The following is a 72,089-nucleotide window of genomic DNA, read 5'->3' as shown; positions in this document are numbered from 1 at the left end:
AATAGTAGAAAGAGTTCGCCAGTCATAATAATGAATGAGGGTCGCCAGTCATAACAGAAGAAAGGGTTCGCCAGTCATAATAGTAGAAAGGTTCGCCAGTCATAATAATGGATGAGGGTCGCCAGTCATAATACTAAAAGGGGTTCGCCAGTCATAAAAGTAGAAGGGGTTCGCCAGTCATAATGGTAGATGAGGGTCGCTATTCATAATAGTAGAAGGGGTTCGCCAGTCATAATGGTAGATGAGGGTCGCTATTCATAATAGTAGAAAGGGTTCGCCAGTCATAATAATGAATGAGGGTCGCCAGTCATAATAGGAGAAAGGGTTCGCCAGTCATAATAATGGATGAGGGTCGCCAGTCATAATAGGAGAAAGGGTTCGCCAGTCATAATAATGGGGTCGCCAGTCATAATAGGAGAAAGGGTTCGCCAGTCATAATAATGGATGAGGGTCGCCAGTCATAATAGGAGAAAGGGTTCGTCAGTCATAATAATGGATGAGGGTCGCCAGTCATAATAATAGATGAGGGTCGCCAGTCATAATAGTAGAAGGGGTTCGCCAGTCATAATGGTCGATGAGGGTCGCCAGTCATAATAGTAGAAGGGTTCGCCAGTCATAATGGTAGATGAGGGTCGCTATTCATAATAGTAGAAGGGGTTCGCCAGTCATAATGGTAGATGAGGGTCGCTATTCATAATAGTAGAAAGGGTTCGCCAGTCATAATAATGAATGAGGGTCGCCAGTCATAATAGGAGAAAGGGTTCGCCAGTCATAATAATGGATGAGGGTCGCCAGTCATAATAGGAGAAAGGGTTCGCCAGTCATAATAATGGGGTCGCCAGTCATAATAGGAGAAAGGGTTCGCCAGTCATAATAATGGATGAGGGTCGCCAGTCATAATAGTAGAAAGGGTTCGCCAGTCATAATAATGGATGAGGGTCGCCAGTCATAATAATAGATGAGGGTCGCCAGTCATAATAGTAGAAGGGGTCCGCCAGTCATAATGGTAGATGAGGGTCGCCAGTCATAATAGTAGAAGGGGTTCGCCAGTCATAATGGTAGATGAGGGTCGCTATTCATAATAGTAGAAAGGGTTCGCCAGTCATAATGGTAAATGAGGGTCGCTTTTCATAATAGTAGAAAGGGTTCGCCAGTCATAATAATGGATGAGGGTCGCCAGTCATAATAGGAGAAAGGGTTCGCCAGTCATAATAGGCACCTTTCGCAAATCTCTACAACGCGAGATTAGAGTCGGGTAACTCAAAAGTTAACGATTAATCATAGACTCGAATTTCTAGATTGATTATACATTACAGTCAATACAATCAAACGTAGAAAACTGTTTTACAATCATTGCCAAGCTTTGTGTTACAGATCCCCTATAGATCTTGCTTTTCGTGTGCAAAGCTCTTTCATACAATACCAGCATGCCATGCCATGCCATTTGCCTGCCTAAGCTCGCGGCGGGACTGTACCTGTATCATGGCTATGACTCCAGCTGGCTGGAGACATGCGAAATGTAGATTATGACATGGATAAGAAAGTGGTTTTTCAAACAAATCGAGTACATATTGAGTAAGTAAAAACTTACCGAATAAAGGTTTAGATATAGATCATTACAGTCCATCGAATCGATATTGCATTTAATGTGCATTATTTGTGGATCACTGGCAGTTGATTCCATGATTCAGATCACCTCTCAGGCCGAATCATTTCCCATGCGTTGACATGTACACATCATGCAACAGGCCATAAACCGTCTAAATTTGCGGAGTTTTTTCTTTTGCCTGCACCTCCTACATAAACGATATGCCTCTAGCACACAATGTAATGGGCAGTATGTTTTACTTTTCCGCGGAAATGGGGGGTTTGCCGGGGGTACACTTCCATTGATGAGTGGGTACCAGGCGCGACCATGGGGTTTCGAAAAGTACCCTAAACAAGGGAAGGTCTTTTCCAGATTATGAAAATGCATCTCTCAAGAAGTTGTGACACCCTACAAGTAGTGGAAATATATCCCTTTTCAGTATTTTTAATTATTGTTTCTCACACCCTCATAACGCTACATAGGCCTATACGTATACCCACTCTTTCCCTTTTTACGTGTGGTCGCGCCTGGTATCCACCATTCAATGGAAGTGGGTCCCCCGGGCGGCCTCTCGAGCTCTGGGAGGAAGCAAATTTGGATTTGGAAAGTCGTCCTAAATCAGACATATCGCTGTTACCATAGTAGCAACCAGAATTGTGCACACGAAACGCAAATTGAATGTTTCCGTTCCAGATGCGAAACGAAAAAAAAAATCCCATGTCACACAATTTGCATTACAGGACGGAGTTTTACGACCATGACGACGGGCCCAAAAGTCTCTCCCAAAATGAACTACCGTTCTAAATAAGCGTACGCGTCCTCAAACGAAAGGTCGGGAATAATGGATGAGGGTCGCCAGTCATAATACTAAAAGGGGTTCGCCAGTCATAAAAGTAGAAGGGGTTCGCCAGTCATAATGGTAGATGAGGGTCGCTATTCATAATAGTGGAAAGGGTTCGCCAGTCATAATGGTAGATGAGGGTCGCTATTCATAATAGTAGAAAGGGTTCGCCAGTCATAATAGTAGAAAGGGTTCGCCAGTCATAATGGTAGATGAGGGTCGCTATTCATAATAGTAGAAAGTGTACGCCAGTCATAATGGTAGATGAGGGTCGCTATTCATAATAGTAGAAAGGGTTCGCCAGTCATAATAATGGGTGAGGGTCGCCAGTCATAATAATGGATGTGGGTCGCCAGTCATAATAGGAGAAAGGGTTCGCCAGTCATAATAATGGATGAGGGTCGCCAGTCATAATAGGAGAAAGGGTTTGCCAGTCATAATAATGGATGAGGGTCGCCAGTCATAATACTTAAAGGAGTTCGCCAGTCATAAAAGTAGAAGGGGTTCGCCAGTCATAATGGTAGATGAGGGTCGCTATTCATAATAGTAGAAAGGGTTCGCCAGTCATAATAATGGATGAGGGTCGCATGCAGTCATAATAGAAGAAAGGGTTCGCCAGTCATAATAGTAGATGGGGTCGATAGTCATAATGGTAGCTGAGGTAGATGGTAGATTTTGCGTATTGACCTTCAACCCACTACATTTAGCAAATGAATCCAAAATATTTAGTTCATTACAGAAACTGGCAGCTGTACCATCAAGAAATAAAACTGTGTCATCCACATATTAAACAACTTTGTATTCTTTTAAGCAAACATAAATTCAATTGACAGAGTGTGAATTTCGAATTTTAAACCCAAGAATTTTAGAGCATAGCAAAAACGAATCTTAATGTCATTTGCCCATTGACTATAACACTAGAAAATGCATTCTGATAAAGTATTTTTATTCATGTCATGAAAGATTTGCCAAATCTAAAAATGGAAAGCGTTTTAAACAAAAAATCATGAAAAATCAGAAATCAGGAATATGTTTCTTCTCCGTATACACAATTAAATCATACAAAATTTTCCTATTTTCACCAATAAATTGTCCAGACAAAACTCCTGATTGATTAACATGAATAATTATATGGTAATACTTTTTAAAATCTGTGAGCAATACAACTTTACAACAGTTTATAAACAACATTCAACAATGAAAATGATCTCCAATTTTTGATGAAATGTCTTACTTTGTCACCTTAAGGAATTAAGGTTATCAAGCCATTATTGTTTGTGAGATGGATAATTTTCCAGAAATATAAGCAAAATTCATACTTCGTACCAAGAATATACCTAAGTCCTGAAAGAATGCTTTACAAAAATCAGTTGTAAATCCATCTCGTCCAGGAGGCTTAATATTTTTCATATTTTTTAATGCAAAATCCACTTTACTGTAAGATATTTCTCCTTAAGAAGAATCGTCTTCCTCTGTAAGACTATGGAAACTCTCTTCTCTAATAAGAAAAAAAAAGTTCTTCAGCATCACTATTTGCATGATATTTATATAATTGTTCATTTATATAACTGCCAATTTCTCTTAAAATGTCTGTTTGTTTTTGCAATACTGTACCATTATCATGAATCAATTCAACAAATGTTTATTTCTGCTATCCTGTGCCTTTCAAGATAAAAAAATATTTAGACGGTTTTTCTCCATATTGCATTATTTGAAGTCTTATCTAAATAATTATTTCCTGAATAGCCTAATTTTTTGTAAATTTTCTCCAATATTTATATTTTGGTCTAGAAGTTTTTCTAAGTTAAGTATTTCAATTTCGAGGTTTTTTCTACACTTTCTTCTTTTCTCTTCTCTCTTATTACATACAATATAGTCGCTGCTCTCAACTCCATCAACAGCAGGGGCGGACCTAGCCTTCGCCAATAGGGGGGGGGGGCGGAATTTTTTTCAGACATATTTTCCCCGATCGGCCACTCGAAGATGATTTTTGGTTTCTTTGAAGGGGTAATCCTAATACTTCCTAGCTTTATTCCTATAAAAATTTATAGACAATATCATATCTTTATTTATATAATGTGAGCGCGAAGCGCGAGCAAATTTTATGGGAAATCTTTTGTATTTTTTCTGAAAAAGATGTGCATGCAAATGAATAACTACTACAAACGTGAAGCGCGAGCAGAAATGACTGAATGGCTGATTTTGTGGACAACTCTCCATTTGTTTTGTACACATATTTTCAGATTTTCCCCTTTATTTGACATATTTCACATTATCACCTCCTGACCTTGACATATATGGTGTGGATTATATTTTCCCATGACATATGTTGTGCTCAGAAGGAGGCAAGATGCAACTTGAAAGATAATGAGGAAAATCTGAAAATTTGTGTACAAAACAAATGGAGAGTTGTCCACAAAATCAGCCATATTGAAGCACGTTTGCCAATTTGAGGATGCCCATAGAAAGTACAACAAGAGTTTTCAAACTCCCATAACTTGCTTATTTCATAACCGATTTTGATGAAACTTTTTTAAATTGATCCTTTCATTTTACTCTTTCAAGTAAAATTGCCTCTCTTCTTGGGTTTTGGTTTCCTTTAATATAGCGAGCGCAAAGCGCGAGCAGAAATTTTTAATATATACGTTTTGATGTAATAAAAAATGATCTGTTAACGGCTGCTTGCAGTTAGCCTAAGAACGTTATATATTTCAATAATCAAATAATGCGAGCGCGAAGCGCGAGCTAAAAATTTTGACATTTCTACCTGAAAAACGAAATTCTGAGCACTTTTTGTCATCGTAAAAAGGATAAGTATGTAACTAAACAATTGATGCGAGCGCGAAGTGCGAGCGGAAAAATTCGAGATTTACACCAGTGGCGTAACAGGCGGGGGGGGGGGCAGAGGGCAAGCTGCCCCCCCGGCGGATTTCACCGGGGAAATACAAAAAACGGGAAAAATAAAAGGGATAGAGAAAGAAAGGGAAAGGGAAGGAAAGAGAGAAAGGAAAGGAGGAAAAGGAAAGAGAAAGGGAAAAGTGGAAAGAAAACAAGGAAAAATATATTTTTTGAAATGAAAAAGGAAGGAAAGCGGGAAGAAGAAACGAAAGAAAAACATTTGAGAAAGAAAAAATCATTCTGAAATAGACCTATATAGTGCAATAGCATGATGGGAAATAACTTAAAAGATGGCAAACAATAGCGGGAAATGAAGGTAGAATGGAATTAGTCCCAAGCTAAATTGGAAAACAAAGAAAAGGGACAAGAAATAAAAACTTAATAACACGACCGGGCTGACGAGGATAGAAAATAAAGAGCGGGAAGAAAGAGGAACTGCATACAACATTGTGCTATTAGCTTGCTAAATTTTATGCAAAAAAGCTACCGGGCTTTGCCCCAGACCCCAAGCAGTAGGGGCTCTTCATCTATGACCTTCAAATGGCTCTATTACGCCCCCCCTTTAGGGACCCTTCCTACATTAAGCTTTACTTTCAATCACTGGCGTACAGGCGCGGGGGGGGGGGTCTTGGTTCAAAACCCAAGAGGAAATAAAATAATTTATGGGAGACAACGTATAATGAAATGAATGGAAACAATGAAATGTGTTATTTGCTGAATATAATGGAGAAATCTATCACATAATTAGAATTTAAAGGAGAATGAAACCATTGGAACAAGATAGCTTGTGTGAAAACAGAAAAATCAAAGAAACAGATCAACAAAACTTTTAGAAAAATCCGACAAATAATGAGAAAGTTATGAGCATTTGAATATTGCGATCACTATTGCTATGGAGATAGCAAATTGGCAATGCGACAAAGATGTGTGATGTCACTGATGAACAACTCTCCCCATTAATTTAGTATATATTTCACTTGAATTGCCTCTTTTATCACATCTATCCATAGATCATGTGTTCTTTCTACATGAGGGCATGTAATACATATTTTTTAAGAATACATAATGGATAAAGAGTTTGTATCATCGTAAGAAAAAGCAAAAAGAGACATTTTGAGGGTATTTTATAGTCCACCAAAGGGAAAGTTGTTCATCAGTGACATCATACATCCTTGTCGCATTGCCAATGGGAGGATCTCCATAGCATTAGTGATTGCAATATTCAAATGCTCATAACTTTCTCATTATTTGTCTGATTTTTCTCAAACTTTCTTTATTCTTATTCTTTGATTTTTCTGTTTCTACACAAGCCTATTTGTTCCAAAGGTTTCATTCCCCTTTAATTTCAATAGGCAATTTTTTTTCCAGCTCGCTTTGCTCACTGGAGACTTCCCCCCCCACATTGCTATGTTTTGCCTCCTCAAAATATTTGGTTCAGCTGGGTTGAATAAATGTGTTGTGTAAAAGCTATATTCTGTATATACCCGCAATTTGATTAAATAGCGGCAATCTGCGAGGTTTAAATGGCTTTGAGATCAAGAAGTTCCGGGGGCTCCGCCCCAGACCCCAACCGCATAGCACTGCCGTATATGAGTATGGAAGGGTTGGGCCATGGTCCCCAAAAGTTTTACCATGTAAAAAAAGATATCTCAAAGTTAGATTCTCATGAAAAGGTGATTTTTTTCTCGCTTCGCTCGCTCGGGACTTATATTAAGCAGCTTTTTAGCACATGCGCCATACTGCGCCCCTTGATTTTTGTTTTGTTTACTCTGCACGCTACTGCCGCAAATCCTGTAAACAGTGGCGTACAGATCACAAAAAAGGGATGGAAAGAGAGAAGAGTGAAATATATTCTCTGGATATCATGTCAAAATTTATCACAAAATTGGATTTTTGTATTAAAAATGTCAATTTTTTTTTAAAGATAAATTCTGCCTGATACACAATGTCTTGCCCTTTCGAAATCGTCACTTAATTACACCATTGCGCCTGTTTATACCATGATATGACAGGGAAATTTTTGGCTCTTGCCCCCCCCCCCTTGGCCACCGACCCCTGTTACGCCGCTGTTTACACCTAAAAACGGGACACTCCATTCATGTTTTGTAAATCGTGAAAAGGATGAGTAATTGGATATCTTTCTACAATTTTTTTTTATATTGTGGATTAAAACTGGACAATGATTTATACAGAGAACAAGCTGCGTATCTGAATAAACACGCGCGTGTTTCAGATTTAGACCTAGAATCTGAGTGGGCATTTTAAATACCTTTTTCATCGTTAAAATCGATCAAGTGAGCGCGAAGCGGGAGCTTAAAACATTTGATATTCCGATCTGAAAAGGGTCAATTTAAGCTCTGTATTTCAAGCACTTTGTAGGAAAAATTGTGAGGTGGGTATGGATGACATTAAAAAAAAGAGTTTCATTATTTTAATTTCATTCAAAAGTTTCATTATTATTACTTTGAGTTTTGACATAGGACAAGGACATTCTAAGAGCATTATGTCACCATATAAAAATTATGACTATATCTTCTTATTTCTCTTCCTAAGCGCAAGATAAAACTTGTCGATATTGCATTCTGAAAAAGGGACAATTTGAATCTTAAATTAATATCTTATTTATTAACCTAATGAGCCTAATGTGAGAGCGTGAAATCTATTAATATTATGGCCTGTAAACTGTACATTTAAAGCACTTTTGTATTTACGATTTATGAAGAAGATGCGTGAGTTGATAGATTTTCAACAATCAATGCGAGCGCGAATCGCGAGCCGAAATTTTTAAAAATTCAGACCATAAAACAAAAAGTTTTGCAGAGCACTTTTTAAAAATCAATTTGTAAATCAAACAAAATAATGAAAGTACGATTTCTGAGCTGAAATATGTTTTCTATGTTGACTTCAAATTGTGATATTTCAATCTCCATATTGATATGTAAATCACCTAACATGCAATGCGAGCGCGAAGCGCAAGCGATTTTTTTTATAGTGACATTAAGGATTTTAAAAATCATTTTCCTAGGCTTCCCCTCATCTTATTTTATTCACTCGTCTTCCTCTTCTTGTGTTTCCCCTTCTTTTTTCTCCTCTCTTTTCCCTTCCTTTTCTTTCTTTCTTTCTTTCTTTCTTTTTTTCTTTCTTCCTTTTTTTTCTTTCTTTCTTTTCTTTCTTTCTTTCTTTCTTCCCCTTTTACTTTTTTTTTGCTCCGCCAATGGGGGGGGGGGCCCTCGGGCCCCCCTGGATCCGCCTATGAACAGTGTATAAACAAAACAACTGATATTCAATAATAAATCTGAGTTTCTCTTTTCTAACAGTTTCAGTAGCTTTACCATGAAGACAATCAATATCAAGATACTGTAAAAACATTTATCTAACACAATCTCCAAACTGATCATTGTGTGATCGGTACGATATCCTAAATCAATATCACATTTTCTAACCAAAGAAACAATATCTGAAGATATCAAAAAATAATGTTTTCTACTTTGCTCTAAGTATAACATTTTGAATTTGGATTTAACTGACGCCATGGATCAACTAAATTAACTCACTGACTCAAAACTTTGGACCAGGTTCCAATCACCACATAGGATTTTATGAGGATCATCATAGTCCAATAAGATATTTTCTATACATCTAAAAAATTAGGGTCATTTTGCCCATACAATGATATCAATGAAATAAGCAACATAGTTTCCATCAGTATCGCATTTTACTCTCTTAATAACAAGTTGTATGTTTTTATCAAATAATATAGCATTGCATTAGATGATTTATATGAGAAAAAAAAACTTTCTCCCACTCCTTTAATATGTTTTCTTCCAAATCCTTTACAAAATGAGTGTCCTGTAAACAATAAATATTTGGGTTTTTTTCCTTTTCAAAAAATGAAATATTTAATATGAAGGAATAATTTCATGCTCATATCATATTCAACATCAACTAAAAAAAGTATAATATAGATAGAAAAGACATTTTTCTGTAAAAAAAAACAACCTCTATTGAAAAAAGGCTTTTAGAAAATACTGTGGTACAGGTTTAGGTCAACACTATCTTAAATGCATATATTCAAAGAAGATTTCCTTGTTATTGGAATTATTCACAATCTACACCTTTTCGCCTAAAGATAATTTGAATTTTTTAGGGGAGGGTGTCATTTCTAACAACTTCTGCTGGTTATGATGAAAAAAAAATCGCCGTAGGTAAAAAAAATGCCCTTTTTCAAAAGTAAAAAGCCTTTTGGCAAAATGAAATGTGCTCTTTTTTCAAAACTAAATACTGTTCTTGAAGTCCAACATAAAACATTTCAGGATGGTCACAAAAGTAATGTCAATAACCTCAGATAATTTTTCTTTTTTAAGGGTGTCATTTTTAATAGCTCCTGCTGGTTATGATTAAAAAAATCCAATTTTTCAAAATAAAAATGTGCTCTTATTCGAAATTAAATACTCTTTTTGAACTACAACATAATACATATTAGGCTTGAAAATCACCTTTTTTGTGTTCTCACGCTTTGCACCCACCTCAGCTATTATGTAGCAAAGTTCCCTTCTACTGACAGGCGAACCACTTCCACTATCATGGCTAGCGACCCTCTTCTACTAATAAGACTAGCGACCCTTATCTACTATTATGACTAGTAAACCCCTACTACACTGTAAAAATGAATTGCTAGTTCAGTACTTACAGTGCTTGTATAGTGACTGCACTACTAGTGCTGATTTTCTAGTTCACATTTAAACTAGAAAATCAACACTCCCAGTGCAGTCACTATACAAGCACTGTAAGCGCTAAATTAGCACCTCATTTTTTACAATGTACTATTATGACTGGAGATCCTCATCCATTATTATGACTGGCGAACCCCATCTACTATTATGACTAGCGACCCTCATCTACCATTATGACTGGCGAACCCCTTCTACTATTATGACTGGCGACCCTCATCCATTATTATGACTGGCGACCCTCATCAATTATTATGACTGGCGAACCCCATCTACTATTATGACTAGCGACCCTCATCTACCATTATGACTGGCGAACCCCTTCTAATATTATGACTGGCGACCCTCATCCATTATTATGACTAGCAAACCCTTTCTACTATTATGAATAGCGACCCTCATCTACCATTATGACTGGCGAACCCCTTCTACTATTATGACTGGCGACCCTCATCCATTATTATGACTGGCGACCCTCATCCATTATTATGACTGGCGAACCCCATCTACTATTATGACTGGCGACCCTCATCCATTATTATGACTGGAGAACCCCATCTACTATTATGACTAGCGAACCTCATCTACCATAATGACTGGCGAACCCCTTCTACTATTATGACTGGCGACCCTCATCCATTATTATGACTGGCGAACCCCATCTACTATTATGACTGGCGACCCTCATCCATTATTATGACTGGAGAACCCCATCTACTATTATGACTAGCGACCCTCATCTACCATTATGACTGGCGACCCTCATCCATTATTATGACTGGCGAACCCTTTCTCCTATTATGAATAGCGACCCTCATCCATTATTATGACTGGCGAACCCCATCTACTATTATGACTAGCGAACCTCATCTGCCATTATGACTGGCGAACCCCTTCTAATATTATGACTGGCGACCCTCATCCATTATTATGACTGGAGAACCCCATCTACTATTATGACTGGCGACCCTCATCTACCATTATGACTGGCGAACCCCTTCTACTATTATGACTGGCGACCCTCATCCATTATTATGACTGGCGAACCCTTTCTCCTATTATGAATAGCGACCCTCATCCATTATTATGACTGGCGAACCCCATCTACCATTATGACTGGCGAACCCCTTCTAATATTATGACTGGCGACCCTCATCCACTATTATGACTGGCGAACCCCATCTACTATAATGACTAGCGACCCTCATCTACCATTATGACTGGCGAACCCCTTCTAATATTATGACTGGCGACCCTCATCCATTATTATGACTGGCGAACCCTTTCTACTATTATGAATAGCGACCCTCATCTGCCATTATGACTGGCGAACCCCTTCTAATATTATGACTGGCGACCCTCATCCATTATTATGACTGGCGAACCCCATCTACTATTATGACTAGCGACCCTCATCTACCATTATGACTGGCGAACCCCTTCTACTATTATGACTGGCGACCCTCATCCATTATTATGACTGGCGACCCTCATCCATTATTATGACTGGCAAACCCTCTCTACTCTTATGAATAGCGACCCTCATCTACCATTATGACTGGCGAACCCCTTCTACTATTATGACTGGCGACCCTCATCCATTATTATGACTGGCGAACCCCATCTACTATTATGACTAGCGACCCTCATCTACCATTATGACTGGCGAACCCCTTCTACTATTATGACTGGCAACCCTCATCCAATATTATGACTGGAGAACCCCATCTACTATTATGACTAGCGACCCTCATCTACCATTATGACTGGCGAACCCCTTCTACTATTATGACTGGCGACCCTCATCTATTATTATGACTGGCGACCCTCATCCATTATTATGACTGGCGACCCTCATCCATTATTATGACTGGCGAACCCCATCTACTATTATGACTAGCGACCCTCATCTACCATTATGACTGGCGAACCCCTTCTAATATTATGACTGGCGACCCTCATCCATTATTTTGACTGGCAAACCCTTTCTACTATTATGAATAGCGACCCTCATCTACCATTATGACTGGCGAACCCCTTCTACTATTATGACTGGCGACCCTCATCCATTATTATGACTGGCGACCCTCATCCATTATTATGACTGGCGAACCCCATCTGCTATTATGACTAGCGACCCTCATCTACCATTATGACTGGCGAACCCCTTCTAATATTATGACTGGCGACCCTCATCCATTATTATGACTGGAGAACCCCATCTACTATTATGACTAGCGACCCTCATCTACCATTATGACTGGCGAACCCCTTCTACTATTATGACTGGCGACCCTCATCCACTATTATGAATGGCGACCCTTATGATCAACGAACCCTTTTCCTCCTTATGACTGGCGACCCTCTTCCTTAATTATGACTAGCGACCCTCTTGTTTGATTATGAATGGCGACCCCCATCGTTGATTATGACTTGCGACCTCTATGAACAAAGCCCCTTATGAATAGCGACCCTTATGACTATTATGACTAGCGGTCCTTATAACTAGCGGGTATTATGACCAGTGGTCCTTATGACTGGCGGGTGGACCCCGTTGTTTCAACACCTGTCAGGTGTGGACCAATACAGATACCAGGCTGGTGTTAATACCGGCTTTTTTCCAGTGGCCAATTACCTTTCAAAATCAAGTATGAACAATCTGAGGCAATTAACAGATCTTCTTGTTTCACAGGGTCATATACCAGGTAATGTGCATTACGATAGTATTGACCACTACCACTAACTTGTAAGGAAAATATCAGGAAAACGGGCCATGTTTGGAATATAACTCAAGCACAAATGACAAATTCAGAAAAGAAATCGCAAGAATTCGTGCATTCTATATACCATGTAAAGATGTATTGTGAAAAAAATGAATGAAGTGAACAAAGGTAGGCGTAACTTGAAAATAAAGATTTCCCAGAGCTAACGATCCTTATGAAACATTGGCGAGGCCGTAAAGTATCTCTGCCGTAAATCGAACCCGGGCCCTCCTGCTTAGAAAGCTTAGAACGGTTTAATGGCTAGGGCAACCTCGATCCGAATGACCGTTGGCCCGAGCCCACCCTTAAAAACATTAAAGAATATGTTTAAGAATTCAAGGCTGACGACGCCGACGTCGCCGCCGCAGCCTTTGTTCAAGCGTTGCTTATACCCTTGCTGTGCTGCAGGTGAGGAAATATTATGAGAAACGCTATGATCCAGCACGAATGAGTCGTATATATACTCCAGACTGAAAATGATATGATTTAAACAGATAAAGAAAACATAGACAATCAAAGCTATGAATATTAATAGGGTTTGGACAAGGAATAAAAGATGAGCTATTTCAAAGAATTCATAAAAAATGTATTGGCAACCGATTAAATGCATGGATTTTAATTTCTGTAACTTACTTTATCATTTTATCAAAATAATTTATTTATTATAATATATTTATACAGGTACAAAAGATCAGCATAAAACCGTTTTTCATAATTGACCTGATGAAAACATAATAAAGATAACAACAATAATCATCATATCATGCATGAACATAAAATAAATATCTACGCAATGCTTGGTAACAAAAATAAACAAATATTTTTTTTACATAATTGATAAAATGAATAAAACTAAATTTCTTAGGTTATCAGAACAGAACATATATTGAATACTAATTTTATAATTTTTTTCACAGATAAAGGAAAAAACAACAACGACTGAAATGATAGCAATGAATCGATTAGTGGCACTATAGGAAATATGTTGAAAATTATTGGGTAAAACAATAACAGTAAGGTAATAATGTGTGTCTAAAAATAGAAAATATTAAAGAATTTGGATTAATACAAATAATATCAACGTAGTATTAAATTAATAAAGGAATAATAGAATCGTATATTGAAATAAAAACAAAAATAAGTAGGTTTTATAACAGACAAAAACTTTGGATTTCAAATACTACACGGACATGAGAAGTAACATGTAAAGTTAGGAAAGAAAAAAAAAGAAATGCATTCATATTATGCTCATAATAATAGTGCATGACAGTCAACGTGAGGTAATAATTGACGTAAAATCAGAAGAAAATACACCTTTTTAAGGATAATTGGAAATAATTTATAGAAACATCATTCTCAAGTTAATCTGGCCAATTGTTCCAGACCCGTGCGACGGAAAACACAACAGATTTCGTGAAGCTTTCAATATTGGTTTAGGTGGAACAACGTTTAGTTTACGTGTTGTACCATCATATCTTTCGCAAACCATTCCAATATAATCAAGATGGGGCCTGTCAATTCATACATCACGCCGGGAATAGCTTGTCAAGAAATGTAAAACTTACGCCAACCCTTGAACGTTTTCGAACTATGTGCACGTTGTATATGTGGTTCCCGTCTTTACCTTTATTCATAAACTGTTTCTCAGATATCCACAAATTGTGCATTTTCCTTTTTAATTTAATTTGATTTGATTTATTTATCAACCCAAATTACATGTATGTTTAATTTTCTCAATGTCTTTTTTATAATTTTGTATTTACATTTAAATGTATATACATATATTTATATTGTTGTCTTTGTCTTTATGACTCTGTATTGTCTTTGTCTATATCTGTACTTTTATTCATTTTTAAACGCCATAAACATTCATGATTTCTTGTGTGATTTAAATGTTTATGAGGTTTTAATTCTTTTATTCATAATCCTCGTATGTTGTATTTGACGTTTAATGTATATTTCGCATTTTATGTCATATTTGATGTTTGTATGCTGTTAACCTATTTGGCCTTATGTTGAAAATAGCTTTTGCAGAATCGACCTTGTCGTGCTAAAATAAATATATGAAATGAAATAAAATAAGCAACTCTAATTGAGTCTACGCCAGGTCTAGGCAAGTCTACATCGAGGTCTGCATAGCGTGACAACGCAATGCATTTTTTTGCATGTAGTTTTCGATTGTTAAAGAAGTAAACAACAAAAACACAAAGTCATTGTAGCTTTTGATGGCGACCTTTAATGCCGCCAATTCCATTGGAAAACGGAAAATTTATTTGTATTGAAAATAGATAATTGCGAATATTTCAAATTTCATTCGATCACAAAAGGTACGTATTAAACACATAGCGAAATATATCTCTTTTTAAAATTTCATTTCATTTTTTGTTTCTGCAAATTTTTGTGAATTATAAAAAAGTAACAATAAAAATGCAACATACCTAACAAGATATTTAACAATATTGATAAAAAAATATGTATAAGGTTTTTTTTTCTATAACATGAAGATTTAAAAATTATTCAGGAGTTGTCACTATTATGTTTGAAATTACTTTTATTACTTTTTATGTCCTGAAATTGGGCGAAATACTGTATGATAACAGTTTCATAATGTAAAACCCTCAGAATATGACACTATTAGATTAACATTTTTTTTTGCAAATTTCCACACTCTTCCACATCCCACATTAAAAAATAGATAACATATGGTTTCAGGGAATATATGTATTTTGTTCAAATTATATTTCCATAAATATTGAGAAATCAATTTTTGCTCTCCCATGTGAAAATGAGCTATGTGCCTGCTCACAGTAACCAGAGGCATAACACACACACACACCCTAACACAACCCCCACACATATGTATATATACATATATACATGTATATACACAACAAAAAAGTAAGACCCCCTAAATCAAATTGCTGTAGCTTTTGAACGGAATTATTTTGAGATATGATTTTTCGTAGGTAGTTTTCTACACTCACTAATCAACTCCTGGAAAAAAATGACATTGATCGATAGAGTCATGCATAAATAATTAAAGATTGAATTAAAAATGACCATTTTTGAAAGTCACAAGAGTCGTTTTTCAGATTGTGCAAATACAAAGTTGGGCAAAAGTTGTTTTCAGGTGAATTTTATGGTGTTAAGGCTGTTTTACTATCCATCATTTAGCCACTTCCACTCACAATTTTGATACTGTATGTTCATGGTTAAGTAAGCACAATATTCCAGGGGCCGCAGAAGCAGGGTGGGGGGGGGGGGCTGGGGGCCCCCACTTTTTTCCATAAGCATATACAAAAATGTAAAATTGACCATACGATTGTGATTTTTTTTTGGTCAGCCACCCCCCCCCCCCCACTTTTGGCTCAGCTCCTCCCCCACACTTTGAAACTGTACCGCGGCCCCTGTATCGACATATCTTCATAGGGGTTTTCGGTAGTATCCTCTCCATCTTGTTAGGTCTTTTTAAAATTTGAAAATGTTGGTGGCTACCCCGATTATAGGCCCCTCCCCCATTTTTAAAATGTGGATCCACCCCTCATTTGTCCATAAATTAAACTGATCCTGAGAAAATGTTGGGAAAATAATACATTTATGCAGTATAAAGAGTATTCATTCCTAAGTTTTCGAATGTGCTCGCTCAACCATGAAAATGTTAAAACTGGAAAATATGTGGTGATAGAAATGATGGATGATAAAAACAACAGCAATTAAAGTCACATTTGAAACCGAATTTGCCCCAATATTCAACTTATTACCCTTTAAAATGAGTCTGTGACATTGAAAATACCCATTTTCCCACTTTGATGCGTGCTCACTCATCCATGAATAAACAAATCGATTTCATTTTTGCACAGAATTCTGCCCATAGGTTGATAAACATTACTGCTAAATGACATTGCTAAAGACAGCCTTCAAAAAAAGTTCCACCATATTTAATAAGGGGTTACCTATTCTTAAACATATGCACCCATAATGTACACACGTCTATGAGAGAGGAAGTCAAAATTTTAACAAATATGAAATAAGGGTTTGTTTCATGGACGGTTTTTGTAACTTCTGCCAACGGTTATTTCATGAAACTTAGCACATGATTTCAGAGTAACACTATCCAAAAGGCGCGCACACCATAATAACAATTCGATACGGCACATAGTGGGGCCAAGGCCTTGAACTTTCTTCCAATTTGCATAATTTTCGAATATTGTGTGCTCACTGAGGTATTAAACATCGGGATTTTCATAAAAAATCAAATCAAATAAACCATGCAAGGATGTTTGTGACAGATATCCATAGTTACAAATTGTATTTTTTTTTCCAATAACGTAAAGAAGAGCTAATCACATTCCGCATGTTCAGTCAAGCGTGAATGTTTCATTAAACGCCTTTGAATCATTGAAGCATGTTAATTGCTCATGAACATGACGAAAAAAATGATAAAAGATCAGTTTCAGTTACCAAAATGACACAATACTTGCCTATGATATTTGAAAATCGTATTTTTTGTTTTCAATAATTGTTCATTGAACCGTGAAACGATGAATATTGTTGATACTCTTCCAAAAAATATTTGTCATCATATTCGATCATTCTTATTGATAAAAATGTGTAAAAAAATCAAATTATAGCAAATTAGGACTTGTGATTATTCAACTGTTAAATTTAGCACAAAAAGTTGTATCGTCTTTTAGAAAGTACCTTTTACAAGCCTTCTGACTATTTTTCATGATGAGAATGTGGAATCAGTTCCTATAAAATGGAATCAAAGTGTTGATATTTGGCTTGTGACTTTTGAAAAGTGACATTTTTGCCTTCTGATGGTGCTCACTGAAGCATGAAGTAAAATACGTCCATAAAATTTACTCAGAGGGTAGCTTATAACATTACCTACACGCTCATGTAAAAATATATCAAAAACTCGCATTGGTTCGGAAATTATTGATGTTTTTTCAAGGGGGGACTTATTTTTTGTTGTTGTGTGTGTGTATATATATATATATATATATATATATATGTATATATATATATAAGAAGATATAGACAAGTTCCGGCGGAAGTAGGGGGGGATTAACATAATTGATTTATAAATTAAATTTTTAATTAGGTGTTTGTTGATTTTAATGAAGTCAGAGACGAAGAGTCATTGTTTATTTGTAATAATGGAAAAAGAAAATGAAATATATTACAAGAAGGCATCATTCGTAATGTAAAGAAGGGAATGGAATATTTTTTCAACACTGTCTGAGACAAAGCGGTCAAGTTGGAGATGGAGATTTTTTGTAATGTGTGGAGAGTAGGGATTGATGATTGGACAATGAAATTAGGGTAGTGAGTTGGTCAAGTTCACTCTTTTCGGTGAGGATTTTGGATACAGGCAGATGTTTGCCAAGCAGCTGATCTGTGCGTGTGGGGTCTTGGATGCCGCCAGGTGTTTACCAAGTAGCCTCATCTTTGTGAGGTTTTAGATAAAGCTATTAAAAGCCAAGTAGTTTTCAAAACATCTATCTGCAAGAAGCCATGTTGTAATAGGATAATTATGAATTAACGGTGACCTCCTGAAACACTTGGTTAAGATGACCATATAGGGATGCATCATTGATTAATGAACCTCGAATGTCATATTGGTTAGACAGTGAACATAATTTCAGGGGGGTCGCTTGCAATTTAACATTCCTGTTTCCATGGTTTCATGCAGGATAGCTGTCACCCAATCGGTACGTCTCATTCCGCCATTTTGCCACTATTTAGGCGTTGCATGCAGCGTTTACGGCGAAACAACAGTATCGTCGTGATCGTGGAGCTTGTGGGGGTAATACGAGAGTTTATCTGGAATCCACTTTATTCCCTCATATTATTCCAGCAGTGTGGCGTTGCGGCGTCTAACGGCGTCATTTGGGTTGCGGTATAGGAGATGCACAATTTACCATTTGTCAATGACTTCGATGAAGTTTGGTGATTGAAGATATGATGTTAAATGTTGGTCCCAATCATAAATCATCATTTCTCATAGATACATGTCTGTACAAATTTATCACACACACACACACACGCACTCTAACAGAAACAAACACTCTCTATTTATAGGATAGTGGGGTTTAACACTTCCTCCAATTGTTTGTCGCATGACCCTGCATGCCCCTCAGTTTATTTTCAAAATCTTCAACCTCGCGAAAACAAATAATTATTCAGATCGAGTGTCAATTGGAAGAGCAGGAATGCATCAATATTGTCGGAATACTTTTTTATTCAATTTTGTATTTCCCGAGATCGAAGTTCAAAATGTCTCATTTGTATGGGAAATATATTTATAGAGGGCATTATAAAATCGGATCAAATGGTCAAAGTTCATGTTTGCAATGATTTTAATAAATAAAACAACAAAATAACGTTCATTCTTTTGAGATTGTTATGTTTAAGAAATGTTATTAATATTCTTATCATCATCATTATTATTACTATTATCATCATTATTATTACTATTGTTATTATTATCATTATTATTATTACTATTATAACGCAAAACTTCAGTGCGACGCGATTTTTCAAGTGCCATGTTTGCTGCTCCCCTGCATGCATTCATGCCCCTTTAAGGTTCGTGATGAACTATTACATTAATTATTTGATGTGGCCAATAGATGGCGTTGCTATATAATTTTAGAATAAATTTGTTTGGAAACTGAACTTTCAGAGAAGTTTAGAATATCTCCTTTACAGTAAAGTAACATTGCAAATAGAATAAAGGCGCTCAATCGCATCGTCAAATCTGTAAATTTCATTTAGCCCTACATGTATACGATGTGACATGATTGAAAGCACTTCATTGCGGCGTACATTGTCACATATTTCTTTTTATCTTTTTTTTTCTCAGAAGGGAGATATGGATCGTCAAACATTACATGGGTTTCTTTAGCTCCAACGGAAAGGGACCAAATGTCATGTTGCTCTGTCCTAGTGTTTTCGTAAGTATGCGTTGCTCGAACATTTCTCAGGAAACACACAAACCCACACTCACATACACCCTGAAAGAAGACATTTTTATTTAATTATAATGTTTTGTTTAATTATCTAACCAGGCGTTCACAGTTCGTTTTACTTGATTGTAATATTTCTGAACGTAAACCTGTCCTTTGTGGAGTTCCACAGGGCAGCATTCTTGGTCCACTTTTGTTCATTATTTACATAAATGATATTGATATATCATCTAGATATCATCTTCAATTTATACTTTGCGCTGGTGACTCTAGTATATTTCTGTCGCACCCCGACCCAGAGCAACTGACGCAGATATTTAATGACGAACTAAAAATGTTTCTTATTAGATAACAGCTAACAAGCTCTCTCTTAACCTAGAACAAAAAGACTAGCTACATGCGATTTAGCAACAAGATTACGACTGTACCAAAATATGTGATTTTAAATGATACTGTCATTCAAAGAGTGCGATCTACTAAAATTTTGGGACTGATCATTGATGACAAGATCTTCTTGGAAAGCACATATTGACAATATTTGTAAAATCATTGCTCGTAACACTGGTGTGATTAGAAAATGAAGTTACTTATAACCCCATTATACTTTGTTATCATTATATTCAATGTTAAATTTAACCTTACTTGAATTACGGACTTGTTGCTTGGGGTAACGCAGTGAATTCCCAAATTAATAGACTTTTTATATTACAAAAAAGTGATTCGTTATTTATAAGTCATGCAGAATTCACGGCACATACAAATATTCTGTTTTTGAGAAATGAAATCTTGAAGTTAAAGATTTAAATTCTTTCAACTCGGACATTTAATGTACAAGTTTATATAAAAAATTACATTTATCTTTTAATGATATGTTTGTGAAAAATAATACAATTCCTAGGGACTTCACTCGCCACGCGAGTTCCTTTCATTTACCCCTGAAAAGAACATCGTTTGCACAGAAGACTTTTGTTTTTACTGGTCCAAAATTGCGGAATTTTTTTTCAAAGGATATTATACAAAGTAATTCAAAACAAAATGCCAAAGAAAAACTTATAAAATATCTTTTGAATTCATATTAGACTATAATTTTTTCCCAAAGTTACGTAAGTCAGAACTTAATATGAAAATGTGTTTATTAATTTCCCTTGTATGTATGTTTAATTAGTCATACGATTTCTCTATACAGTGTATACTGAATCATCTATTTTTATTATTATTTATTATTTTTTATTTGTTTACTTTTATTCTTTACATATATATTTTTTTGTTTATTGCTCTATTTTAAACTATTTTTTCATAAAATGTACCAATAAAAGGGGGACTTCACCCTACAAGCAACGGTTTTTTAGCTGACCTCCTTCTCTTTCGATTTCACTGTATTATTGTATTATAAAAATTGATTTAAATGTGATCTTGTAAATATGTATATTGAACTATCATTGTCAATGTAAAAACATTGAAAGAGGAATGAAATAAATTGAATTTAATTGGAATAAATCGTTGTCATATATGGCAAAAATTGCTCAAACTTTTACTTTCAAACGTTATAACGGATGTTTTACAATCAGGGAAACAAAGCTGCATTCTTAGAGTAAAAAAAAAAACTTCCCCTAGTTTTTACTTGTTGTAAACAAATGGAATAATTATTCTTTTCAGTTTTAAGGCATGGATTAATAAAAGGTTCAAATCTTTGAATTACATAATATACTGACAATTAGTTTTTTCAAAGGAAATGACAGGTCAGAAATTGAATTGTCAGAAGCAGAGTTGGATGTGCGCAAAGTGGACTTTCTAGTTTGCTATACATGCACGAGTGTTCTTATAGACGAAATAAAGTCATATGTTATCTCACCACAATGATGCGACTGCATGGCGTGTTAGGATGGCATGCATGCACTATCCGGAAGATGTTAAAGATAAGAGATAAAATAGTGCGTGTGGTATTAGGGGTGATGAAGATTATGGTGATGAAACCTAAACCTGAACGATGACTACTGTAATTCGTAGTTGAACAGAAGGTTAGGACCTCATTACCTTCCTTAACAACGACAAGACGTTTTAGTTCCCGTCTTTTTCCCAATCTGAGCCGTGCTTTTTATGATCACCCATTTGATCAATATAGAACATGAATTTGTAATAATAATCAGAAAATGATAAAACTGTCAAACTTCAAATTCTATATGACAATCAGAAATTTGATTGGCAAACAATTCCTTTCCTCTCCCAAAACAAAGAAAGGTAACAAATTATATAAATGCAATCGTTTTCACGAAGTCGTCTCCCTCCCTCGAAAGCAAAAACATATTTCACCAACCGATTGATGCGCGAGCTGAACTTTTTTGATATTCAGATTAGAAAAATTGACATTTTAAGGGCTGATTTTAGGAATTCATAAGGAACAGACATATATCGTCGATCCACTAATGCGAACGTAAGCATTGACAGGAAATGTTTTATATTAAGACCTTAAAATGAGGCAATAACTATAAGTAGTCATGATAAAAAAAGCATTTGTCACTACGTAATACAATAATAACTCGAAGTGCGAGGAAAATTTTGATGTATATTGACTTGAAAACGGGAGGTTTTAGTACAACTGGATTATATATCTTGTTAACAGACAATGCGAGCAGCATGATTAATGAAGACATAAGCCCTGAGCAAATAAAGTTTAACAGAATTATGAAAAAAATGTTTCTCATATAATATAACATGACATAATTACAATTATAATTATGATGAACAATTATTTCTTCTTTCCCGCTACGTTTCTCTTCCTTTCTCCTTTTTTTCTCCTTTTCCCCGTTTTTTTTTTTTTTTTGGGGGGGATGGGGGGTAGCCGATTGGGGGGGGGGCACGTGCCCCCCCATGCCCCCCCCCCGTAGTTACGCCACTGGTCTCATGGGTCAGTTATACTCGTACTGACATCAAGCTGCAATTTCCGTAGGTCTTACTTACGTACTATCAGGTGATTTCTTGTAGGACCATCAGTAGTTTCCACACTGACATACACCCGTCCACTCGAAGTCCACGCTGCTAGAGTCTTTGGGCAAGCCTGAGCATCATGTAGAAGTTTGAAGTTTGTTGCTGTCAGGTCCTCAAATGGTGATATGTGCGATCCTTTCAGCCTTCTTCTGTTAGCGAATAACTGCTGACACGACTTGTAGAAGCGGATTTTTACGTTGATACCTCTGCTCTTCGTCTTATCAGCTTGGGGCTTCCCTACATGATGACTGCGATCTAAGTTGACTGCATCGATTACTACTCTTATTGTTTGTGCAACATTATAAAATTGTCGTTTCCTCACACAATTTCGGCGCGAATACTGTTCCAAGGAAAGTCATATTTTGTTTGAGGCCATCGACTTTCTGATTCAAGCTGCTGCTCCCGTTGGTCTTAACCATTCTGGACATCCATCATCTGACTTTTCATCTTATTGAATCTAGTTTACAGGTTACTTGACATCACTCACTTCACAACGCGATTCCAATTCAGCAATACAAGTTTCTTGTTGAGTAAGCCCGTCTAAAATAGTAACACAATTTTTCTCCACACCATCCGAAATTGCCTGGAAAACGATTTTTTTTTCAAAATGCTCAGCCATCGCAGCATTGACTGTTTTAGTAGACATAGTTATCTGGCAAGAAGAGGCAGCAGTAGTAAGTTATTCAAGGTAAACACATCACAAATCGAGTTCTGACGTAACCAGGCAAACTTATAACATCAAATGGCATAGATGGGGCTGTAGAAATCAAAACAATTACTCACAGAGAGTAATCATGCGTAAAGTTAATTTAAAACACATGAAACCTGTCACATTCGACTCCTAAATCTGGCCATTAGAATATTAAGAAGTTATCAATAATACGCAGATGCAGTTTCCAGAAACTCAAGAAGCAACAATTAATACTGTTTAATGCAGCTGATGAGCAAGAGTCCTGGACGATCTTTTCATGATAGAATACACGATAGAATACGATCTACAGGGGCGGATCCAGGATTTTGAAATAGGGGGGGGGGGCGCCAGCGGCGAGGGAGCGAAGCGACCGAGCGGGGGGAGGGTGTGGGAGGGGGGATACCCCCCTCCCTTGGCAAGGACTTTTTCAAAAAATCATGTCCAAAAGTCGTATTTTGAGAGCACCTTTAGAAGAAAAATGCACACTTAAATCACTGTAACTTCATGAATAAAAGACACATACTGACTCATTTAGGAGCTGGTTTCCAGTCACACACCGTATAAGCGGTCATTCAAAATATACATTTGGCAAAGGCTCTTCACTTGCTTGCATCGTGTGATTGAAACTTCAAATTTAAATGATACGAAACTGAGACTTGTAATCGATAAGTTCCGAATAATCCATTCTGTTTATTGTCATTTGTGTATTTACATTGTGTGTTTCAAACAAGAATTGTTTAGTCGTATGGCAACATGCATAAAATTTGGTTCTTTTTTCCCCAAAATGCACAGTAAATTGTTACAAACTACAGAAAAAAACGACATCATCTTCTGGTAATCAACCTTTTCCCTCGTATTATTTTCAAATCATCTTCAATAATCCAGTCATTCTGCACAACCTCAAAGTAATATAATGCTTCTTAAGGGGATTCTCATCATTTTTATTGTTTACGTTCAAAGTCTCTCATCGCGTTGCCATCTTAACTTATGACCAGCCAGGATGAAATTGTATTTATATTTATTTAACATAAGATAATCAATTTTTTCGAAGCACTTGTTAAAACTATACCACAAATAATTAAATAAGGTCAATGATAAAATGCTAGAAAATACATGTAAGGAGCTTTGATATCCAGTCCATAATTGTATAAGTTATAAGTTACTTTTTAACAATACACAATGTGTCCTCGGGACGTTTTTCCCCAGCACTAAAGTATTTTTATTCTCCCCCCCAAACCCCCACCCCCCGGTCACATAAAATCTTCGCTCCTTACGCTGACATATAGCTGCCTATACACAGCAAACGCGGAGTGGGGTCGACTGGTGATTGAGAATATACAATTTTGCTCCTTGATAATTCGTTGGAATGATTGCTTCGGCGAAACTTATTTGGGGCGCCCTGGATAATATGCCTCTGAATCTACCAGAAAGTGTAAAAGTTAGTTTACATTAAATACAAATATGTCTGACCAGTGGCGTACCGTGGGTCACGGCATTGGGGGGGCACCAACAAAAATTTCGGGTCACTTAGGGAGCGCGCGAAGCGCGCTCAGTTGTCAGGTATACTGACCTAATAGAGAAATTTTAAGGACATGCAGTGCCATCAAACGGATATGTATCTCACTGATTAAATAATGCGAGCGCGAAGCGCGAGCTGAAAATTTTTGATATTGACGGCTAAATATTGACATCATAAGCAAATTGTTTTGTAATCATGATACTTATCTGTCTCGCTAAACAAACAATGCGAGCGCGAAGCGCGAGCTAAAATTTTTGTATATATTGACCCTAAACAAGAAAATGTTAAGGATTATATTTTAGAATCCATTAAGAGTATAATTATCTCATCATAGTCATCTAATGCTATTGCCATCCTTTGCTGATTTTGTTAGAATTACTTGAACACAGTCATGAAGCACCTTTTGTAGTCATGTAATCATGATTATCATACGCATCTTACTAATCAAATACTGCAAGCGCAAAAGCGCGAGCTGAAAATTTAGGAAATATAGACCTGAAGAGGGGCATTCTAAGGGTTGTTTGTAGGAATTCTCTAAGACCCTACGTATTTGACTAACCAAATGATGCGAGCACGAAGCGCGAGCTGAATTTTTTGTATATATTGACCACAAACATGGATATTTTAAGGACTATAGTTACGAATCCATTAAGACAGAGTATACATATCTCACCATAGTCATCTAATGCGAGTGCCAAGCGCTTGCTGATTTTGTTAGAATTACATCTAAACACATGGAGCACTTTTTGAAGTCATTGTAATCATGATTATTATACGCATCTCACTAATGAAATACTGCGAGCGCGAAGCGCGAGCTGAAAAATCTAGGAAATTCAGACATGAAGAGGGGCATTCCAAGGCTTGTTTGTAGGAATTCACTAAGACCCCACGTATTTCACTAATCTAATGATGCGAGCGCGAAGCGCGAGTTAAAATCTTTTGATATTCAGATCAGAAAAATTGACATTTTAATGACTGATTTTAGGAGTTCATGAAGAGCAAAAATCTCACCAATCCACTAATGCGAAAGTTAGCACGGACAGGAAATGTTTTATATTAACCTTAAAATAGGGCAATAACTTTCAGTAGTCATGAAAAATAAGAATATATCACTACTTAAAACAATAATAACTCTAATTGAGAGGAAATATATTATTTTATTGTATATTGATTTGAAAACGGGAGGCTTTAGTACAGCAGGTTTATATATCTCGTTAAAAAGTCTATGCGAGCACCAGGAACAATGAAGACGCAATTAAGCAAATTATGTTTCATAAAGTTGTGAAAAAATGCTTCGTATGTTATATAATATAACACTATGATAACAACAATTTCTTCTTTCCCCCACTACGTTTCTCTTCCTTTCCCCCTCTTTTTCTCCTTTTCCCCGTTTTTTTTTTTTTTTTTGGGGGGGGCAGCCGATGGGGGGGGCACGTGCCACCCATGCCCCCCGTAGTTACCCCACTGTGTCTGACCTATACATTTCAGTGAAAACGTACATGACCAAGGCAGAATGATAATGCTGCGCACGTGGCGCCCGATATAGGGCTTCATCTTTGAGTGAAGAATAATCTCGGGGATAGAAATTATCATTCGCATCGTTGACACTTTCTCTCGCGATCTGTTACTTACAATTTACATGTATTTGCCATAAAGACGGACAAACGCATGTTACAAAAAACACAAAATTTCGGGAAAAAATGATATCCAATCCAACATCTTCACACTGGTCACTGCACTGCAACTCCCGATTACAAGTGGTGCAACTTTCCAACCAATCGACTTGCGCGCCCTGGAATTCCGGAATTTACATATTGCAATACAGTATGACAGAGGTGCATTTGTGCGAACACAAAGGCCATGAGCGTAAGTTAAAATATAGTTTTGACTAGATCTAGCCCTTGAAATTGACTACATTGTACCAATCCAGTGAATATAACCATCCAAAAAAAAAAAAATCCGGCGGAAAAAGGGGGGGGGGCGCGCGCCCGGGGCGCCCCCCTCTGGATCCGCCACTGATCTATTCATGATACATGTATACAGTAATGCGCTTGGATGTGATAGGGTCACGATTTGTCATTTTCAGGTGCCACGATTAGGTATCCCGTTCAGATTCAATACATTCCGATAAGATTGTCCCGATTGAGTACACGTTAAGGTAAATTTCTGATACGAACATCATGAGCACATACTCGATTTAGGACTATTTGGTACGTACATGTACATGCGGATACGATCATACGAAGGTTCTTTTTTTCTAAATACGAAATGATGCTGACTGGGATCGAGAGTTATTACGAAATGTGCTACAGTTGGAGACTGAATGATATAAATAAATTCAAAGTGTCAATAGACTTTATTCTTTTCTTTGCTTTCCTTAGAGTATATAATGAATATGATCACCTACAACCATTCACAAGAGCAGGAGAATAGAAAGATGACAGATGACTGTATGCTTACATTGTGTCCAATGGAGAAGAAGACAAGGAACGACAAGACAAACCCCAACACCGACCATATTAGGTCAGCACATCTGCAGTCAGGCATTTTTGGTTGTCCATGACACAATGAGAACATTTGTCCGGTGTTCCAGGCTCCTGAAGGTCGGATGGTAAAAGTAGTTTCATATAATCGGCATGCGTGGATAACCTCAAGTAGTTGTCGAGTCACCCACATCACTTTGTGCAATCTCTGCCTGGGGTGTGGTACTCATTCTGAACATTCTTCTCGGTTGAAGAGATTGTTCTTTTTCTCGCACTCTTCCTTCCATTGCCGATGTCCTAACAGGCATACTAGCAATTCCTGTATCACCAGAATGTTGAAAGAGCGGAGTGCTCTGCTGTTAGTGACGGCGTGGCAGTGGAGACCAAGATGTTCTTAGCAAATCAGTGAGTTGTTCTTTGTGGGTTGGTATTCCCCTCGTTGGATGAGCTCCACATGTGTTAAATGATAAGCAGGATTCCCCTCTACTGATTTCATGTTCAACGGCTTACTCGGAAAATAATTCCCGTCAACATAACATCGATGCGGCAGATATGGCAAGTTTCGACTCAGAGCCCTCGTATAAGATACAGTAGAAGTCCGGATCTATTCTAAGTTAGTTGAGCCACATGGCTGATTTGCTTGTTTGCTATGTTAAATTAGAAGTCCAGTACTTAAAACGAAACTCGAATTTCGATTTATTTTCCCAGCGTGTTTGTCTCATTGAAGACAACTTTAGAAAAAAAATCGAAGAAGCATCGAAATCCCCCAAATTGTCAAAAATCTAAAACCCGAGTGATCTCGCACGCGACCCGAGTGATTAGTATAAGCCCAATATAGCGTGGGTCAACAATAAAGTAAATACAGATTGCATTTTCAGATTACAAAGAAGAGCTTTGCGGCTTCAATCTGGGTCTGGATATTTTGGCCATACTGATCACAGATATCTACAAAATTCAAATTGCAATTTAGAATGATCAGTTAAATCGAGTTACCCTATCATTTAGTGAGGATTTTGCTTTGAATAGGGATATTGATAGTTGTCCAACCAGACATTCATTCAATACAAAAAAGGACATTAGCCCTTTAATCAATAAAATATGTAGGACCATACATTTTGAATTCCCAACCATTAATTGTATGTACAAACTTGTAACAATACATGTCTTTAATATATCATTCAAGAAGAATACGAAGGATATATATTTTTACACATACTGTAAGTTATGGAGGTGATTGATGAAATTTTTAAAATTTGTTTTAAAATTTAAAAAAAATTATTTCTATATATCTTAATATTTCATATGGGCATTATTTCAGTTTTTTTATGAATGGTATAGTTTACATGTTTTAGCTGAACGAATTACTTACATAGAATCGTATATAACGAACGTTGCACTTGAAACAAGTTCCTTATTGGGCTTCATTTTTTTAACAATGTCATATTACCTGTATTCTGTCAATTCATTTTGTATTATGTATGATGAAAAATAAATCAAACAAGCTCGGTATTATCACTGTTTCGCTTTCGAATTTCTTCAAAAAATGTCATGCTTAGGCCTACTTTAAAAAAACTAATGTTTTGTTTGATATTAATTTCTTTATTTCATTTCGATTTCTTTATATCTTTCAGCGCCCATAATCCAGAAACGGCCAGAGGATATGGAAGTATAATACGGAAGATCTATGATTGGCAAGGTGATTATAATCCTAGTATTTATTCATACTGATAGTGAATGTCGTTCGAGAAGTTTATTGTTTATAACAATAACAATGATAATAATAATAGTCAGTCCTTGTATAGCCCATAACACATTATAAATAACTATGCGCTTCCAAAGGAAGTGGGTATTATTACCCCGGCTGTAGCTCAAGCAGCCTTTCCAGCGTTCGGCATTTCAAGGAAAAAATTCCTGCAAGGTACCCATTCACCTCACCTGAGCTGAGTGCAGCACAATGTGGATAAATTTCTTGCTGAAGGAAACTACACCATGGCTGGGATTTGAACCCACGACACTATGTTTCAAAGTCTGAAGACTAATCCACTGGGCAATTACGTATCCTGTCTATTTGCATCTATACTAGCATCTGAAAACTTTACAAGAAGGTATTACATAAAAAAGAATTGTATGAGGATTATTTTTATTCATTGTTTGTTCACAACTCAAGAATAGAATGCAGATTACAAATTACAAATTTTATACCGTGTTGACACCCTGCCCATGCCCGTGGTGCAGATCCGCCAGCCGTTGTAGACTTGACTCGCGGATTATCCCTTGTCGCATTTACACGTTACCATAGCTTGCGGATGAAACTCGGCTCTCGGGGCAAAAACACAGATCAGTGGATTGAATTTTCGTCATGATCAATTAGGATCAAGCACCTGTGAACAAGAGTTCGTACACCCCCGTCACAGAAAAGGTGTGACACCATAGAGTGTTAGTACGGACCCTCAAGATCACTGCAAAGTATGTAGTTGTCCCAAAGTGGTATATATTTGTCTACAGTCGAATTCAAAGAGCGATGTAAAAGAGCAGAACATAAAGAAAAAAAATCATTAACCTTTAAGGGGAAGGTGAAATGTAAGCTGCCATATCTCCGCTTGTATATGTTACAAATGCATCATGGATGTATCGAAATGTTGCTGTTTGATAATGCAACTTTCACGTTACAGCAACATTTGAAAGTGAAATTATGAAATCGAACTTTCAAAAATAGGAATACATTCATGGACAATGTCAATTTCCATCTCAAGTAGTTATGAAAAAAATGAGACTATAAAATGATTCTGTGTGTTTGAATATGTGGCGTTCGTTGAAAGTACAATTGGATTAAATACGCATTATTCATAACAAAAGGAAGATTTTAAAACATTTCCAGATATGTTTTAACTACCATATGGGGCACATCGGGTAGCTAAAACATATCTGGAAATGTCTTATAATCTTGGCTATTATTTAAATTTTTTTAGTGCCGTTAGTTTGAGATCCAACGCCACATAAATCAGATAAAATTACTTGTTTACTGGCTTTATAATCTGGTCCTAATCAAATTCATTACCAGTGGCGTAGGAAGACCTCCACAAAAAAAATCAAGTATAAAATGATACTGAATCTTAGGCCCCGTGATACGACAAACATTTAAAGTAAAAGTCTAGATATTATGATAGATTTCAAACGAATTTTATATATTTTTGCGCAAATACTGATGATGATGAAATTCAATGTTCGGATGAATATTACTACTCAGTATTCCCATTCATTTCAAATGAATAAAATAGTTTAAGCAAAGTGCAGGTTTTCTTTGCATTATTAAACTTACATTCAATTAACTTAAACATTCATTTTATTCCAATTGACATTTTATCAAATGTCGTATATAATATAAACATCAGTCAATCAAAGTAAAGTACAGTATATAAATTGTACACGGAAGCGGGTGCTTGTGTCGGGAAGCACTTCTTTATATGTAGTTTATATATTATGAAATACTACCATATTGTCCCAAAGTAGTTTTAAGACGACATAATTGGCTTTCTCTACAGCGAAAACACCTTTTGCCTCAATGGGGGCTTTACAATGGCAGATTTTCCATTAAGTAGGCAAAATACGGAAGGATGAGTCACTTCTGCAGCCTCCTCAGCGGAGTAAGTTTCGATTTCCTAGCACTTCTTAATTATGTAGCTGATAGAGATTTACCTACTTTCTCGTGTCCAAGTGGTTTCATGATAATGAAATTTGCTATTTTACATAGCAGAAACGCTTTTTAGCTTTAATGGGGCCTCAAAAATGGCAGATTTTTTTCCCATAAATATGGAATATGCAGTACCCCCCCCCCCTGAGTTGGATAGGTTTCGATGTTCCAGCACTTCTTTATGTATCTGATAGAGAAAACACCCCTTTGTCCAGAAGTGGTTTCATTCTGATATAAGTGGCTTTTGACACAGCAAAAATGTGTTTTTGTCGAAAAAAGGACTTAAAAATAGCAAATTTTCCAAGATATAGGCAACATTCAGAAAATGATTGGTATGACTTTGAGCCCTATAAAAATTTCTCAATTCACATAACCCACAATTCATTAAAAACAAATCTGATATGTTTGACAACATTGCTAAAATGTAGTTATGAATGACGTATATTTAATTGAAGTTTTTATTGTGCGCTACATGAGTAACAAAACAAAATTACTTTATTTTTCAATTTTTCACATCTATTTGAGATGGAAAAAAGACAATGACCATGAATGTATTCCTATTCTGAAGTGTTATTACCTTAAGTTCACTTTTAAATGTTGCTGTAGTGTGAGAGCTATCACCCCTTAAACTTTTTAGACATCATCGACGCATTTATGATATGTATAGGCCGAGATATGGCAGTTTACATTTAAGCTTCCCCACAAAGGTTATTTATATTTTTCCATTTTTGATGTTGTTGCTATTTTACATCGCTCTCTAAATTCGACTGTAGAAAAAAGTAATACCACAATTTGAGACTACTACCTATTTAGCAGTGATATAGAGGGTCCACACTGACTACCTATGGTGTCAAACCTTTTGTGTGGTGTCGGTTGTAAGAACTCCTTTCAGGGCCCCTATGAAATTTTTGTGCTAATTCCCGGGGTGGACTTGATTTTGTGTTTATACAGAGCCGGAGCAAATTTATCGCGTTTACACGCATAAAAAGGTGAGTCTGTATTTACCGGCTCCCGGAACTGCACCGCGAGCCGGGTATTAATAGAATAAATGACAAGTTAAGAACTGCTATGTTTTGAGAAGACAAACCGCCCTCTCACACGGTAAAAAAAGGTCAAGCACCTGTGAACAAGAGTTCGTACACCCCCGTCACAGAAAACGTGTGACACAATAGAGTGTTAGTACGGACCCTCTAGATCACTGCAAAGTATGTAGTTGTCCCAAAGTGGTATCACTTTGTCTACAGTCGAATTTAAAGAGCGATGTAAAAGAGCAGAACATAAAGAAAAAAAATCATAATTTGAATGATGATCCCAGCAAAAAGATAAGGCTACAATCGAATTTTTAGCACGTTTGAGACCAAACTAGACCATTATTAGAATTACTTACGCTAATCAAAATTACGAATTCAAATTCTACTCCGGAGGTGAATTCCAGTTAAATTTCACTAAAATTACTGTACGAATTTTGCGTGTGAAAGGCTTCACCTCCAAAACATCTTTTGGGGATGGAGCTTAATTACGATACCTATTAAGCAGTTACGTAGATAATACAATGGACATGCACCCATCGTAGTTTGCATTTGTGATGCAGTGCTTTGATTGATATGTCACCATTGACATAGACCGCCTTCGCTCGGGAATTCGAATTCAAATCACAGTTTTAAATTGAGCACGTGATAGGCCCGATGATTCTACAGACGAATTGCAATCACCACTATAATGATGATTCAAGATTGACTCATACTTATGAAAGGCCTTGTATATTTTAAAAGTCTCAATTAAGTTTTGTTGGAACACTCTATTCAATGCTATATGATGGCAGGCATTTCTAATCAGGCATTAGAATGCTCAGTATGCTGAATTTTATGACAGGGAAATTGTAAATCTAGTAGACAATATTGGGTCTGCTGACAAGGAAAAAAAAACAATTAGCCTTGTCAGTTCGTAGTTCCTTTCTGCGCATGATCAAAAGATTCTACGCCTGACCAGTGGAAGGTCATTTGTACTAAAGTGACATGGTGGTTTAAAATCTAATGAGATAAGCACCAACTTTGATGTCTTGATTATTCATATATTCTTTTCATTGTGGTTTTCATTAACATTTACAAAAAAAAAACCAACAATGCGTCCACGAACGACTGGTATTTCACAGCTTGCCAAGTGCTTTGTTCAACATGCTATGATATGCATTCAAAGTAGAAATGTAACAAATACCTTCATAAATTGTTCATTAGTGTGCTATTCTAGTCTCTTGGTCTATTAATTTTCTTCACCCTGCTATGTAAGGCAAAATGACGTAATATCTTGCTTTGAAATCTGCCTATCATAATAATGAAAGAAATGAAAGGAATTTGACCAAAATTGTCCATGAACGAGCTGGTCTATCATGTCTGTAGGGAGGACGGGGGGGGGGGGGGGGGGTAACCAATCACGTATTGCAACAATGGATATTTCACTACAATACTTTTCAGGAAGGTCCCTTTTAGCACCTAAAGGCGCTGTCACACCTTGGCGTTTTAGACAGCGTATGTCCGACGTATGAGGAATTTGGCGAATACGCTGGCGTACGTCGAATACGTTACGGGTAAGTTTTGCATACGTTGAGAGTACGCTAAAACACGCTGGTATACGCCGTCATGCGGCGAGGTCGTCGAAAAATTTTGTGCAAGCACAAAATTTTTCGACGTATGCCAACGTATGGCTCATACGTCCCGCATACGCGGGTCATAAGTTGTAGGCAAGTTACGCGATCGTTGATACACGTTGACACGCGTTACTCGTAAGTTACTCATAAGTCGATGTACGTCGAGATAATGTCCAGCGTACCCTAAAACTTAATTCTAACCTATAACGTGCTTTGAACGTATGTGTAACTTAACTCCAACGTATATTGACGCATGAAGACGTGCTCGGACGACCACAAAACAATACTGAACGTGTTTATAACTTACAGGTACCGCGCGCGGCAGCGTATCGCTGACGAACACGTGTCATAGCCTATAAAAAGGCTGCCCTCGACTATTCAAATCATAACCGCACGATACATCACCGTATCAACACCACCGCCATGCCGAAGAAAACTCCTGTGAACCCCACCTTTGTATACCAATTCCTATAAACGTTGTCAATACGCCATTATACGGTAGCTGTAAGTTATAAACACGTTCAGTAAGTTTTGTTGTCATCCGGAGCACGTCTTCATACGTCAATATACGTTGGAGTTAAGTTACACATACGTTCAAAGCACGTTACTCATAGGTTAGAAGTAAGTTTTAGGGTACGCTGGACATTATCTCGACGTACATCGACTTATGAGTAACTTACGAGTAACGTGTGTCAACGTGTATCAACGATCGCGTAACTTGCCTACAACTTATGGCCCGCGTACATGGCGTATGCGGGACGTATGAGCCATACGCTGGCATACGTCGAAAAATTTTGTGCTTGCACAAAATTTTTCGACGACCTCGCCGTATGACGACGTATACCAGCGTGTTTTAGCGTACTCTCAACGTATGCAAAACTTACCCGTAACGTATTCGACGTACGCCAGCGTATTCGCCAAATTCCTCATACGTCGGGCATACGCTGTCTAAAACGCCAAGGTGTGACAGCGCCTTACGTTAGGCTATCGTAGGGCATAAGTTGTGTACGCCAGCAATACGCTAAGCATTCGTTGGAATACGTTACTTATAAGTTAACGAAGCGTTCGATATAAGTTACTAATACGTTATGTGTACGTCCAACTCGTTATGAATACGCTAAGTATACGCCCAGAGTTGAAAAAAACAACAACAAAGTTCAGCGTATGCCGACGTTTTAGAGAAATTTTGATACGTCGGGCATACGCTGTCTAAAACGCCAAGGTGTGACAGCGCCTTTACTAACAGTTCTTCAAAATCCAAGCAGTGGAAATTTATGAAAAATAACGGAAATTACCGAAATTTTACAAACTAAACGCCCAAACCAATTTAATGTGAATTAAAGCTCACGATACATTTAATGTTAATAATCAAAATTGTAAGCAAATCTTCCTCATTTGGATATTTTGCATTTTTTCGAATTTGGAAACAAAAGAAATTGAATATATTGTTGTTTTTCTCACATAGACTGCTTGAAAACATTTCATTAATGTTTAAATGTATGTGCTACTACCAATAAGCATGAGAATTTACCATAATATCTGAAATTGTTTTTACATATTATGCAAATTTCTCATTAAAAATTGAAAAATAATATAAACGTTACAAATCAAGTGTTTAAGTCATTGTAATTTGAACAAAAGTTCATGATGAAAAATTAAGTTCAATTTTTCAATACAAAGCTTGAAAACCTGCCTCACTTGCATATCATGCAAATAAGTATCCTTATATGGAAAATGTCGATAAATTGAAATTGTTATTGTATTGATTGCAGTAAAACAAATCAGTTGCTCAAATGAATTTTCTTCCAATTTACACAATTTACGAAAAGAAAAAACCAAGCATAATGCAAAAACAAAACAAAAAAGAGGAGTTAGCGAGGGGGAGAGAAGGGGGGGGGGGGGAGGTGTTACACCTAGAAATGTAATAACCACCCACATATGTAATAACGCCCACAAATGTAATAACACTTTATCCAAAAATGTAATAACGCCCACAAATGTAATAACACTTTACCCACGAATGTGATAATTTCACCCACAAATGTAATAATTTTTGATCGCCCACAAATGTAATAATAACTTTACCCACAAATGTTATAAATTTGAAGGGCTTTTTGGCAAACCGTTCTAAACTAAAATCCGATTATAATGCGTTCATATAGCACACAAGTGCAGAGTCTCTTTTCCTGACCCGGTTAATTAACAAATTATACTATAAATCCAAAGTCTTTATTCCAGACCCGGTTGTTTCAAAAATAATAATATGAGCCCAAAGTCTTTATTCCAGACCCGGTTGTTTCAAAAATTATAATATAAGTCCAAAGTCTTTTTTCCAGACCCGGTTGTTTAAAAAAAATATAATTTTAGTCCAAAGTCTTTTTTCCAGACCCGGTTGTTTAAAAAATGATAATATAAGTCCAAAGTCTTTTCTCCAGACCCGGTTGTTTACAAAATTATGATATAAATCCAAAGTCTTCTCCAGACCTGGTTGCTTGAAAAAGTATAACATAAGTCCAAAGTCTTTAATCCAGACCCGGTTGTTTCAAAAATTATATTATAAGTCCAAAGTCTTTTTTCCAGACCAAGTTGTTTAAAGAATTATGATATAATTCCCAAGTCTTTTTTCCAGACCCGGTTATTTCAAAAATTATAATTTAAGTCCAAACTAAGATACAATAATGATATTCCAGTGGAATAAAAATGAGAATCGAGCTTAGTCTTTTCTCCAGACGCTAATAGTAAATTGAGAATCAAGCATAGACTTTTCTCCAGACCCGGTAACTAAAAGCTGAAACCCTACATTAATGCATTTATATAGCACAAAAATGCGAAATCTTTTTCCAGACCCGGTTAATTAAAAAATCATAACGATTATAAAAAACAAAGACCCATGATCTTATTTATGCTAAATAACGTTGTTGTTCTTGTTGTTAGCTTTGGTTTTGTGGTGCGCGTCATTCAGATATTAAAATAGAGCGTAGTCTTTAGTCAGACCCAATTATAAAAATCATTAAAAGACAACAATAACAACAACAAAACAACGACACTGCAACTATTTTTCAAAAAACAATTTTTTTGTATATTCCTTCCTTTTTTCTATGAAAAAAAACACAAATAACAGAATTTTTACTACATATGAAAAAAAACTGAGAAATAAGATATCAGTAACCAATAGGGGGATTACTTCCCGAAATCGATTAGGTTGTTAATCAACGATCTATGATATAGTATATAAAAGAAAAACATTCTAACAAGAGGGGATAACCATTCCATTCCATGTTTTTATTTGACAATAAGTCATGATTGAATGATTGACTATTTTTGCCACCCACTTTTTGAGAAGTAGGGTAACAATTTTAATTAGAGTTATTTTTATTACCTCTTTATTATTATTATTATTATTTCTTATATATTCATTCCTTTTTATTCTTTGAAAAAAAAAACTTTAAATACATATGAAACAAAAACTGAGGGATAATAAATCAGCACACAATATGGGATTACTTCCCGAAAACGATAAGGTTGTTGATCGACAATCTATGAGATATTATATAAAAGAAAATGATTCTAACAATAGGGAAAACGTTTTAACAAGTTCTTCGGTACTTTAAATTTTCAGTGTACCAAGCACCATTTGTAATATATTCAGCATTTCTTTTTGAGTAGTTACAATTCCAATAATCTCAGTGGCCTAAGATATATTTTCTGGGGTTATATTGACCCGTAAGGTAAAGAGAGAGAGAAAGGGGGGGGGGGATTTATGTGTTAAAGAAGTGATAAGATAGGAAAAATTGATTTGAAATGACCGAAAGAGAGACAGGCAAAGAAAGAGGAGCCCCTCCCACACCCGTACCAGGTTAGGCTGTCCCGTCGGTAGATTCAGGTCCATCATCATCTTGAGGTTTCATCTTTCTAGGGGACAAACGTCTTTAAATATGGTGAAGTCTTTGCTCTAGACCATGTTATTTCAAAATTTTTACATTATTAGAAACGATAAAAACAGACAAACAATATTAACAAAGACGCCACAATATCATTCATGTAGAATAACGTTGTTGTTATTTTAGGTTTTTAAGGCGTGTATACCATTCAGATCTGAATATTTACGCCTTTTATTAATTTGTCGTTTTTGTGGTAAGCGTTATCACGGGGTTTTTATAGTTTGGGAGAGGCTGGTGTCTCTAAATTTCAGATTAATCTTTTGCTTAATTTGTATTTTTAAGAGAACTGGGTGTGGGGTGAAGACAACTCACTAAACCCAAGCATTTTAACTTGGTTTAATTTTAAAGATTGGTATTAGCTTTTTTTTCAATATTTGTTTATCTTATAAATAACTGGGACTAGATTAAGGTCTAGGCATAATATCCATGTTATTCAACAGGAATAAGAATATGACAAAGTCTAATGTTTTTAAGAATGTTTAAATTAATTTCTAAATGACTGGGTCTGGAATAATAATAATAATAATAGCGGTATTTGTAAAGCGCCTTTTGCCTGAGGATACAAAGCGCTGCTATTATTAACCCGGCTTTAGCTCAAGCTGCCATCACCAGCGCTCAGTGCATGCAAGGAATTAATCCTGCCGGGTACCCATTCAACTCACCTGGGTCGAGTGCAGCACACTGCAGATAAATTTCTTGTTGAAGGAAAACACGCCATGGTTAGGATTCGAACCCACGACCCTCTGTTTGAAAGGCGAGAGTCAGAACCACTAGACCACGACGCGCCCGCAATAGAAAATAGAGACAACGCTCTAAACATGTGACTTTCTACTTGGTTTTAATTTGGAAGATTGTTGGTTCTTAGATTCGTTGTTGGGGGTTGGGTTGTATTGGTTTTTTATTCTTGAAATAAGTTTGTCTGGAGAAAAGGCTACAATCGATCTCCATGTTATTCCACAGTAGTTAGATTATTGGGTATTCGTTTTAGAATATGGGTAAAAGCTTTTTTTTTTAAATAACCAAGTCTGGAGAATAGACGTTTGCTTTATCCATGCATAATTACAATGTTTTGTAGGGGTCTGAGTATTATTATATAAAAAAATAGGGGTGTGAGGTAAAGACATATTTTTTTTAATAATGGGTGTAACTTTTTAACGTTTTAAAACTCCAAAAGAACATGATAGGGTCTTATGTGAGAAGATTCTTATTCGTAATTTTTGTAATGATTAGTTCTGGAATAAAGGCAACGTTCTAAACCTCTTTTTAAAAAACAGGTTCTTAGGTTCTAGGATTGCTTGGTCTTAGATTTGGAATCATTTGTATTTTTACTATTAGCGTTATTTTGAAAAACAAATGACTGGGTCTGGCTGAAAGACTACGCTATATGTCCATGTTATCCAGCATCAATAAGATTATGGAGTCTTTATACAGTTTTTGTTGTTGTTGTTTTGTTATTTATAATTTTTGAATAACAGGGTTTGGAGAAAAGGCTAAGCTCGATTTTCTTTTTTTTCCACTGGAATATCATTATGGTATCTTAGTTTGGACTTATATTATATTTTTTTTAATAAACGGGTCTGGAAAAAAGACTTTGGACTTATATTATAATTTTTGAAACTACCGGGTCTGGAAAAGAGACTTTGGACTTTTGTGCTATATGAAGGCATTACTATAGGGTTTTAGTTTTTAGTTTTAAATAACCGGGTCTGGAGAAAAGACTATGCTTGATTCTCAATTTACTCGTGGCGAATATATTCACAATACATTCCGTATAATTCAAAACAACAACAAAGACATTGATTCCACCAGTTTGAATTAACTGGGTCTGGAGAGAATACTAAGCTCGATTCTTATTTTTATTTCCACTGGAACATCATTATCGTATGTTAATTTTGACTTATATCATAATATTTGAAATAACGGGGTCTGGAAAAAGACTTGGACTTTTTTTAAACAACCGGGTCTGAAAATTTTTTTTTTTTTAAACAACCGGGTCTGGAAAAAGTTTTTTAAACAACCGGGTCTGGAATAAAGACTTTGGATTTATAATATAACTTTTCACGCAACCAGGTCTGGAGAAAGACTTTGGACATAAATTATCACTTTTTAAACAACCGGGTCTGGAATAAGAGACTTCGGGCTCATATTATTATTTCTTAAACAACCGGGTCTGGAAAAAAGACTTTGGACTTATATTATAATTTTTGAAACAACTGGGTTAGGAATAAAGACTTTGGACTTATATTATAATTTGTTAATTAACCGGGTCAGGAAAAGAGACTGCACTTTTGTGCTATATGAACGCATTACTATAGGATTTTAGTTTGAAACGGATTTGACAAAAAGCCCTTCAAATTTGTAACATTTGTGGGTAAAGTCATTATTAAATTTGTGGGCGATCAAAAAATATTACATTTGTGGGTAAAGTGCATTATTACATTTGTGGGTGAAATGATTACATTTGTGGGTAAAGTGTTATTACATTTGTGGGCGTTATTACATTTGTGGGTAGTCTTATTACATTTGTGGGCGTTATTACATTTGTGGGCGTTATTACAATTGTGGGTGCAACAGGGGGGGGGGTGCACAAGTGTTACTTATTAATTATTGTATTGTATCAGTTCATATAGGACGCATATACACATAAGTTTACTATTAAAAATGGAGAGATGTATAAAAGATATACCCAAGTAACATAACTTTTATAATTTCCCTCAAAGATAAATTCCACTTTTGGTAACAATCTCAAAATGACTTTTGACAGAATCTAATATTTCATTTCATTTATTTTTTCCATTTCCAACAATCATTTACATTTACAATAATTTTGTTACATACATCTTGATATAATTATAATCAATAAAACAAAGAAACTTATTATGTATAATACTCAAGATAACAGGTCGGAAACGGAGGAGGCTGCTAAAAAGCGAAGCTTGTAGGATGCAGCCTCCTATAACATAAGTATGAAGAATATAAACAAAACACAAACACAACATGGTAGAAATTTGAACGTAAAACTATCTGAATGAATAGTTTAAAAGAATAAAAAGAAAGAAATAGAAATGAGAGAAAATAGCAAGATCAGTGGTCTCCAGATTCTTGCCCCAACACTCACAGCGAATTTACGGATCAACAGGAAAACGAAAAATATCATATTTCACAGCTCGTAGTGCTGAGTATATATGAAAAGTATAATGTATGAGTGATGAAGAGTTAAAAAAACTAACGAGTATCTTGGAGAAACTTTTTCAACTTAAATTTAAAAGAATTTAGGCTTGGGGTGACCAAAAGTGCCCCAAAGTCGAGGGCCTTCGAAAGTGAAGATGGATTTGGCAAGAATTGTCCGGGGTAGAGGAAAATGAAATTCCTCGGATTGACGTGTAGGATATTTATGAATAGTTTTGTTTTTATTAAATGAAGAATCAAAGATTGATGGTAGCATATTATTATTTAATTGATACATAAATTGACCCAAGTTATATTGATATAATGTTTTTACTTTTAAGATTTTATTGTCAATAAACAATTGGTCTGTGTGGGATCTCCAGGACATATTAAAAATAACGCGCAATGCCTTTTTCTGTAAAAGTAATATTCGTTCTAGATATGATGTATGTGTATTTCCCCAGACAATTATCCCGTAGTTTAGATAGGGTAAAATTAATGTTGAATAAAGCATTTTTAGGGAGGAAGTTGGAAGAAAAAACTTGACCTTATTTATAACACCAATATTGCGTGAAATTGTACGGCATATAAAATCAATGTGTGTTTTTCCAAGATAAATTGTTGTCTACTATCAGACCTAAAAATTTTGTTGTAGTGACCACTTCAATGTCAGCGTTGTCCAATTTAATATCGTATGGTAATTTATCTAAAGAATTGCTGAAAAGCATACATTTCGTTTTTTTACATTGATTGACAATTTATTAGATCTTATCCATTGTACTAGCTTCTCCAGTTCAATGTTCAATATATTGACTAAAATATCGGGATTAGGATGAGAATAAAGTACATTTGAATCATCTGCAAAAAGAATATAAGATAACATTGTCGAAGAATTGTGAATGTCATTTATATAGATCGAAAATAAAAGTGGGCCCAGTATGCTGCCTTGAGGAACACCCCAATTAACCTTTAGTGGAGAAGAATTTTGTTCGTTTATGTTAACAAACTGTTTACGGTTTATTAGGTAATTCCTGAACCACTCCAAGGCCTTTCCTCGGATTCCGTAATTTTCAAGTTTGTATAGTAGTATTTCATGATTTATAGTGTCAAAGGCCTTGGAGAGGTCCAGAAAAACACCTACTGTATGTTCAAAGTTATCAATAGCTTTTGTGATTTTTTCAACAAATGAAAGAGTGGCATGAGAAGTACTATGCTTTTGGCGGAATCCAAATTGAAAATCAGAAATTATGTTATATTTATTCAAAAATTCTAATAGTCTTGTATATATCACTCTTTCTAGAATCTTTGATAGAGTAGGCAATAAAGATATCGGTCTATAGTTACATACATTATTCTTATCTCCTTTTTTGTACACTGGTATTACCTTAGATATTTTCATATTGTCGGGCACGACGCCATTAATTAAGGATAGATTAAATATGTGTACTAAAGGATCAACAATATATTCAATGACATTTTTTAATAAAATATTATCAATACCATCATGACCACAACTCTTTTTGTTTTTTAAGTTATTCACTGTATCTATTATTTCATTCCTATGTACTGGTAATAGAAAAAGAGAATTAGGATTTGGTCGGTGAGTGAAATCGGTAAATTTCTTTTGTGTTAGTGGTATATTGTCGGCTAGATTTTTTCCGATCTGTGAAAAATATTGATTGAATATGTCAGCTATCCGGGCAGAATCATGAATTTCGATATCATTGTGTTTTATTGTTTTTATGTTCGATTTTACGCTATACTTATTCAAGGCATTGTTTATAGTTTGCCATGTTTTTCTTATATCATGCTTGAAATGAATTAATTGGTTTGTGAAGTATTTTCGTTTTTCGCTGCGCAAAATTTTTGTGAGGGTATTTTTATACATGGTGTATTTGCGATGCGACTTCTCTGAACGATTTATTTTGTCGGCATAGTATAAGTTGTTTTTACGATTTATTGACCGTAATATTGATTTCGATATCCAAGGAAGTCTTGGACTCTTTTTATAATTGTAGCATTTATTGACTAGTGGTACGTGTCTATCTAAGTGTGTGGTTAAATTTTTAATGAATATATTATATGCAGTATTGGTATCTTGCGAACCGAACACCTCAGACCAGTCGGTGTCTTCTAGACCTTCTTTCAACCTCGCTATATTATTTGGCGTTACTTTTCGGAACTTATGCTGTGGGGAATGATTTTTTGTTAACCTAAATGGGACTCTTGAAAATATCGGAAAATGGTCTGAGATATCAGATAAAATAATTCCCGACTCGGGTAAAGGAGTAACATTACAAAAAATATCAATAAGGGTTGCAGATTGGTTAGTAACCCGGGTTGGTTTTGTAATTAATGGTAAAAAAGATGAGGATATCATTATGTCCAAAAATTCTTGTGAGGCATTATGGTTAGTATTAGATATGTCTATGTTGAAATCTCCTGCTATATAACAATCTTTATTTATAAAAACTGGATTTCGTAGAAAATCTTGTAAGTATTCTAAAAAAATATGTGAGTTTGAGTTGGGAGGTCTATAAAATACCGCTATAATAATGTTTTTAGATTTTTGGATTTGAATTTCAATAACGATAGATTCAGCAAATTCATTCATACAATTAAGATCTGTATGTATGAAATATTCTAATTTTTCATTAATATAGAGACCCACCCTCCTCCTCTCCTATTAGCTATATTATTTTCTACAAAGGTATAACCAGGAAGTGAGTATAAAGTATTAGATTCCTGAGATAACCATGTCTCGGTTAACGCGATTACAGACAAATTCGTTTGTGGAGATGTATCCGTTAAAAGACGTAAATTATCGAAGTTGCAGCTCAGGCTCCTTATGTTCATGTGCATGATTGAAAATGTATTCGCTGACTTTTCCGGAGATTTAAATTGATTTATGGTAAAGTAATTTGAACTGTGATAATTATTGTCATTATTATCGTTTAAGTCTACAGCTAAATTCATTTCCTTGGATACAAGGTTTTCAAAATACGGCAGGTTGCAATTTTTCTGTTGGGTTTCAGTATTCGGCCTAAACAAATGGTATAACTCATCATCATTCAACATTGCAAAAGGTTGATTTTCAATGACCGGGAATTTTGTGAGAATAACACGAAATGAAAAACAGCGCTTCCTGTGGAGACCATGGATACCGCTTGCACGTGAGTGTGGACGAGGCAAAGACCTGGAGAGAAGAAGAATTCGATGAAGAAAAACTGGTTACGCACATAGAGAACAAGAAAAAATCTACAAACAAACAAAGATTCAACAGGTTAACATTTACATATATACAATGTCTACTAAATGTTAACCTTTGCGTTCTGAACAGATGCATAACGAACATGGGTGAGCTCCCATAGATAATAACGAAGATGGGAAGCCTCCCTATAACAATACTTAAAGTGGCATAGTCATTGATACAAACAATTCAGGGCAGACTTTCCAGTAAAGTGAATGGAGGTGAAAAGAGTCAATGTTCGAATTTTGCAACAATATTCTTAATCTAAAATCAAACTGGTACATGGTCTACGTAATTTCGCATTTGGTGTATGTACAAATTATTCATCTTGCTTAAATTAGCAACACTATGAATAAAAATGCTTTACAGGTTTATGACATATGCAAACTTTATATAAAAAATAATTTATTCAAACTCAATTTAACATTGAATTAGCTTCTTTTTCCCCCTCTAACATGTCTAAGGATGTGATTTACAAAAACTCCTGCTGATTAACCTTTTTTTTCATTGATTAATAAAATTATTTAAACAAGCCTTGATAATAAAACATCTAAGAATTTATGGTTTTATTTTCCATTATCCTCTAAACTGCAATTTGTCATTATCATTATCATAATTATTCATAGATATTTGTGACAAAGAACATTGCATATTAGAGCAGGTCAATGATGAACTGAGCAGTTTAAATAAAGGTCAAGCTACTCCAAGTTATTGAAAGCCATTGAAAACCGTTATTCATGCCACTAGACCTTGTTTTTAATCAGAGGAAAGACACTGAAACATAGGTAAACGAAAAAAAAAAATAATAATAATCCTTTACACTTGGCCTCGCAAACCTTTCAAGGACTTGAAAAATAGACATGCAAGTGTCATGCGAATACATTATAAACCTGTATATATACACATATATACAAATGAGTGTGCCTTATATATTTTTTTAAAAATAATTTTACATCTGATGTAAACAAAATTATATAATATGAAAAAAAGAATTGAATGAAATCTATGTATCTTAACTCTCTCGATACCGTCATATAAAATTTTTTTAAATGCATTTTCTATATACGTCAAGCATATCCTTGTTGATGGAACAACAACAAAAATAATGGACTCGTGTCCGAGACATTAAACTTCTACATCAGATTTTGTAGAATCGTTTAAAATGTCTATATTTTTTGTTACAAATGCAAGAGGAACGCAATACACAAATAACAGCTCCAGCTTTTTCATTTTTTTCCATTTGAGGAAAGGCACTCCAACATAAAAAATAATTTATTTACAGTTGACCTCAACAGCCTTTCATGGAAATAGAAGACCAAAAAATTGACACGCAAGATGTTATGCATGTACATTTATCAGATACATTTAACAAGTGAGTATTCCTTATTTGAAATTATTAGTTGCATTAAGAGAAGAAAAGAGATTATTTATGCATGCGTTTGAAGCTGTTAGACGAAATCATACCACAATATACAAATACAAGTATAGGAATTAAGACCTAAATAATTCTTTTGTAACTTTATACTTATATGTAAGGAGATTATGTGAAGTGATTTTTTAATTCTTCAGTCAATAAAATCCTTTCTCTATCTTTTCAACACTTCTTTCTAAAGATGACTTAATATCAAAACAGCTGTAATTAAGCATTTTTTGTCATAATTTTTTTTTTATTTCATTCCATCCAAGACTTGCTGTCATACTTTTATAATACTTTGGTTCAGCTTTGAGTATTCTAATCAGTCATTGTAAACGTCTTTTAACATTTTCTTTCCCTCTTTTACAAAAGAAAAAGAGGAAAGAAAACCTACAAGAAATTGAAGGTCTTTAAATCGAAAAAAACAAAAACAAAGACAACAAACAAATAAAAGACCTTCTCACTCCGTCATCTTTCTATCATTTCTTTCTAACATGATCTTTCGGTTGAATACTATTGATTATTTGCTCAAAAAAAAAGAAAAATAACTATACCAATGCAACCATTTTACTACACATACAGGTAATGATTTAATGATGATATTTTTAAAGAAAAGAAGAAACGTGAAGGACTTTCCATTTGGAGAATCTAAAAGTATTCTCATTCTGTTTCATTTCATTCTGCCCTTTCTTCATTTAAATCTTTCAATCACTTCCTTTTAAACATTTCCTATCCAACGGTGATTTGCAGCAACGATATATGTACACTGGAACCACATTCTATAATATTCATTAAAATGTTCGTGATATAAGGTAAAGGACATTCAGTTAAAAAAATGTGTTTTTTGAATTCTATTTCAACTTATTCAATCCTTCGTAACCTGTCTATTGCTTCTTTTTTTAAGGACATGCTGCCAAATTCAATTATTTGATTCAAAACTAATTTTGATGCCAATTTTTCACTTTATAATTATTTTTTGTTCACCCTACTTCCGTAAAAAATAGAGAAAAAAAGTGAAAGGCATTTTCAAATTGAATAAAAAAAATATTCATCATTCTGTTACATTGTATTCTATAATTTCATCGTTGTTCAACATTCCTATTTAATGGCTTGTTGTTAGATGCTTATTAGCATTTGTTCTCATTATACATACACAAGTCAAACGATGTTAAATATTTTTCATAGTATTTGATCATTAAATAAAATAAGGGGGACAAAAAAAAAAACAGAAGGACATCAAAACCCCTCATTTCTCCGTTTTAAATCCAATGATTACATGTTTCAACTTTAGTTACAACCTGTTTAGGGATTTCACAAACCTTAAAGTTGTTTATAAATATAAGGAAAAGGAAAAGTGACAAGCAGCTTCACCCTATCTTCCATCACTTTCTCTCAATAAATACTAATTTCATGTTTTATAATCTGCAAAATTTTGCCGTCTTAGTTATCCATTTAACACACCATTTTGATCATGTAGCAACTTTAAAAGAAAGCAAAAAAACCCTTCGTTTCTCATTTCTCTCTAATTACTTGCCGTTTTAAAGGTAATGATTATATGTTACAACTTTAGTTACAGCCAATTCTGGGGGGGGGGGATTTCACAAACCTTAAAGTTGTTTATGAATATAAAGAAAAGGAAAAGTGACAAGCAGCTTTACCTATCTTCCATCACTTTCTTTCAATAAATACTAATTTCATGTTTTATAATCTGCAAAATTTTGCCGTCTTAGTTATCCATTTAACACACAATTTTATAGCAACTTTAAAATAAAGAAAAAAATGCCCCAAAGGATACATATCATTTAAAACAAAAAAAGCATAATTCCACCGCCTGACCATTTTATCTCATGTATCGATGTTATTCAGCGTGAATACACTCTTCATTGTTCTTCAAGTACATATTTCATTTTAGCATTATTTCATTGATTTTTTTAAGGAGTTAGCTGATTTCTTTACATTTGCTTCTGAAACATTTCTTTGACATTTGTAAACATCACTACTTTTCGCTACCGGGATCGGACCAAACAGACCAGCTCTCAGGGGTTGCTCCAGCACTCCTCGAGAATTTGCGTGTTTGTAGAATTACTTTCGATCCAACAATTTTGATTCTCGTAGCCATTTGATCCTTCTTTCTTAGTGAATACGCGATTGAGGCCAATCTACCCCTCTCCCTTTTCATTTTCGGGGGCAAATCGGTGCGTATGGTAACTTTACTGTAAGGGGAAGATTGAAACTGTGGGATAGGCTGCTGGGTAGATGTCGGTGAGTGTTGACGTGGTCGTCGCTCAAATCCATACAACAAACGATCACGGTCAATCATCCTGACGAATCTGACAATGATTGCTGGAGGTTGACGTTGAGGTTCTGCAACTCCACGGGTGGAAGAGGGTAGCCTGTGCGCATTAACAAGAGGGATCCGGGACGCTTCTTCCTTCGATATTCCCATAAAATGAACAAACACTTCATGCACCACATCGTAGGTGTTTTCCTTCTCATTTCTCTGTTGAACTCCATAAATGAGCAAGTTAGATTTCCTATGGTGAATTTCATTCAGTAGTAGTTTTTCATCAAGTTCTTCTATTTTCTTGAGGATTTGGGAACGCAACTGGGGAAGATAAGTGTTTTCAATACTTGAAACTTTATCAGAAGTAAGAGTAAGACCCGTTTCAAGATCTGATACTTTGTGGTTAGTATTAGCAAGATCTGCTTTCATAGTAGACATTTCTTCCATAAATTTATCCAGCTTACCGTTTAATTGTGTGAATGAAGCCCTTGACTCCAGCATAAAAGAAACGAGTTCCGGGGGTATCATGGCTGCTCCCTGAGCGCTGCGTTCCTCGTGCAATGACGTGTCACCTGTCATGGCGCCTGTAGTGGTGGACTGCTCACTTTCGCTAGTATTTGCCTCACTGTTTTTGCTTTAAGTTGCGGCAGTAGATTGAGATTTTCCTTTCTGCTGCGCCCTAAGGTTGTAATCTCGCATTCCTCTATCCATATTTACGGATATGCAACAGTTTAAGGGATATTTTCACCAAATTTTGTTGAAATATCGGGAGCTCTCAAAATGTCCGTGCGTTTACCAGGAGGTCATCACAATAGAATGATATAATGACCACCCAAGTGTCTGTTTGTATGAATAAAAAAATATGTGCCAAAGGATTCTGGAAGAAATTGTGTAATTGCTGAGAAATAAGCAAAATAAGCGCGGATTCGGTCACTTCCGTCGGGTCTTTATTCCAGCAATAATAATACACTGTCCCACGTGTGCCTATCTGTGTTGGTGGTCTTTAGTGTAAACATTTTTCAGCGTAGATTTCAAGATTTCACAAAGTTCATTTTATGTAACTGTACCAGATTTAGATCCTCGATGATAATCTGACAATTAAGCCTGGTTTTACAGACTTTCTCATGAAATCAGTGTTTACTGCAACTACTGGAATTTCTCTTTAATTATTTTACATTTTATGGTCAATACATGTATGATACATCTATGTACGCCTCGTGTTTCTCATGATATCTCCAGCCCAAGTGGTTATGCGGGCACGCTCGATGAGCAGTCTTACGTACAACATAGAACGGGATTTTGTCATGCAAGGTGTCGTATGAAAGAATTGCCACCTTTCGCAAACTTCAGGAACGGTAAAGTTAGGGTCCCCTAACACCAAAGTTAACGATTAATCATACACTTATTTCATAAGATTGATTGTGCAATAGAATCAAACGTAGAAAACTGCTCTACATTCATTGCTAAGCTTTGTGTTAAAGGAAAGCAAAACCCAAGAAAAGAAGCAATCTTATTGGTAAGAGTAAAATGAGAGGAACAATTTAAAAAAAGTTTCATCAAAATCGGTTATGAAATATTTTCAGATTTTCCCCTTTATTTTACATATTTTTCATCATTTCCTCCTAACCTTGACATATATTGTGTGGGTTATATTTTCCCATGACATATGTTCTGCTCAGAAGGAGGCAAGATGCGGTTTAAAAGATAATGAGGAAAATCTGAAAATTTGTGTACAAAACAAATGGAGAGTAGTCCACAAAATCAGCCATTTTGAAGCACGTTTGCCAATTTGAGGATGCCCCTAGAAAGTACAAGAGTTTTCCAACTCCCATAACTTGCTTATTTCATAACCGATTTTGATGAAACTTTTTTAAAAATTGTTCCTCTCATTTTACTCTTACCATTAAGAGTACTTCTCTTCTTGGGTTTTGGTTTCCCTTAAAGGCCCTTATAGATCTACTTTTCGTGCGCAAAATTCTTTCACGCGACACCCGCACCATACGTGAATGTACATTACGACTGATGGTCATCATCGTATATGCCCCCTGAGCCGGCGGCGAGCCAAGAATATGACAGCTCGCTGGAGATATTCGAAATGCAGGGCCCACAATAGATTGATAAGAAAGTGGTTTTTCAAACAAATCTAGTACATATTGAGTGAGGAAAAACTTACTGAATTAAGGCTTAGAAATGGATCATTACAGTCCATCGAATCGATATTGCATTTAATGTGGATTATTGGTGGATCCCTGGCAGTTGATTCCATGGGTCAGATCACCTCTCCAGCCGAAACCATTTCGCATGCGTTGATTATGAAACAGCATGCAGTAGGCCGAATTCGTCTGAACTTCATTCGATTTTGCGTTTTTTTTTCTTTTGTTTACCCCTTCTACACAAACGATATGCCTCTTGCACACAATTTAATGGGCATTATGTTTTACTTTCCCCAGAAATGGGGAATTAGATTCAAATTCCCGGGGACCACTTCCATTATTGAGTGGATACCAGGCACGACCATGGGGTTTCGAAAAGCACCCTAAACAAGGGAAGCAAGTCTTTTTAAGATTATGAAAAATACATCTCTTAACAAGTATTTGGCTTGTGAAACCCTACAAGTATTGGAAATACTTCCCTTTTTTCAGTATTTTAAACATAGTTTTTGACACCCTCATAACGTTTCATAGGTCTATACGTAACGTACTTGCCCTCTCTGACCCCTTTTACGCGTGGTCGCGCCACTCATCAATGGAAGTGGGCCCCAGTTCGGCCTCTCGAGCTCTGGGAGGAACCCAATGTGGCTTTGGAAAGTCGTCCTAAATCGGATATATCGCTGTTACCATATACCAGAATTTTGCACACGAAACGCATATTGAATGTTTCTGTTGCAGATGCGAAACGAACACAAATCTCATGCCACAAAATTTGTATTGCAGGACAGTGTTTTACGACCATGACGACGGGCCCAAAAAGTCTCTTCCAAAATCAACTAACATCGTAAATAAGCGTTCTCGTTCTCCAACGAAAGGTTCGCAACATAAAGCTTAAGCAATGATTGTAGAACAGTTTTCTACGATTGATTCTACTGAATATAGTGTGCAACCAATCGTAAAAACGACTGTTCGTTAACCTTTGTGTTACGGCACCCTAATGCCGCGTCCCAGGGGTTTGCCAAAGGTTAGCTATTTCGAGGGAGGCGCCTTCAAATCGCGTCTACGAATACAGTGCCAAAGCCGACGTATGTGTTTTATGGGCCAATGTCATGAGGGTTAGGATCATCTCAAATAGCTGAAAATCTCTTCTTTCAGTAATAATAAATATGAAAAGCGCTCAATACATCGGAACGACGTGTCTGAGCGCTTTACATATTTATTTTTACCCAGAAATATCCAATGTTATTATTCAGTAGGCATGGTATGATACTTTATAAATGATTAATATCTTGAGTGGGTTTTTAGGGTTATGGGACATATGTTTTGTTTTGCATTTAACAGATAAATATTCCTAATATAACTTCTTAACAAACAGAGCCGTTTATATTGTAACATAAAACCGCAGTCGCATCCTATACATGTAGTTTGCAATTTTTAGATCCTTCAAAACTATTCCATGCGCTGTATTCTAGATATTGATTAAATGATTTTTTTTTATTTTCCAGGATGCTATCCACCGTGTGTTATTACCCACGTCGACCAGGAAAAACCTGAAGCCGTTCGACTCGCTTTAGAAAATGAAGGCATATCAAACATCTTCGAAGTCGCTAATATCACACCACAAAACAAAAATCTAGATATAGAGCATGAAATGAAACTCATAGAGCTTCTCTTGACATGCTTTGAGTTCGGCGAAAGAACATTTATGTTCCGAAAACACAATGACACTGCTCTTTATGAAAACGAACTTTAAAAAAATGCGAGAAGCTAATCAAAAACAAAAAAAAATCATGCTACGACGGAACACGTGTAAGAGTGCATGCAAGTCCACCCCAGAATCAATATAGAAAAATCTAGCAATCAAAACGCTGAAAATGTCCAAAAAATCGAATCTAAAATAGCAAGTTTTAGCGATTTAAAATTTTCCCTTTTTTTTCACAAATCAGTAACATGCAAATGACACAGTCGATGATGTCCCTCACTAATTATTTGTTTTTATTGTTAAAATCATAAAGTATTTCAATTTTTACAGATTTGACAAGGACCAATTTGACTGAATTATAAAATGTTAAAATAATGGTCACTTCATACTTCGTATTTACGAAAGAATAAAGCTTCGTTTCACAGGACAATAATCATGATAATGAGTAAATAAGACTATATCGTATTTCTACAAAAGAGATGAGTGACATCACCAGTCCTCTCATTTGCATGCAGATCAGGGTGTACACATTACATGTTTTGTGAAAACGAAGCCCTTGAAATATAGGTTTTTCTGTCCAATTTCGCACTTAGTGCATGCAAAAGTAAAGATAGGTCATTGAATTTCGCACATAGTGCATGAGAAAGTATAAATAGGTCATTCAGTTTATTAGATAGGGCAGCTAAAACCACCAGTCGGCATTCAAATTCGCTATAGTGCTACCAAAATGGCCATTTGGCGTTCATGATCGCTTTAGAGCAACCAAGTCCGCCACTCGGCATATGAGTTTGTACATAGTGCAACTAAGTTCGCCCGTGAAACCCCCTCGAGCTATGTTAGGGCATTCAATTTCGCCATTGTGCATCCAATTTCACAATTTGTTCATGCAATTTAGCACACGTATTCTTTTTCTTATAACTTTCTCATGTTTATATTTTCTTCAATTTTCAGAGCTTATTATAAGTCAGCGAAAAAAAAAAATATCTGATGGCTAAAGGCATATGAATTATGAATGAGTAAACAGAGACTTTGCAAGTGTAATCAAGAAATCGAAAATCCTACCATTAAAATTGATGGAAAGGTTATTAAGAAAGTAAGTGTTCACAAACACCTCGGTGTATTCATCGATGAGAATCTTAGTTGGAATAAGCAAATAGAGCATGTTAAGGCAAAAGATGTAAAAAAGTTTACATCTTTTTAAGAGGATAAGACCTTACATCAGTAAAACAATTGCAATGGTAATTTATAAATCGGTCATTCAATCATACTTTGACTATTGCGCCTCTGTATGGGGAAATACCTCAAAGACTAATTGTACAAACCTTACAAAATAGGGCTCTAAGAACAGTTTTACAAGTTCACTATTTATTTCCAACTAAATCTTTTTTTTTTCAAATTTAAACATTGACGACTTAGAGATTCGCCGAACTAAACAGCTGGCAATAGTAATGTATAAATTGTTACATGATTTAGGTCCCCATTATTTAAAAGAGATATTTGTTTACCGTAAATCCAATTATAATTCCAGATCTGGTAATATGCAATTAACTTTAAATTTGCCCAAAACCGAATTCGGAAAAAGACGTTTCCTTTTCCGAAGTGCAATTGTGTGGAATTCCCTTGCAAAACACATTCCATTCGAAACCCCATTAAATACATTTAGACGGGAAATAAACAATCTAGGCCTATCAAACGTACTAAATGACCTCAAGGATTAACTTCCCTGTTTGCACGCCTCCCTCCCCCTTCCCGATATTTTTTTATGGTAATAATTTGATGATTTTTTTATGTGTTTTTGTATTTTATTGCTTGCTACAATGTATTTTTCACGTATGTAAAGTATTTTTCATTTGTAATCTATCTACTTTGTATATTTTTAATATCTGGACCCCTCAGAAGAACAGCCGTCAGGTTGAAGAGGGCTATCCAGCCCATTTGTTGGAAAATAAATAAAATTAACAAAATAAAATTACCAGAGGGAAAATTTCCTGACATTTCCCTGTGTTAATTTATATGTCTTTTTTATCTTTGTAGTTTGTTATTTTCTTAATGTATATTTTCTTGTCATTTGCACCATCTCTTTGATATATGCATTGACTAGAGACATAATCATAGAATGTATACAATGTCATAATTTTTTTCTTTCATATTTACGTTTAATGTTCTTTTTATCATGCATCTTTTTTCATATGACTTTAATCATTTAAAACAATAATATTTTCATCAAAACTTAAGACAATGACTACGGTTTTCTTCCCTTATATAGTTCTTTTTTTAACCTTTCATATTCTTTAAAAAATCAAATAACTAAATGTATATACTTCATATGACAAAATAACTTCCTAAATAAACAGGCCACTGCTTCTATGTAATTTACATTAAAGTATAATGTAAGTTGTCCAGTGCAGTTTCATGAATGGTCATTGGTGGCACACATACTGCAGGTTGGGACGAACAAGCGAATAATTTTTGAATATGTAATACATGTCATGTAAATACAGTGGTAAATTGAATACACTAGTTATGAAAACTGTCTTTGAGACGAATTTCATGCACAATGTTCTCAAATTCAAAAGTCCGTTGCCGGTGTTACTGCATTCTGTTGTACCGAATTTATTAATGCCTGTTCGTACATGTATAAGTGTGTTTATGAACCTGTATATAGGGTAGGGTAGGGACTCTTAGGGACCCTAACCGTGATTTATTTTGTAATCTATTAACTGTACACATTGTATGATTCCAATTCTATGAATGTGATCGATTTTGCTATTTATTATCTGTACATATTATATTATTCCAACTATATGAATTTCATCGATTTTGTAATCTACAAACTGTACATATTATTTGATTCCAACTATTAAAAACAAATAATGAACAGGTACTTTCAACGACATGCCTATATTGTGCTTAATTTTGTGAAATGCACATCATGGTCAGGATAATTGGAATCCTAAGGAAATATTCACATGTAATACATCTGGCATGTACTAATTCTTCCTATTTCATCACAAATTCAATATACATGTAATGTTTCAAATTTTAATGCATCTCTCTGCCAATAGAGAAAGCAAGGGATGATAAAGGTTGAATCAATTAATATATATTATGTGATATAACAACAATTTTTGCCCTTGACATCTATTAAGTTATGGTAAGTCCCGGATTGTGTCATTATTCATACGCCTTGCAAATGTGGTGGTTTCTATGTTCATAACTCAAGAATGACAGATGAACTGATTGAATAAGACTTTGTCAATTTTACATGTTGATATGACCTTTGAAATGCTAATCTAAGAAAACAATATTTACGAATCTATTTTTATGCTCTACCAGCACTTAAAACAATCATAAAATTGCATATTGTTTTTGATTCGTAGCTTGGGTGTGCTGTTATTAATTGGTGCTGTTTTCTTTCTTCTTTTAGGTTCTGATCCTCATTTTCTTTCTTCTCCACATTGGTGACCGAAGTGAGTGGAATTCGCTTTAGTTGGCATGCATGAAAAGTTAAAATGTAGATGTATTGGAAATTTTGAATGTATGCGTGTTATATTTTGCAGGGGCTGCGAACCGGTTTTGAAAGTGCCGGGGGGGGGGGGGGGGGCGGCCATACGAAAATTCATAATCAGATGGTCATTTTACTTTTTCGTACATGGTTTCAAGAATTATATTGCCGGGCCGAAGCCCCTCGGCACCCCCCCCCCTTCCGTTTCTGCGGACCCCATTTTGGTGGTTCGTGCTGTTCTGCAAACTAATGTACTACAAACATGTAGGGACATGCCAATAACTTTTGGTGATAAAAAACGAATAACAATGACACATCCTACCACCTACCAGGATGAATTAACATATGACCACATAACAAAAGAATATAATTTCTATTTTAGGACCTCATTCAACTTTTTGTGTATGAAAGGAAATCTTGTGCCCCCCCCCTCCCCCGTCGTCCAAAGGGAGAATTCTCAAATATTTTCAGTATTCGTCTCTGATATTATCAACCAGTTTTAGAAAATCGGTAAATCATAAACTGCTTCGTGACTGGACCCCCCCCCTGCTATATAATTCCGCGTCATACAACACACATGCACTAGGTAAAAGTGCTGTACAGGGAAATGGCCGAGTATATCCGACAATTCCTCAATTTTTAACAAGATCAAAATGAAAGATTACTCCCCAAATCTGAGTTTGTGTAGTTGAAAGCTATTTGATGCATATTTTAGCGAACTATATTTCTGTTTTAATGTCATAGAGAGCTTTAAGGGCCTGTAGATGTAGACTTTACGAAATCGTCTGTTTCGGCGCTCAGTGAATAAAAAACAAATCGCTAAAATCGCATATTTTATGAGCGTGTGGAGTTGTTATGAATCTTTTTTATTAATTAATTGTCAAACGTTGTCTAAGCATAATCCAGTTGTTTTATTTTGGAATAAAGGTTGATTAGCAAAGTTGATTAAAGTTATTGTTGCTATTGAAGTCATGATAGTAATTGTTTTTATCGAGCGTTAGTAAATGTATTAATACGAGTAGTGATTGTCAAGCAGGAGTATAGTCAGTATCGGCTCCGCCCATTGCACATATTCCGCCCTGCATCATCGGTCTCGCTGTTGCTTTGTACACTGATTTATCTTTGAGAAAATAAAGGGAAATATCAGACTTTGAATCTAACCATTGAATTACGTTATTTGGAGTGTTATAAAGGGACACATAATGGTAAGTCGCGTGCATTTGAGTGTCCGAAAGTCAACACACTGTGCTTCAACACAAGGAACAGTCGTTTTCACGAGCATATTATTGCAAAAATCTGGGTAGATCTTTGATTATTAATAATCTGAAACAAGATTGATAAAAGTGTGATTTTTTTATCCAATTCCATTAATTCGATGTAAATAGTACTACAATTACTTCACTGTTTACGTCTTGCTGTTAATTTGAAATTGTCCATGTTCACAACTCTTGGTAAGGCAAACGGTCTGAAACCACCCGTATTTTCGAGACACTGGCATCTTTGTTTTCCCACTGAAATATACATACAGGTCGAAACGGTCGAGATAGATTGTCATCTCAATGCTAAACAGATTACCTACATGTTGATGTACAAGTATGTTACTTTATGACTGGTGTAATGGTTACATGTCCCTTTTCTCCCAAACTGTGAGATCGAGCAGGCAGAAGATGGCATATTTCTGTGCACAACGTCATGTGACTAACGTAAGATAGTTTCCATACCAAGACCCTTTCCTTGGGAATAATTAATACAATCAAAACAAAATAAACTAACACATTTTATGTTGAAAGTAACAATGTTCTTGTACGATAAAGTTTTTTTCCACTGATAGTTACAGTTTGAGAGGGCGTAGTATCGAGTCCGGAATCGATTTTGATTTACAATAGGGTCTGCGTACATATAATATAAACTAGCAGGTTGCATCGTCTGCTACGTAAAGCAAATGAGCAAACATGACCGAAACTATCCATTATGAATGATTGGTGTATTGAACGAATGCTGGTGAATGAATGATTTACTAAAATGAGACGAGAGAGGTGATTGATTGCAGTCGACGGATGATGATACTGGAAGAACCAGAGTCGGCTCTTGGTTGGTAACTGGAGAGAGAAACTAGGACGGAGATGATACCCCATCAGGTGAACCAGATGACGCTTCGGCAGACGACCACACTTTGGAAAGCTCCTCAGAAGACATTCCAATGAGGATGTACCTGGAGAGCCACCAGACAGCAGCCCAGCAGACGATGCAACAGATGGTGCAACAACATGGAGTACAGCCAATGAACAATTACCCACTGCCATACGAGAAGCCGCATCCATGGCATCTGAATAAGGAACTTCAGCGAGACGGTATTCCTTCCGTCACAGACGACCCGCTACATACATGCAGGAATACTTTGTGACATGAGTTTCCTACAAACTTTAACCAGGACTAAGGTTCCGGTTCAGATTGATACATGATAATGAACTCGATTTTAATCTTCAAGCTCTGTGCGGATATTATACTTCGAAAATATTGACTCTTGTGACCTTTAATTAGTGCAGGATTTCAGTGAGGCTTTATATTTAGAAAGTTAGACAAAACCTGAATTACCTGTCACAATAAACCATAATAAGTTTTTATCATGTTACAGACTTCATGTTGAGAGCTTTTAGTTACCTCCTGTAGAGTTGTTGACAGTTTGTTAGTAATTAGCTTGGGGACCAAGCTCAAGAGAGAAGGGCGTCGTGTAACGAACTTATATCTACGTTGTAACGTCATTGAGCGCTAATAGGGTATGGAAACGTAGACTATACGGAGATCGTAAGTGTAAGAGGTTCGGCGAATTAACAAATATTACCAAAATTCGCATATTTTATGAACATGTTGAAGTTGTTATGAAACTTTTTGATTAATTGTCAGAAAAGTTGTCTAAGCATAGACGTGTTGGTCCGTGTTGCTGACGTGTATGTCAGTGTAGTTGCCGTGTAGGTATGTGTAGCTGCCCGGAGTATCCTTGCCAGTCCGTGTTCTTTCCTACTGGTAAAGGAAGTTTGGAGTTTTTACAATTTTGTTATTCATTCAGACAATTGCGATGTTGCGATAAGGGTGAGAAAAAGAATGATATAGATAAAGCAGAAATCAGATAATTTTAATGAGCAGATTTTCATTTGCCGTGTTGCTGACGTGTTTGTCCGTGTAGCTGACGTGTTGGTCCGTGTTGCTGGCGTGTTGATCCGTGTTGCTGGTGTGTTGGTCGTGTTGCTGACGTGTTGATCCGTGTAGCTGACGTGTTGGTCATTTTTGCTGACGTGCTGGTCCGTGTTTCTGACGTGTTGGTTTGTGATGACGATCAAATGATCCGTGTAGACGAAATGCTCTGCCGGCATGGTCTGTGTAGATCCTTGTGAGGTTGCCGTGTGTGTTTTCATCAACGCTTGTCGACCTCCACGTGTTGATCCTTGAGGATCCGTGCCTATATGTGGATGGGCTTAAAGATTAGACTTTGAACCTACACTCAGGACTACGTTAATTGGAGAGTTTAACATAATATAAAGGGACAAATGATTGGTGTATTGAACGAACGCTGGTGAATGAAATGGTCGAAGTATGTTCGATTGACTGAAATGAGACGAGACGAGAGAGATGATCTGACTGGACAAACCAGAGTCGACGGTTGGTGATAGTTGTTAACCAGTCTTTTCCATAAACCATAAGCAAGAGTCATATATTTTGACCAATTGAACGAAACTTCGGTCAGGCACGGTGTCATCCTTACAATAAAACCGTGTCAGCTGGAAATTTGATTCCAGACCTTAAAACTATTTTGATTATAATGCGATTTTTTGCTTTATATAAATAAAATGAACCTTACTGGATAATAAGTTTTTACCATTCTTTCCATGAAATATGTATGCAATGAACCAGCAAAATTATTTGTATCTCAATTTTCCATTCATTTTGATAATTTTCCATGCATATTTTACTTACAACAAACATAATGTAGACCTATGTATATCACAGATGCCTCGGAGCTGGTGAGTGGATGATAGAGGCTTGATATCCTTTCTCCCACACACACTTGTTAGCATACATTTATACAAGAATGCCTCGTACCGTGACGTATAACAATAGTGCATCCTAATTTGGCTGTCAGAAAAAAATGAAGTGTACTTTTATAATTATTATTATCATAATTATTATTATTAGAATTATTATTTCGTCGGCGGTCATCCGAACCATCGTATCACACTTACGACGGTGCAACTCATTTCAGAGAAAATCGACTTCAAATTTTACTAAACTTTTCACACTTTGTTCTCCTGCCTTAGAACATATCCATTGCTAGAAAATACATGGTTGGAAAGACCAAGATAATTGCTTGACAATGGTATCCTCATTTTTAAAGAAAACCCCAAGGATCGGAGAAAATATCACAGAAGACCTCCGTGCTTGTAATTTCGGTTTGATCGGTTTAGATTTCACCCGTACAAAACGCCATAGGGAATACAACAACCCTTACCGCGATTTCAACGCGCGCAGTCAGTCAAAACGTCGTATCGCTTTTCACGTGCATGCAAAGTCAATGCATAGCCCAGTCATTTTAGCCCAAATTTTGACCAAACTTGGAACAAATTGCAACAGATTTTTTTTTATCACAATGCCTTACTGTGAGGTCCCTAGTACAACATACTAAAAGTCCCAAATTTTCCGAATAGGGGAAAGGCATCTAATTTGCATAAATCCAAGATGGCTGCCAAAATTAATTGATATGCCTTATCCTTAATATTTTTTGAACAGATAATGGAAAAATATTGAAATGAATACGCAATTCACTTTGATTAGGATATCATAAATCGATTGCAATCGTTTCCGGGACTGTCCGGTTCATATTTTTCGAAAGAATGTGAGAAATTATCCCAAAATTTCCGTGTTTTCGGTAAAAAATTGCATGTGCGTTGAAATCTTTCTGTTTTATCATTAGCATCATCAACTTATGTAAAATATCAGCATTCGACAAGAAAGGGGATATATCAACGAGAAAATTGATATGCTTCATAACAGTATTAATGTCTTAACTTGCTTAGATTAAGGGCAAATACATCCGAATTTATTATGCGATATTGCGATAAAGTGACACCATAACCAACCTCCGTGTCCCAGTCCCTCTTTTATATCGACTACAACGCGATCGCTGGCATGCCTTTGAAGATAGTACAAAATATTAAATCGGTCTTGCCTCGCCTTTGTTGGTGTGACTAACACGCGTAAATACAATGACGTATAGCGATACAAAGGTGTATATTACTTAAATTGATGGGCAAAGGGCTTTTTCTACATATTAAAGTAACTTTTATGTTAATGAAATCTCTTAGAAAAAGTTAGAGGATGCATTGCTCTGCATGCAATTACGTTCAAGAACATCACAGCATAGTCCCGCAATAGCTTGTCAAAGTTACCCCCTTATTCGTAGCTCAACTATTAAAAATATCGTGCTTTTTGGAGCCCCCAGTGTGACAAAGCGGTGTTTTGCTACAAAGAAAAACATTTTTAATGTCTTGAAATCACTTGGAAGCAAAAGAGCAGGCTTTTATCTATCACTTACATATAAAGAAGTGATGGCACAGCAAATCCTACCCTTTCAGGGGTCTTCCGAATTCACCAACCCCTTTTTGTATTTTGCTCATTTCTTGGAAAATTCGCACAATTTTGAGCCCCAATGAGGCAATAGGCGTTTCCCCTTTGCAGTAAACCGATTTTATTGTTTTGTAAGCACTTGAGAATGAAAAAATACATTTTCTTCTATTAGCTAAATTTAAAGAAGTGCTGGCACAGCAAAGTCAATCCCCTACAGGGTTTGCTAAAGTCAATCACCCCTTTTCCATATTTTGCCAATTTATGGAAACATCTATAAATCCAGAGCCCTCATTGAGGCAAAAAGATGTTTCTGCTACAGTGTAAGCCACTTTTTTGTATCAAAACCACTTGAAAACAAAAGAGTAGCCTGTCTTCTATGTGCTACGTATAAAGAAGTGCTGTCAAATCAAAGCCTACATCTGTTAGGGGGCTGCTGAAATCACCCCCCACCCCTTTTGCGTATTTTGCCCATTTCTTGTAAAATTTTGTGGCCCCATTGAGGTAAAAGGCGTTTCCCCCTTTGTAGTAGACCACTTTTATTCTTTGTAACCACTTGGAGATAACAAAATTAGATTTTTCTCCATCAGCTACATACAAAGAAGCGCTGGCACAGCAAACCCTACTTCTCAGGGGTTTGCCGAAGTCTCTCCAAGTCCTTTTTTGCTTATTTTTCCTTTCTTTAAACAAAATCGAAGTTTTTGACCCCCCCCCCCTATTCAGGCATAAGGTATTTCTGCTATATGGTTAAGTCACTTCTTTGAAACTTAAAGATGAGTAGGTTTAGTTTATCAGCGCATCGACCCTTCCCTCTTCAGGGGCTCCAAATTGACAGATTTTCCCATAAATTGGCGAAATACGGAAAAAGTGTGACTTTGGTATATAGTTTAATAGTAGTATAATAGGATGTGGCAGGTCTTATAGCTACATCTTATTTTTCTCTTGAACTCTGAGATCGAGCAAGCAGGAAATGTCATTATTTTGGTGTACAATGTCACGTGACTAGCATATGATAGTTTCCGTGCCTAGACCCTTTCATGTTAAACAATTAATAATAAACAGTCCAAAGAGAATCGAATTTATGCATTTAATGTTTATAGTAACAATGTTCTTGTAGTATAAATCTTTGTTTACTGATATTTATGATATACCGATAGTTTGAAGAAGTCAATGTTTATACATATCTAGGCTGGAATTGATATGATTTGTAATCGGGTCTGAGTACATAGTACACACTAGCGTCGTCTGCTACGTAAACTTAATAAGCGAATATGACCAAAATTAACCATTATGTTTATGCAAATTAGAACACTTTCCCCTATTCGGATTTTCTGGGACTTTTAGTATGGTCTTCTATGGACCTCAAAGAAATGTTCTGCATTGGAATAAATTCTGTTGCAATTTGTTCCAAGTGAAAAGTTAAAATGACTGGACTAGCAGTGCAGATGGCCGATACGACAGTTTTGCTGACCGCGCGCATTGAAATTGCGGTCAGTCAAAACGTCTTTGCGCATTTTATAAAAAAATAAATTATACGGCATCGCCGTGAAAATCCCCTCATATCTAACAAATTGAAATTAATTGCTGCGTCGAAAAATTGAGTTATGAATAGAATAGGACTTGTGATTTCATTTTCTGTAAAAAAAACTCAAAATCGATTTTTTTGACCAAAATTGACTGATACGACGGTTCGGATGAACGCCGACGAATTTGCCACCCCAGTGTTATCAGGGTTACGGCTATGCTCGTTCACTCCCTTTGAAAGCACTCCCTATCAAAGGTTTGCCAAAATTTCTAAAGCCCCCTTTCGATGACTTTTCGCGGGCTTTTTCTGCCTTGGAGAACCCCCTAAATCCGGAACACTGCTCAATGTACCCCCTATCTCAGGTGAGCTCTCATCCCAACAAAAGGTCCGTACTTTACTTTTCAAAATGAAATAATCCTGAATTCAGGATCATTCGAATGAGCTTTCAAAACTAGCAGGAATTTCAAAAGTTTGATCCCGGGATTTGATAAATTTTTCTAGGTTATTCAAAATATTTTATAACCCTCTTTAAAATTTCTCAGGAGCCCAAAGACAGAGATAAAACAAAAATCATCCCCTTTTTAAAGAAATCTCCAGGTGAAAATACAAATACACCCCCCTTTTTAAAATTTTTGGGCCGGACTTGTCCCGCAAAAAACTACCTCTTTACCGGACATTTTGGAAACACTCATGCGGTCCTTCCGACCCCGGAGTGGGGGAGGGGGGGGGGGGGGTTGGCCTCACCTGCGCCTGGGAGGCGAAAAGCGAACTAAATCACTATGACTCGTACATGTAGGTCTCTCTCGATATAACTGATTGGGGTGAGGGGTGGGGGGGGGGGTGCAGGTGGACCACTACACCGGTGTTTCCCCTTCTCTTATACGAATAGTGCAGTGGGTAATTAACGACTCTTCACGGGGCCTCCTAGTAACGTCCTATCCGAGGGACGGAGTGTTCTCTATTGTAAAATAGCCTTCATCAGGGAAACGTGGGAGAGACGTTTTCACACAACGCACTGGCTTCAGTCCTCCGCCCGGGGTGGACTCGAACCCCCGATCTTTGGTTCGACGGGCATATACGCGTTACCGACTGAGCCAACAACGCTCTCAATATAGAGAATATTACTTAAAAGATTCAGATTTCATAATCAAGTATTCATTATAATTAAGTTGGCCTAAGGAGATGTTTCATCAAAATAATGACAAATTTTCTATGTTACAATTTTCTTATTTTTCATCCTATTTTAAGAGATGGCATGCAACCAACCCACATCAGGCACATAGCTATTAATCGTGATTTAAGCCCGTAAGTTTAATCCCATTTAGATCATGCCGATTCTTCGTGAGATTAGTTATAAGTCTGTAATTAATTGGTCACAAGGTGAGGCACTCCGTGGGTTTGTTAAATGTATATTGGTAAATATAGACTGATAAAATTGTGTTCGTTGTTTATGTAACAACAAAATGAACACCCACAAATTAAGTAACAAATATAATTTAAAAAAGAAAAAAAGGAAGGCATAGACACAAGCGAATCCTAAGGCATAGGCACTTTTTATGATCCAATTTATTAGCAAGAATAAAACCAAAACAAGAAGGAGGACCATTATCAATTAGTAATCTAGTGCTACTGTTTCGCTATAAATGTGTACAATAAATGTCATATCGCTGCACGTAATGCACGTAACAAGGAATCTTAACACCTGCCGTATGGTGGCGCTGTAACGCAGAATCAAATAAGACAAAATGGAGATCGAAATAATTTTAGTGATTATGTAGAATTCCATTAATTTGCCATAAGTCTGAACGCTTAGTATTATGTATTGCCATATTCTTAGGCATTCCATTAAAAACACATGCTCGTAACTTTGATACAAATTTGAACAGACGCATAAAAATTACAAATTTGTTAATGACAAATTATGAGACTCACAAAATACAGCACGTACAAAAAAATTATAAAATGCGTGATATAATATACCAATATCATGGCAAAAGAGGCCTACTGCGATTTGGATTTTCCTTTTATCATCCGATGGTAACATATGAATAGTGTATGGAATGCATTATAATCTCATTCACTTCCAAAAAATAAGCTTCTCTACTATACTCCGGATCGAAATTAGACTATAATTATGAATAAATTACAAGCACGTGGAATATAAACTGGAAATGTATTCATCAGAAGTTCGATTAAAAATAACATAGTCATAGGATATGAAGTTTTGCCATTGACTCCATTAGATTGTTTTGTGAATGAATTTGTTAGCAGTGATCCAACAGATGCACATTCAACATTTTCTAGGATTATTTCCCTGCATCATATAAATTACCATCCTTGTAACAAACACGTTGTAGGCCTATACATTGTATTGCAGGTGCCGATGATTACTGGAGGCAGAGGATAAAGGCCTGCAGGTGCTCCGCACTCCAACACGCACACAGATACATGTACACGCACATCCATACCCGCTCAGTCGCGCATATTTTGTTTTTAATAAAACGATACAAAACGAAATGTACGTGACGTCAATCTTTAGCATTATGTAATTCGGATTAAAAGATTATATAAGTCTGCTTTTCCATTATTCAGAATACACAGAAAAGTCTAAGATGACATCATCATCAAGATTTGAACGCAGGCTGCGCGTGCACTCGTTAAGGGTATCAAAAACACCGATTTTCAAATAAAAAAGGTGGTTTTGAAAGACTGGTCAATGATTAATAACGAGGTAAAGCGTATTTTTGGGTATGTTTTTTTTAAAGCTTTTTATCGTTTTGAGGCTAACCAAAAGTTGATATAGCCCCTTTGCAACAAAACTCTCCATATTGAATGACTGATATGTGGTCATCTAATGAAATGCTTTGGAAAGATAGGACAATGAGTGTTAAATAAAATGGGAAATAGAAGTCTAAAATTGCCTCAAACTATTTCCATTACCTTTTCCTCTCATTCGTATCTCCTTTGAAAAGCTCCACCGTGCAGCAGTGGCGTAAGTGCGGGGGCAGGTGCCGCCCCCACAGTCTATACCTATACACAGTTGATACCTAAATTACAGAAAATGGTCAAGAAATAACAAAGTTCTGGTCATTTGAAATAAGGCTTGAATTTCAATAATTTCATAAAATGAAGAGGTTCTCCAGGCTGGCTTTCAAACTCACTCAACACTCCGTTTTGTTGACGATCAGCCATGCATTAAATCTTTTGTTCACCATGCGAAAGCTTCTGTGGGTAACCGGTGAAAACAAGTTTATCTCATGAAATTATGGAAATACAAGTCTTATTTCAAATGACCAGAACTTTTTTATTTCTTGACCATTTTCTGTAATTGAGGTACCAAATTAAAGAGCAGATATTGAATTTTTCAGAAATGTGGTTTTCTTTTTGAAACCCAGATACCCCTCGCCAAATGAGTTTTTGATATCCTTTCTTCAAATTGTTTTTGCTCACTCATGCGTGAATAAGAAATAAGCTAAGTAATATCAGATGAAAGAGGAGATTCTAACCTTTAAATTGGTAGGTCATTTGTCTATTTTATTTATGATTAAGTTATGATAAATGATCGCTAAATCTCGGTTTCGTTTATTCACTGTATATTATGTTATATTGCGTAAGATTTTTGGGATCTATTTTATTTCATTTATTTATTTATTATTATTATTATTTTTTTTGGGGGGAGGGCACTTGCAATCCTTCCCCAGGTTCTGCCGCCCCTGCCCATACACCATTTTCCTATTTATCTCAATAAAATTGGAGTAATTTTTCTTTTTTCATCTTTCTTATTTAGGTAAAAAATGCATATCTTAACACTTTACTTTCCACCCTTTTAAGTTTTATGTTTTGAATACATGTATCTATCGATCTATCGATTTGTGATTGTATTATTGATATTTCTTTTAATTTGAATACGAAATAATATCTGGCCTGTTTTTGGCTATTTCAGAATTTCATTGAGATCTTATGTTTGAAGGGTAATTTTTTTTTGGAGGAAACATATATTTCCCTATACACTTTTTGGGTAGGGGATGCTCCGAGCCTTGTTCATAACTTAATCGCAACAATCCGTAACATTCCGCACCTGTCCGTAATAGCCGCAAGTGTTCAAAAGTATCAGGAAGATTACGCAATTCAAAGAAAAAAAACAACGCATTATTTCGTACGATTACCCGCAAGTGAACGCAAAATCCGCATCCATACGTTTCTCTACGTATTATCTTTCCGTAGGTATCTTCTATCCCTAGCTTACATAAAGACAGTCTATAAACTATTGCAGTAATATAACCGAGAAAGAAAAAGTGCTCGCACAGCATGGTAACATGTTATAAGATCAATGAATCTACGAATCCTCCACAAATTGCTGAGATAATTAGAATTGTAGTGAAAACGGCCAGGCCGATTTTGGCGTTTTCAGCTACTGAGTCCTTGTCGTCTGCTCCCATCCTCTTCTACCATGGAGACCTCGTGGAGGACCCAGAAGAGTGCCGGGCGCAGCTCTATTGGAGACGGCCAATCAGCAGCCCGGACACCACTGGCAGGGACCAATCAGAGGCCAGGATTTGGTGCCATGCGGTGGGGGCTACGGCGGCATCGCCATCTTCTGGGAACCCCGGCAGATGTACTACAGAGGACCTTTTGGGAAACCCATCGATATTGTTGCTGTGTTTTACTACTTTTAACTGTTTTGCTTATTCATCCGTTGGACAAGTCTTGCGGTGAGTTGGCTTTATATTTATTCATTGTATGACTGGATGCATGAATGAATGCATCCCGTCTTGTTTTTTAGTGCATCTCATTGCTTGTTCGACTTGAGCAATCGAACAACACAATTAAGGACAACCTGATTTACTTGAGCAGACAGTGTGAACATGCTATCTATACAGATCTTCTCCACTTATGACATTATAACTTATTTCATCTTCTTTGTTCTACTATCATATTGACATTTCTCCTTCTTGTATTTAATTATATTTGTTATGTTTGTATGTCTCTGCACTCTGTCTTTCTCTCTCTTTTCATCTCATTCTGTTTGATCTTTATTCCCTCTCTCTTTTTCACCCCTTTACCAAATAGAATAATCTCACCGATCTAAAAAAAAAACATAAAAAATTATTGTGTAGATAATTCATATTTGCACCTGCAACCATGAAATCATTTGCAACCAAGGACAAGTCCACCCCAAAAAGGTTGATTTGAATTAAATGAGAAAAATACAACAAGCGTGAAACTGACAATGCCATCAAAATCGGATGTAAAATAAGAAAGTTATGACATTATAAAGTTTTCCTTAATATCACAAATCTGTTTTATGCACATCTTGGTCGGTATGACGTTAAACGATGTGCATATTGATGACATCACCCTTTACTGTCTCTATGCTTGCAATCAATTCACTCAGCTTTTTTATATTGTATTGCTTACTATGTTGTCTAAAAGTTTGATGAACCCTTAGTTCTGTAAAAGATCCTTCATCACCTGGGTTGCCAAGGCTGTATTCTGTCTGGTATTCACTGTTGTGTTGTCAGGAATAATGAAATTAGAATGGCAATAGATAAGCAAAAGTCACAGCCTTAGAGGAAAATGCACAGGAGAGATGGGCATATGATGTCACACAAGTTGGAAGGAGTGAAAAAAAGTATCTGGGACTGCAGTAAATAATAGAGTTGGGAACAGGTAGAAACTTTCCTTAATTTTCCTCCTTGCTACTCGTTCAAGAACCACTAAAATTGTAGGATTGTAGAAAGTATCAATAGTCCAGATAAGTTCATTTACACAGCTGTTGAAGATGATAGGTGAACATTGCAACAAATTCAATCCAGATAAAGATTTCGTACATCAGCTAGCTACATGGCAGGTTAAGCAATACATCACTTTGATATATCGTTAGAAAAGCAATCACAATTATATTTTAAACCATTTATTTTATTGATAATATCTATACCAACTCACTTGACAATCCGAAGTGGAAAAGTATACTATGATATTCCTGATCACTTCCCAATATTTGCTATTTTCAAACATGAAGTAATGAAAAATAACTACAACCAAAGAAAAAAAAAACATTTTATAAGATATTGATTTAATGATGCAAATATATTGTCGTTTAAAGAAAAAGAATTGATTGGTTTTGTACTGAAAACTGTGCTATTGTTAATGACTATACAATATTTTTTGGAAAAAAAATTCTTATGTAAATGATTTATGTTTTCCATTTAAGACAATACGTTATAACCAAAATTTGTCTAAATGTAAGAAACCATTGATTACTAAAGGCATACCTAAACCTACCGTGTGAAAAATAAAATGAACTTGACACATCACAGATCCCACATCTAAGAAAAAAAAATGTCATGAACGCATGATCATTATATTTGGCTGGAACAAGTACTAGTATCTTATCCCAAATAATTTGATACCATATTTATGTGGTGTGTCTTCACGCTTGGATTATCATTATACATTCTTTGCAGTGATGTAAATACTGATTTGTGCCAAAGTAAGGCATGGCTACAATGAATTAACCCCATATGCCAACGATGTCATAATCCTACATGAGTTAATAAACAAATTTTCAATTCCCTTTTTAATGAAATAAACTTGAGAATTGATACTAAAGAGTGTTCATTGAACACTTATAATGTAAATTACTCAAAAGGTGTTTTGAAGTTAATTTTAATGCAACATTTCTGGGATTATGACGTATTTCACATCTGGATTCATTCATTGCAGTTGGGCCTCACTTTGGTAATAAACTTAAAAATGACATCACTGCCAAGAATACCTCCTGATCATCCAAGGTATCAAATAAATTGTGAGAACATACTCTTTCATGGCATATAAAATAACTATGTGTTCAGGTTATATTCCCCCTTAAATTAATGATTTTGAGGTGTCAACTTTTTATTTACTCATACGGTATAAATCGTACGAAAAAATACAAAAATATGCTTGTACGTATTATTCGTTATTCCAAACATAAATATTACAATGGTATCTTTCCATCAACCGGAGGTGATATGAAGAAAACTTGGATGCATATTGATAATATATTAGGAAATACAAAACATCATGCATCACCATAGCAAATGTTTCATGAAAATTAGAAATTTACATCCAAGCTTGATATAGCAAACCAATTCAAATCCTATTTTGTTGATAATGGTAAAAGATTATCAAAGTCAGTATCAAATTCTTCGCACTATTTTCATGACTATTTTTCATTCCAAACTTACGAATCGTTCTTTATTAAACCTGCAAATATCCATAACTTAATTCAAATGTCTTCTTTCATTAAATCTTCAAATGCTAATGGATTCAATGGTATATAACCAAATATTATTAAAGAATGTAATACATTATATTGCCCAGCTGTTATATCTGTAATATGTCTGGTTCAGTGCCTGGAAAAAAAACTTTGGCGTCCGTCCATCCGTCCGTTTGTTGTGCTTTCAAATATTGAATAAATCAGTGCAAAATTCAATTCCATTCACATTTGGATCGAAAAATTGACCAAACAGTCTTTGCGATTTTTCATTAAAAGCATATTAAAAGCACAGTTACGCCTCATAACAAAATAAACAAAACATTAGTTTATTTGAATGCGTAGCCTGACGGCTTTCTTCACCAAATGGCCGGGACTGATACGATTTGAAAAAGTAAAATGGGATATGCCTAGAGTTTATAGTCTTAGGACATTTTCTTACGTGAATCTTAAATCATCATTATAATGATGATTAATATCGCAATCGTAACTGTGATTAGCGTTCGTGATTATAATCATGTTCTAGTGTGGTTTTACACGTGCCTTTCGTCATTAGCCTTTTTTTCCACAGGAATCATCATTCAAATTACGATTTTTTACCGTGTGAAATGGCGATAAAAAAGGTGAGATGTCAATTCTGGTGCCCATTATACATTAACACTTTTAAAAAATATTCACCCATCTATGTGTATTCACTCTGCTATTGAGATCTAGAACTATTTAGGGTAAGTGCAACTCGTGGTTTCTCATGGAAATAAATTCTCTATGGATTCATTTGTTGCAGTTTCATTGGTTTTATACAATTTTCTCAGCAACTACTGACAAATATTCCCATGAAAAGTGCTTCCCCAACTTTGTTGTCCATTTCACTGTAATGCCAAAGTTCTAAACATATGTAAAACTACTAGCGATATACCAGGATACTCTATTTAAGTAGGACTATATATCTATTTTTGTTATTGCCAAACTCAAATAAATATTGTTAAATCTGAATATTGATGCTATGAATCGTGTTGGGCCCCAATGAGTGGAATACTTTTTGGTTTGCAATGAAATAAACAGTAAAATTAACTCATTACCAATTAAACCCTCAATACAAATAGATTAATGAAACTGAGTTAGTCATCAAATTCAGTTAAAAGGGCCTGCCATTTCATAAAATTATTTTGGTCCCAAAGATGTACATGACACATGATACATGACAGGCTTTCATTGTGTAATTTACTTTGACAGTTTATTAGGACTTGGAGACCAAACGTCCCTATGCGGTTATGATAAACAGAACATATACAAAACGACATTAACTTCACACAAATTTACATTATACACAGACTAATACCCGCGCACAAAACACCATCCTTTGCAATCCGATTTTCGAATAAATTTACTTTTACTTTTAAGGAACATTCCCTCCTATACAATCTGCACTGTGAACTTCCTCATTCGTTTCCGATGTGTTAAGTGGTTGTGAAACTTTTGGTCCATCGGCAACTTCAGCTAAAACACAAACACGGATAAAAGTCAATGAACAACAGAACATGAACTGAAATTTCTTTCCAAAAACAAAGGTCCCACACTCATACATGCTCAGAAAAAGTACCGTAGGTATTTCATGTTATTGCTAATAATTATGCGCTAATAATTACTGCACATATTAGTTAAAACATTTTTGCTCAGGAAAGTTATGAAAATATATTACTAAATTTATTTATATGCAATCACCAAATTACCATAACTGTTGAACTTCCTCATTCACTTTCAATGTGTTAAGTGTTTGAAAATATATTTTGCTCCATCGGCAACTTCGCCAAAAACACAAACATGTATATAAGGCAAGGAGCAAAACACCAGGAAATAATTATTTCCAAAAACAAAGATTATACCACTCACACTAATAGGTAGCTCCATATATAAGAAAATATGCTCAGAAAAAAAATACCGTACGCATTTTGTGTTAGTGCTGATAACTACTGCAAGCCTACTAATTAACCATTCAATTTGTTTCGAATTTGGTCAATCATAAATTTAATAAATTTTAAAGAGTTCAGAAACGCTTTCAAAAAGATTTATACACGCCTGATAGCCCCTCCCCTTTGGTTTGTTTCGGTTCGCCGTTCATTGTGATGCAACAATAAGCTTGTCTAATGTTGGTTGACCGTTCATTGTGACGCAACAAGAAGCCCGATTAGTTTTGGTTTGCGGTTTATTGTGACGTAACAAATTTGCTTGGCAACAACATGCGCGCTACTGGATGTGCGCCCCTGTTGCACACGGACATCACATGCACATCATGTGATCCCGGCGGCGCGGAATCGCGTTATTCTTTCGTGGCTTTTGTCGAGATAGGACGTGTATGTCTCGTCTGGAACAATTTAAAATAGGTTTTCAACGGAGATGAACGTCCAAAATATTCGCTTCGACGGTTGGAACGAATGATGAGAATGTGACTCAAGCTGCTAGATGGAATTCA

General features: G+C 35.9%; 1 protein-coding gene across 1 annotated transcript; it reads left to right on the top strand.

Moving 5' to 3' along the window:
- The first annotated feature begins 19,698 nt into the window (after positions 1–19,698).
- LOC121416987 lies at positions 19,699–51,777 on the top strand. The gene is made up of 3 exons (XM_041610525.1): positions 19,699–19,781; positions 29,103–29,167; positions 51,519–51,777. Exons 1-3 carry the CDS (start codon positions 19,753–19,755, stop codon positions 51,764–51,766), a joined length of 342 nt encoding a protein of 113 aa, XP_041466459.1. The 5' UTR covers positions 19,699–19,752; the 3' UTR covers positions 51,767–51,777.
- The last annotated feature ends 20,312 nt before the right edge of the window (positions 51,778–72,089 follow it).

The sequence above is a fragment of the Lytechinus variegatus genome, chromosome 6 (genome assembly GCF_018143015.1).
Source record: "Lytechinus variegatus isolate NC3 chromosome 6, Lvar_3.0, whole genome shotgun sequence".
NCBI classification, from domain to species: Eukaryota; Metazoa; Echinodermata; class Echinoidea; order Temnopleuroida; family Toxopneustidae; genus Lytechinus; species Lytechinus variegatus.
This window is presented reverse-complemented; position numbering and strand designations above follow the sequence as displayed.

Bases quoted from the DNA above. Each gene is read 5' to 3' on its own strand.
- LOC121416987 (XM_041610525.1), top strand. From the start codon at position 19,753: ATGTCATGTTGCTCTGTCCTAGTGTTTTC. The intron at 19,782-29,102 runs GTAAGTATGCGT...TATATCTTTCAG, and splicing joins TGCTCTGTCCTAGTGTTTTC to CGCCCATAATCCAGAAACGG. The intron at 29,168-51,518 runs GTGATTATAATC...TTTATTTTCCAG, and splicing joins GAAGATCTATGATTGGCAAG to GATGCTATCCACCGTGTGTT.